At 41.9% G+C, this 60,948-nt stretch overlaps 3 protein-coding genes across 6 annotated transcripts; all 3 read right to left on the bottom strand.

Moving 5' to 3' along the window:
• Positions 1 to 15,166: 15,166 nt before the first annotated feature.
• sncga (synuclein, gamma a) lies at positions 15,167 to 29,339 on the bottom strand. Of its 2 annotated transcripts, XM_049599654.1 has the most exons (6): positions 29,068 to 29,339; positions 21,539 to 21,580; positions 21,068 to 21,195; positions 20,081 to 20,107; positions 17,852 to 17,908; positions 15,167 to 15,946 (listed from the first exon to the last, which is right to left on the bottom strand). In XM_049599654.1, exons 1-5 carry the CDS (start codon positions 29,186 to 29,188, stop codon positions 17,852 to 17,854), a joined length of 375 nt encoding a protein of 124 aa, XP_049455611.1. In that variant the 5' UTR covers positions 29,189 to 29,339; the 3' UTR covers positions 15,167 to 15,946. The 2 variants fall into 2 exon arrangements, with proteins under 2 accessions (XP_049455611.1, XP_049455612.1); XM_049599655.1 differs by lacking the exon at positions 20,081 to 20,107.
• A 13,146-nt stretch (positions 29,340 to 42,485) lies between these two features.
• Positions 42,486 to 49,525, bottom strand: LOC125903035 (G-protein coupled receptor 4-like). Of its 2 annotated transcripts, XR_007451225.1 has the most exons (5): positions 49,464 to 49,525; positions 48,891 to 49,115; positions 46,139 to 46,323; positions 43,235 to 46,036; positions 42,486 to 43,157 (listed from the first exon to the last, which is right to left on the bottom strand). XR_007451225.1 is itself a non-coding variant. In XM_049599626.1 (4 exons), exons 2-4 carry the CDS (start codon positions 49,098 to 49,100, stop codon positions 45,484 to 45,486), a joined length of 948 nt encoding a protein of 315 aa, XP_049455583.1. In that variant the 5' UTR covers positions 49,101 to 49,115; positions 49,464 to 49,525; the 3' UTR covers positions 42,486 to 45,483. The 2 variants fall into 2 exon arrangements, 1 of the variants encoding a protein (XP_049455583.1); XM_049599626.1 differs by having other exon boundaries at positions 42,486 to 46,036.
• Positions 49,526 to 49,994: 469 nt separating this feature from the next.
• Positions 49,995 to 60,262, bottom strand: LOC125903036 (G-protein coupled receptor 4-like). 2 transcript variants are annotated; one of them, XM_049599628.1, is made up of 5 exons: positions 60,159 to 60,262; positions 55,906 to 56,085; positions 51,760 to 51,947; positions 51,615 to 51,678; positions 51,164 to 51,297 (listed from the first exon to the last, which is right to left on the bottom strand). In XM_049599628.1, the coding sequence occupies exons 2-5, from the start codon at positions 56,053 to 56,055 to the stop codon at positions 51,196 to 51,198; spliced, it is 504 nt and encodes a 167-aa protein (XP_049455585.1). In that variant the 5' UTR covers positions 56,056 to 56,085; positions 60,159 to 60,262; the 3' UTR covers positions 51,164 to 51,195. The 2 variants fall into 2 exon arrangements, with proteins under 2 accessions (XP_049455584.1, XP_049455585.1); XM_049599627.1 differs by having other exon boundaries at positions 49,995 to 51,678.
• Positions 60,263 to 60,948: the final 686 nt, after the last annotated feature.

The raw sequence follows: 60,948 nt of genomic DNA on the forward strand, positions 1-60,948 counted from the left end.
GCTGCTTTATCTTCTTTGTTGAGCAGCAGAGGGGCGTGTCCACGTCATAAACTGAGTGACAGCTGGATAATGACTTCATTTATACAAATGTAACGCCCAAATACTGGGCGAGGTTGGACACCAGTCAGGAGTCGTGGTTGTAGCTGTTTATAGAGTTTCAAAGTAAAGTGAAATCAGTGAGAGATGGAGAATCATCTATTTTCTGACGCTCGTCCAAGTCCAAGTCCTGGTGGCAGCACGGGGCCCAAACACCCGTCTCCTGAGGTCAGACAGGATGTATAATCCCTCCAGGGTGTTCTGGGTCTTCTGCCTCCAGAGCTCCTTACCGTCTTTAATGCAGAGTTCAGATTACACAACATCAGCCCCACACACATACGAAGTCAAGAAAATGATGGGCGTCAGACACAATACTTGATCATTTTATCCCATTCAACGTCCCAGGGCCGTCTCCCTTCCAGCTCACTGTAGTTATAATGACGGGAGCAAAAGAGGTGACGAAGTATAAAGAGCAAGATGGATGGGTCAAACACAGAACTTTGATCCAGGAGACTGCAGTTCATGTCTCGTAGCAACTTATTTCATTGACAAAAACTGCAACATTCTCTCCATGACAAAAACGTGACAAGCTAAAAATAGATCTTGACGATAAAAACTAAGACAGAATCTATGTTTCAACGAAAATGTTGGTGGTGGACTGTCAGACACTGAAAGCAGTGCTTGTAATTATCTTCAAATGCAGCATGAGGGACAGGCTGGGAAACTCCAGTAAATAGTCTGCACCGTGATGTTTCAGTAGCCAGCAGAAACAGTCAGAGCGGAGCAGCGTCACCCCCTTAACCTGCCTTACTGTCCTGCTACGTTTCCCCCTGACACCACTGCGTATCTTACCAACATTACAGGACGTGTTTCATGTGCATGCTGACTGCAGGTTTCCACCAGAGATGAACTGAATGTTCATTTCACTACCGTGAGACGTCTCCAGTGTTGTTTCTGTGAATTTGGCAGTACATCCAACCAGCCACACCAGCTCAGGACGTCTACATCCAACGTCTTCACTTTCAAGTTCATCTTAGAGCAGCCACTCAAACAGCTGATGGAACAGCTGGTTTGCACAATTGAAAAATTTCAGCACAAACCGTCAGAACCGTCTCAGGGAAGCTCATCGTCGCAAACTGATGTGTTTTTTCCTTCAACAAACGCACGTGGTTGGGTTTAGTAAAAAAGAGCAGGGTTTGGCTTTACAATCTTACAGGAAGTGAACACTGCTCCCCTGGGTGAAAGCCAGTGGTTGTTGGACCCATCAACCACCCCTAACCCTACTCAGAATTTCACCGCCACAACTTTCCTTCTTGTCCAGCCACATTTCCCTGACACTGACAGGCGCCGTTAAACCAAAAGGGCAACCAGCGGTGTATCATGTTGACATGAAAGGACATCTTTTTTCATTGGTGTCTGACGCCAGAAGTCACTGACCAAGCGTCGGTATCTGAAGATTTCAGAGTGAGACCAGGTTGTCACATCTTACACTGAACATGTACTGAACAACAACAACAATGGACATGAAATACGTTCATATTCTGTAGGTTATATTTTAATGTTTCACCACTTTGGATACACAGAGTTGTGAAATGTCCCTGGTGTCACTGTACAGCACTGAATCTCTGATACTGCGACTGATTAATAGTCATTAACGTTGTTAATTTTGACAAGAACTTTTAATTTCATTTTAGTCTTAGTCACTCACCAAAGACTGCATTTAGTTAAAGACACATTTTAGTCTTTTAGTTTTGTTTTGTTTTAGTTAAAATGTAGTCAGTGGAAATCAGTTTTAGTTTTAGTCTCATTTTAGTCTTTTGACGTAATTTGACAGTTTTGTTATACTGTAATAGATTTTGCAAAAGGGTGTTTGTCATGGTAGTAAAAACTCCATTGTAAGCATACCTTTAACTGTGTGTTTAGTCATTTAAATAAGAATGTACCATATTACTCTTGTATAATAAAAATGAATGTCTAAGGCTTGTTAGAAAAAGTGCAATACATAATCATGTCCTTCACAGGCTCTTGTTTATTTTCTGTATATTTGTACAACAAATGACTCACAACCTGCAAGAATAAAGCTCCAGTCCTCTTCAAAAGAAGATCATAACAGCTTAACTGTTATGCCCATTTTAATTTACTATTTTCTTACAAGGGCATCAAAACACATTTAATCATATGCCAATTTTAATTCAGTGTTTGTTAAAGGACCGCCAGGATTACAGCGCCCCTCCAAGGGCTGCAACGGTCATGTGTATCTTCATTGTTTATGCTGCCCGTGTGTTCAGAAGCACACAAGAAATGCATTTTTGAGTAATTTCCGAAAAGTTATGATAAAATAAAAAAAATTACAGACTGACAACCACTGTCCAATGTCTCATGCTAATTAACACTATTTGTCAGCTTTTAATAATGCCTTTTTTTTGTTGCAGCAGTGTTGTCTCCAGTTGAAAGTTGTGATTTGCTGAATACATTCTACAATAATAAATTAGATTAACGTTTGGTCTATAATATTGTTACGCATTTTAATAAAAAACAACTTAAGAATAAAAGAAATAAACACCGAAATAATTAGTGGAAACTTTTTTTTTATTGATACTCCTCCTCTCTGACATACTAACACACACACACACACACACACACACACACACACACACACTGAACACACAACTGAATGAATGAATGAACATTGGAAGCGGTTCAGCCACAGTCCCGCCGGCTGGCGCGGTCACTGTAGAGATTACATTCGTTTTTTATTATTAACAAAATGTTTTTTTATTGATCGTATGAATGGTTTCGTTTTCAAATAAATATTTGGAAACAAAAATGTATGCTTTGGTGTACTTTTACAGAGTGTTACAGGCATTGTTCCCGGCTTCCCGCTGTGGAGCCAAGGCTTGTGTGGCAAAACTGGACGTGCACCGCCACCGCACGGAGGGCAGGGGGAGGTCATCCAATCAGAAAGATAGACTGAGAGTTTGAGTTAAGATAATTAATTGGTTAAAAAGGAAAACAATCAAGGCATTGAGGTTGGTTGTAATCCAGATTGTCTGGCCGGCCAGCGTCAGCTTTTTCGTCACGTTTTTACTTGTCACTTCATAATGAACAGAGATTTTGTTTTAGTTTTTGTTGTCAGTAATTAGTCACGGAATAAAGGGTCGTCAACGAAAAGTTTTTGTTTAAGTTTTAGTTGACAAAATTAAGTTTTCTAATTAAAAATCTTCCACCATCCACCGACTCTGTATGAGAGACTTTCTCATGGAGGTGGTAACCGTGGCAACCTTCCATCACCTCTCAGGTATTTGCATCTCAGAGCATCAAACACATTTTCTTTTTTCACGTGTCATGCCAGGTCACATCACGTTGGCAACAAGATACACGTGCCATTATTGTTGGGTGTGACTGTCCCATCACATAACACACACACACACACACACACACACACACACACACACACATGGTTGATTGTCCCGGGGCAACACCTGTACTCAGCCACCAGGCACCTGATCCTCCTCGCTGCCATTAGAGATCATAAAACTCTTTTGTGATGAAGCAGGCTGGCCGGTCTGACCACAGAGATGACACGACAGCAGTGTCATCAACACAATCAGAACAACTCCAGTACAAGAAATAAAATACCAACAAAGTCACTGCAATCTGGACGAATTAACGAGTTCACATACAAGTTGGAAACTCATGAGTTTACAGATTAAAACTGATTTAATTCAGTCTAAATGTCTCTTAATCAAACATTTGAAGTTCTGACTCGACTGAAAATAATCAGATTTAAAACCTATTAATTAGATTAGATTTATATTTCCGGTCTGTTTCATAACCAGCTGAAACTAAGAATCATGTTTGTTCCCTCAGAATGAGCTGTTTATATCTCCACAGGGAGCAGGTGCTCGTCTACAGAGATCACCATGTTGCTCCACCATGTTTCTACAGTAGCCCAGAGCGGACAAACCAAACACTGAGTCTAGACCGAGACTTTTATGTTTTCACATCAGCTGCTGCAGTTAGCAGTCCCTCCACAATGAGTCAGAACTACAGAATGATGAGGTCTGCGTCTTTAGATGACATCCCCACTTTAACCTGTCGTCCTGGCTCCCCTTGCCTCGGCATGCTTGTTCAACCAGGTCTCACTCCAAAGTCTTTGAAATCCTGCATTTGGGCAGTGACTCGCAGCGTCAGACACTGATGAAAAAAGCCATCTTTTAACATCAGCATGACACCCAAAAAGTTCCTGTTACAGGTTGACGGTCGGGGGGAACACGGTGGGACAAAAGCGAAACTTCAGGCAGCAAAAGTCTGAGTAGGGCGGATGGGAGGGGAGGTGGATGGGTCCAGCAACCACCGACTTTGACCCGGGAGGTCGGTGTTTACTTCCTGTAAGACTGTAAAGCCAAACTCTGTTCTTTTGTCCTCAACCCAAGCACGTGTGTGTGTGTTGCAGGAATATAAACGTCAGTTTGTGGTGTACTGAGCACTGGAGTTAGTGTTTTTAGCTCTGGAGAGCAGCGTACATTTTGTTTTATCTGCATTTAATACAAGTTTGAGGTTTATAAGTGTATCTTGCAAAGCACTGGAAAAAGTCCAACAATATAAAATTGTGTCATCGGCATCAAAGTGGACATTACAGTTTTGCAAAGACAAAACTATCTGTGTGTTCCAGTCCCAATGATACTGTACTATATAGTATGCCAGTAAAAGATTCAGTCTGTCCCAGTACACAGGATGTCAAATGCAGTACACCAAAAATTCCAGCATGTTCTACTACATCTGGTCAGATATTGTAGTTTGCAATCAATTTCTGCTATTCTGACGTACAACCCACTGCACAGCAGACGATTCATCCTACCTGGTCTCTCTGTGAGGTCGTTGAACTCAGACACTTGGGCAGTGAAAAGCCCTCTATAAACGTCTGCATGATACGCCGCTGGTCGCTGTTATAGATTAACAGCATTCGGCAGCCTCAGGGGGAAACACAGCAGGACAAGGATGAAGGTTAAGGCAGCAAAAGTCTGAGTGGGGTGGATGGGTCCAACAAACAATGGCTTTCACTCAGTGTTCACTTCCTGTAAGATTGTAAAGCTAAACCCTGTTCTTTTATCCTAAACTCAACCATGTGTGTGTTGTTGAAGGAAAATAACATAAATTGGTGGTGTTGTACTGACGTAGTGCTTTTATTTTGAAAGAGACTGTATCAAACTGTACATTTCCTGTGAAAACAGAAGTGTATTTTGAAAACAGACAATGCATGTAACAGGCTGAAGTTGACACGGCGTCCCAGAACGTCAACAACCAACACACCCAGGGTACCTTGGACGTCATATGTGGACGTGGAAAGTCCATGACCAAACGTGGACATGTGACGAGGTCACAGTGAGGATGAGTTGTTTTGTTGGACCTCATCAGTCTGTAGTTCTGACAGTTGCCGTTGGGTTTTGAGGCACCCATACATCCCACATCCTCTCACTGGGGTTACTTGCGTAGTATGTATGCTCTAGTCCATCTACGTCTTGTTCCAGTCACTCATTTCTCATCAGGATGCCCTGGTTCCTCAAAACCTGGTGCTGTGTCAACCTGGCCGATGTCCAAGCTGGTATGACTCCTGTGTTTGTGCTTTCACTCCTCCTGAGACAGGGGTCTGGACTTGATGTGTGTTGCCCGCCCTGAACATTCAGTATCTCTACAGAAAGTGAAGATGTGTTTTTCTAAAGGACTCGCCAATTAATAATCGTTTTTATTCACACTCTTTGTCGAAGGGCGTTCATGTGAAGATAAATAAAAGTGTTGTGATGAGTCAGGCAGCGTTTTTTAAATTCCTTTGAAGGGAGGACGCTGAACAAAGAACCAACACACACACACACACACACACACACACACACACACACACACACACACGCACACACCTGACAGTTAATGGACTGCAGTTGTATGGCACTTTTTTTTAAAAGATATTTTTAGCCTTTAATGTATAGGACAGCCAAGTGTGAAAGGGGGGAGAGAGAGAGGGAGTGACATGCAGCAAAGGGCCACAGGCTGGAGTCGAACCCGGGCTGCTGTGGCAACAGCCTTGTACATGGGACGCCTGCTCCACCACTAAGCCACTGACGCCCCAGTTGTATGGCAATTTTCTAGTTTTCTGACCACTCAAAGCACTTTTTACACTCTGAGTCACATTCACACTCTGGTGGCTAAGGCTGAGGCTATCATACATGGCGCCACAGGACACTTCGACATACGGACTGGGGGAGCTGGGATGGAGCCGCCAATCCTCCAACTGGTGGGTGACCAGCTCTGCCTCCTGAGACACAATGAAATTCCTTGTTGCCTTGAGGAATGTGGGTATCATTATGACCTTGAGGTGTAAATCGATTTAGTTGTGACGCTCACTGTGCTGCTGCAGTGACGTCACCGAGCTGTGAGACAGGTCGACCCTGCAGCGACACCTGATTCCTCAACAGGGCGAGACCAGAGAGGCGTCACCTGCAGGGACACCTGCTGCTATAAGACCAAACCTCCTCCACCCAGAAACACACTCTTAACACACACTCTCAACACACTCAGCACGCACTCGAGACATCGTCAGGTATGGAAGATACAATCAAAGGCTGTTTGAATAGCTGCGGGATGAACGCTGAGAAAATCGGTGGCATAGCAGGTGAGTATGACTGATCAAACCAGTCAGAGATCAGATTGTGTTTGAGATTTAAAGATACAGACGTTTATTTGTGACTTTGTTAAAGCAGAGAGCACTCAGAGGAAGTGTTTATAGCTTTTATCAAACAGGCTGGAGTTTGTTTGAAACACTCGAGTAGAATCTTTCCAAAGACAGAAAACCTCATTCAGCAGACAGTTTAAATTATGTAGATTAAAACTTGTTCATATTTTAAGTTTAATAATCTGATAATCAATCAATTAATAATCTGCAGCTCGATGATCAGTGAGATCTGCTCATCGTCGTCAGGGAGTAACTCTGCCTTATTGTGACAGCCAGGTGTGCGTCCATCTTTATTCCAGTTTGAAAGGCAGAATGTGTGATCGGCACGACGACCAGAATCTGAAATTTATCTTCAAAGTCAAAACAACTTTATTAATCGCTCTATTGGATGAAGAGACAAACAGGAACTTCCAGTCACTGATTTTACAACATGAAATAGTTTGTGTCATCATACTGGTTCCCACAGAGGCCTCTGTGTGGGGCCCCACGGTGCCATTCAAATATCACTGGAGGCTTCTACCTGTATATCACAGTGTGACCTCTCCAGGTGCTGACCAACTCACTGCTCTTTGTTCTGCAGGGTCCCTTGTCGAGGACGGGGTGAAGAAATGTATGGGTGGAAGTGACAACGGTGGCAAGAAGGAAGACAAAGATGACAAAGAAGAAAAAGAAGAAAAAAAGGAAGGAGGAGGAGGAGGAGGAGAAGAAGGAGGTGAGTCCTTCAAACTGACTTCAGGTCTGCTCACAGCAGAATTTATCTGCAGATCCAAATAAATCCAGTTAAATTGACATGATTATTGAATTTGACTTTAACTTCGGAGAAGCTGCAGATTTTCATCATGATGATGTTGCTGACCTTTGAGGGGACGGAGAGCCGCAGGGTCCAAAATGTTGGACGCCATTGGAGCTTATCGTGTGACAGGATTCATGTAACATGCTTAATTAGCACGCCGTCCCTGAACGTCCAAAACTGATACAGGAGGGTCCCGAACACATCGTAGCTGATGTTAACGGCAACTGACGAAGTATTTGATGAGTTGGGATGAGAACGTGTTGCCACCATGTGCTTTGAGCTAAATGCTAACATGCTAACGTGGATAATAATATTACATCACTGTGTAAATCACCAACACCGACAGTGTTGCCTGCAGCTGTGATCTGAGGTGTTATTGAAAATTGTTCATGATAAGAATCGCTTCGACATAAAGAACAGAGAAAAATGAGAAGCAAAACTAAGAGTATAAAATAGAGGTGTGTAAATTTAAAGCAATAAAATAAAATAAAATAAAACAGAAATGAAAATGTACATTAAAATAAAAAATATAAAGTAGAATGTGCATTATGCTGCAGTGTTTAACACTAGTGCTTAAGATATAAAAATATTGAAGAAGAATATCGTCACTGAGCTGAGGCTGTAAGAGTGAAATATAACTACAATATATACATTGATAGAACAAACAAGAACAGAACAATTCGCAGGATAAAGAAATATTGCAGCAGCTGAATAATCGCACCCAATAGATAATTAAGAATTATAAATTCAGAGTGTGAATGAAGTCCAGATGTCAGTCTGAGGGAGGAGCTGTACAGGTTGTTGGCAACAGGCAGGAATGACTTCCTGTGGCGCTGTGTGGTGCATTATGGGGGAATCAGAATGCCTGAGGGGAATCTGTGATTGGTTACAGTATAAAGAGCACAGAATTATGAGAAGGAAGAATAAGAGTATGAAATAGAAGTATGTAAATGTTAGGTAATAAAATAGAAATAAAACTGTCACAAGTTTTTAACACGAGTGTTTCACATATCAACATAACAAATATGTGCTACAGTCAATACGTGGGTGTGATGCTCTGACACATCATAGTGAGGGAATACACTGAATATTGAAAGAATTTATACTTGAAGTATTTCTAACTCCTGAGTGCCTCCTCTAACATCACAGAGTCCGGTCTGACCGACTGAGCTCACTGTGGAGAAGGAAACGTCACTGTGACTAACTAACCCCATCAAAAAAAGTCTCACAGGTTTTTTTAAGCACAGATTTATGCCAAAAGTCAAAGAGTTTGAAACTGTGGTTATAACCGACACGTCCTCACTGTGACCTCGTCACATGTCCACGTTTGGTCATGGACTTTCCACGTCCACATATGACGTCCAAGGTACCCTGGGTGTGTTGGTTGTTGACGTTCTGGGACGCCGTGTCAACTTCAGCCTGTTACATGCATTGTCTGTTTTCAAAATACACTTCTGTTTTCACAGGAAATGTACAGTTTGATACAGTCTCTTTCAAAATAAAAGCCTCAAGCCAAACCTCAAATTGATGTTGTTTTCCTTCAACAAAACACACATGTGGTTGGATTTAGGAAAACAGAACAGGGTTTACAATCTTACGGGAGGCAAACACCGCTCTCTCAGGTGAAAGTCAGTGTCTGTTGGACCCATCCACCGCCCCGCCCCACTTGGACTTTCACCGCCTTAACATTCATCCTTGTCCCGCCGCGTTTCCCCCTGATGTCGCTGGGCGTCGTTAAACTATAACGGCAGCGGGCCGCATATCATGCTGACATTAAAGGATGCCTTTTTCGTTGGTTTCTGACACTGTCAGTCACTGATCAAGCGCCAGATTTCGATGACTTCAGAGTGAGACCAGGCTCTTATAACTGATCTGATCATCAGCAGTTTGTTTTGATGTTTTGTGGTAAAGTTTTAACATTCTCTTTGTTTTCTGTCTTTTGTTTCAGTGATGGGTATGGTCAAAAGCTTCTTTTAACAAACACCCTGCAGAGCACGTCCATGGAGGCTCCGCCTGCAGCGTCCTCAGAGAGGAGCAACTCCACCCAAACTGCTGGAACATTGTTGCTTTCAATATTTACAAATGATTTGTTTTTGAGTTTTACACAGAAAACGTGACGCCACCAGAGACATCCTCAAAGCCTCTAACATTAAATCATTAACAATAACATAACTGTAAGAAACATGCACAATGACATAACTTAAAGTTAAATTGAATGTTAGTGCCTGGCTCCTGCTGGTGACAAACACTTTGACATGTTTCTTTACTGGTTTCACACCATGAGAGTAAACTCAAATTAAAATGTATTATCTGTAAAGTCCAAATCTGTGAAGTTTGGTAGGTAAGATTTGAAAATATTATAAACCGTGTTAATATATGGTTAAAAAACCTGTGATGTCACGTGGACACAGCAGTACTTTGTGTCATTAATTCAGTTCAACAGTCATTGTCATAAATGAAATGTATTAAACACCAGTGCAAATTGTCTCTTGTGATCAAATGCTAATTAAACAGTTTCAGCAGCAGTTTGTTTTGATTTTGTTCTGTTTGATCTTCTGTCACTAAATATTCACAGTGCTCACGGTACTTGTACTTCATCAGCTGAAACCATCAGTCCGTTAATCAATTAGCTGAATGTCAGATTTCTGATGGTTAAAGTCATTTTTCCCGTATCAGTATTTTGCAAATGTTTCCTGTGAATCATGTTAATAATTTGAATGACTCAGTAATAATGTTGAGGTTAAACAACCATAGTGAAGGTGTCTCTTCATTGTGACAAACATTTAGCACTTTTTTCATTATTTTTTACAAAGCAAACGATCAATTGATTAATGGAGAAAATCAGCAGATCAATCAACAATGAGAATAATCATTAGCTAATAGTTTCTAATGAGCTCCATCTCAAAAATCCTGATTTTTCATGAATGCATGAGTCAGAATCTTCTAATAAGACCAGATATACGGCTGAAACTTCGAAACATGATGATTCTCAGACGAGTTCTGCAGCGTCTGTTTTTATGATTATCGATCGTTTATTTTGGACGGACATCAGAGATAATGATGTCCACAGGAAGTGTAAGTCACAGTGAATATTAAAAAAGTGAGTTTTGCCTCTGAGAAGGAGCGTGATATTTCATAGAAACTTCTGTGTTTCAAAAGTACGTTAACCTGTGCAGCAGCTCCACCTGCTGACTGTGTTGGTTCAGTGCAGCCAGACCAACATAACCAACTTCACCTGCGTGCAGGTGCTACAAATGAAGTTGGACAGAGCCAGTCTTTATTACAGCTGGCCGGCGCGACCAAGCCTGAAACCTTAGTGAGAGAAAATGGGGATCGTGTCACAGTTTCTCCTTCGTCCCTCCTCTTCAGTCACATCACCGCATAGACTTAAAGGGATAGTGCACCCAAAAATGAAACTTCAGCCATTATCTACTCACCCATATGCCGAGGGAGGCTCAGGTGAAGTTTTAGAGTCCTCACATCACTTGCAGAGATCCAAGGGGAGAGGAGGTAGCAACACAACTCCACCTAATGGAGGCTGACGGCGCCCCAGATTCAAACGTCCAAAAACACATAATTGAAACCACAAAATATCTCCATACTGCTCGTCCGTAGTGATCCAAGTGTCCTGAAGCCCCGACATAAAAAGTTGTTTGGAAAAACCTCATTTGAACTCTGTTTTTAGCCTCACTGTAGCCTGTAGCTCTGACTGCCTCTCTGGGCACCACGCTCACGTGTGTGCGCTTGCGCGAGACCGTGATGCAAACACGGATGTACAGGTAAGCAAGCGCTCCCTTTAAGGCCACGGTCAGATTAGAAGCAAATGTGACCCAGATCCAGCTGTTTTTCTCTCATTTGACACAAAACTGATTTTGATATTTCAGCAGAAATGGGAAAAATATATTTAATGTGTTTCCCTCAGCTGAAAATAAAAATCATTGTGTTTTTGTTATCTTATGAGACGTTTACAGCCGCCGCCGGGGGGTTACAGTAATATATTATGTCTTAGGAGCAACAAACATGATCCACTGGATTTTGGGTTTGATTATTACATTTACAGTGTCACGAAACATGTTACCACCTGAAATAAACAGTTGTTTACTTTTTCCTTTGCAGACTCCACATAAGTTTGCTCATCAGACTCACTGATGCTTCTGAATTGTTGGCGACAGGCCTCAGGAACCTGCTCATAAGCCTCGAGGACAGCATTTTTATCTGCATCATAACCTTCACTTTCTTGGTGGCTCAGAGCAGAACAGGCTTCCTGAGTCTTTCCTACCAACACACTCTGGAGCAGCGTCTGAGCCTGCTGAGGCCACACAGCTGCAACACGCTCAAAATGAGGGAAATGTTTCTGCATCCTTCTCCTCAAATGATGGAAGCAGGCTGATGTTTTTAACGCCAAACTCAGACGGCTCAGACGTGTTCAAATTCCAGCTCTTTAAGGGAACGCTCATGTTCCAACAGCACTCGTTTCTCTTTTCTCTCCGTTCAGCTCTGTAACCTCAGCTGAGTGGCAGCATCTGACAGTGAAGGTGACACATTTGTTGAATCTTCGGATGGGTCAGACAGAAAAGCTGCAGACTCAGTTGAGACCTGTGGTGCAAGAGCAGTCTTGGAAAGATCATCATCTTTAATACTCAGCAGTAATCTGAATGTTATAATAATGAGCAAGTTTCAGCAGCTGATCTTTGGTAAATTGATCAAGCAGCTCCTCTGAAGGTGCTTTAATAAAGTCATCAAGGGAGGCTGCATTTAAGGTCTCTCAATACTTAAACCTGACAAACCAAAAGCTGATCAACATCAGTCAGGTTCACAGACACCACAAGTAGCTGAGCTGCAACTTACCCACCTAACTGAGCTCATCTGCCAGCATCTCACCACAGTCCCACAGTGAGCCAGTGTCTGAGTGCACAAACCACCACTTGACCACACGGCCGAGGCCCTGACACGCCTACCCACGCCAGAAAACCAGGTCTCCACCCAGGATTACTCCTGAAACAAAAAAGGCAAAATAAGAAACGAGTGACTGAAGGAAGGGCGAATGACTCGATCCAGCCATCACTCCCTAACTAACCAGGGAGATCACTGAAAAACCAAACTGCACCAAAACACTAGACATACCATAGATACTCACCAAAAGGAAGATAACTCAGCAGCCCTCCTCCACCACGTGCCACCGAGCAAACATACACAAACCTACTCAGCCGAGGACGACAAAGAAACTCGAGGCCCCATGATGTTACGCCCCGGCTCAGGGGAGCAACACAGAGGAGTCAACAACATATGCCCAGTCACATAAAGTTTATTGTCAAATGAATCTAACAAGGAAGAGACAGAGAGTGGGCGTGGCCAAGTGGGGCATTAATCAGATGCTAGAGGTCACATGACCATGTGGAGGGAGGTCCTCAGGGAGACCTGCAACAGCTCTACAGAGAAAAAGAATCAGGTCAAACATATGAACACATCACACCGCATAGGGAGGTGTCCATGTCTCTACAGTAGCCCAGAATGGACAAACCAAACCCTGGCTGTAGCCACCGCTGTTAGCAGCCCCTCTGTAACAAGCAGCGTGACAAAAACATGACACCAGAGTGTTTCCTGGTGTGAAGAGACCTCTGAGGATGATTCAGCTCCTGAGCAGTGAAGGGACTCTGACCAGGAGAAGTTTCAGATGGTTATAATCTGTAATCTGTAATCTGTAATCCTCACTGACAGACGTCCCTCAGTCCTCCTGAATCTGACACACTGGAGCTTTGAGACAGCTCAGCCTGAGTTTAAAACCACCTCACGCTGAATGATGGAACTCACAGGAGCAAAACTCCCATGATTTTATTCACACGCTGGAAATTTGTCTCTGACAATAAAATCACTTGAAGAGTCAGTTGGTGTAAGGCGGGCATACCATGAACTGGGAAATATATTTTCTATTTTAATAACACTATTAAGAACAATGATCTGGAACTCCTCTCATATGTTAAAGCATATTTAATTTGTTGTCTCTGTGAGGACCAGCTTGAGTTTTACAGCCTGGTCTCACTGTGGAGAACAGAAATAATAACAGTGTGTGAAATGACAGAGACGAGCAGCAAAATTCAACATTTGTCTGCAGTGTGCACTTTAACATTTGTGACAGGTGACATGATGCATGTGCTGTGTGTAAACTCAGTTAACATGGTGGAGCCCTCTAGCACAAAGCTGCCACAGTACGACTCTGTGACTTCAGAGTATAATTCATTTTTTTACTTGATATTTATGACATAATTATCATCCTTAAAGTTCCTGTGACGGCGAGTTCAGACTCCGTCACAGTGGTCAGTTGGTGCCTCACACCTGCTGCACTCCATCTGTGCATCTAGGATCCATTTTCTACTGTGTGTGTCTGAGAGTGTTTGAGTGAGTGAGTGAGTGAGTGAGTGCTGTGTGTGTGTGTGTGTGTGTGACTAACATAATGACATGAATGAAGCTCAGGCTTCAACACACTGACCTCAGCATTTTAGTCTCCATGTGTTGCTGTATTCTCTAGCAGCTCACACACGACACATCACAGCTAACGTTAGCCGCCGTGCTGACTTCTCTTATTGATCAGCTGTTATAAAACCATAACACACGTAGAGATCATACGTGATCTCAGCTGACGATCAGTAATTAAACGTGACGTTAAGTAGCTTGTTGTGTCGGTGACCTCGATCACACACTGGATGTTTCTGACGTAGATGTTGCAGCACTGAGGATGTGTTACTGTGGCATGCTAACTCTGATTTGCAACACACTCTGAACTGTTTTCATTTTAACCTGCAGTGATTCCACACTCTACACTTCCTGTCCTTTTCCTTGGTGTCTCCTCTTTTTGTCTCTCTTCCTCCATCGTTTTGCAAACCACGCTACATCCATGTTACGGCTGCGCAGCTCGTGCAACAGAAACAACCATCCATGTGACACACAGCGCGCTGTATATTTGTGCTGGGTTTAACGATTACTTTTTAGTAATCAAATTATTCGAATTACTTGAGGAATCATTTCAGCCCTCGCTGTGAGAGATGTGGACACATTTATGGACATACGGGGCTATGAACATGTGTTATGCTTTCCTCAAACAGACCAACTCCTGTTTGGTCATGTGCTGGGGTGAGAATGCCCTATACTGCCCTTTTCTTGCAAAACGTCCAATGTCAAATTAACATGTACCGACCAGGAAGAGCAGAGGTGGTGGGGCCCTTTGCGTATCTGTGCCCGGGGGCCTGTCCCATGTTCATTTCTGTGGCCTTAATATGTGATTATCTTTTTCCTTCTGCATACATTTAGATATTGTGTCTCAGCATCGTGTTGTGAGCTTCAGGGACATGATCTGTGTGACAGAGGGAGCAGCATCACCCAGACGATGAGGAGAAGGTGTAAATAAATCAGACTGACCCAGTTTCTGCAGCCGAGGTCCTGAAAGAAACTCTGCATCAGGACTGAGTCTGCCTCAGCCCCTCTGACAGGTTTACTGTGGTCCAGAACAAAGTGCGCTCATATATCCTGGTTTCACTTGTTTGTTTTTGTGCGCTGACAGGATTTATATGATTCTACTTTAATTACCCAGAGAAGAAGAAACGAAGCGACTCAGGTGGATTTTAAACTCTGTTTTTATTTCACTTCTGTTGTTTTGTAAAAGAAGAAATCAGCTCTGAAGCTCCGTTAATATCACACACACAGACTGCAGGTGTGTGTGTGTGTGTGTGTGTGTATCACAGGGTTAATTATTAGTGTGTGCGTGTATGTGTGTGTGTATCACAGGGTTAATTATTAGTGTGTGTGTGTGTGTATGTGTGTGTGTATCACAGGGTTAATTATTAGTGTGTGTGTATGTGTGTGTGTATCACAGGGTTAATTATTAGTGTGTGTGTGTGTGTGTGTGTGTGTGTGTGTGTGTGTGTGTGTGTCTCAGTAAAGCAACATGCATTTAGAAGGCTTCAGATATCTGTCTGTCGGGGGGCGGAGTCAGTCTGGTGATTGACATGGGGTGGGTGTGGCTTGTAGGACACTTGCGGCATAGCCATGTGAACTCTCGGCCTGGTGGGTGATGTCATCCCACACAGACCAATCAGCTGAGAGCATGAGTGTGTACGACCTGATTCAATTCAGAGTGTTAAAAAGTGACATCAGTGTTTGTGTGAGTGTGTGGAGTTATGATGCTGAGGCAGTGTAACCATGGCAACAGGAGGGTAGATGATGATGTTGAGAAGGAGGGTTTCTCTTGGTTAATGAGGTTAGGTTACACACAGTGGATGAGGAGGGTCAGAGGTCAAAGCGTTGAGCGACAGATAAAATGTAAAGGTTCCTTGTCTCTCGTTGCTCATTGGACAGGAAGAAACAGGAAGTGGCTGCAGGTCTAGAAGGACGAGATTCTGGAGACACAGAAAAACAAAATGAAGGGAAGGTAATTAATAGTGGTTTTGTGGTTTGATATTTAGATACCATTTTCCCAAAGTTAACGCAGCACAGTGTCGGCGTCGACCCACGCCGGATCAACGTTCATCTCGGTGAGCAGGGCTGTAACGGTTTGTGCTGAACGATCGCCGTCTGGTGCGTGAAGGACACACAATGTGTCGCCTGATACATGTGATGTGGAACCAAAGTTCATGAGTGTTAGTTCTTCTCAGAAACTGTTAACCACACACAGTGTTAGCAACATGTGCTGAGGTCAGCACAACAAGCCGATTGGCTGTGAGCCAGTCATGCCTTTGCAAGCGCAAATGAAACAGCAGCCTGCAGGCTCCCTCTCAGCTACGACAACAATGAGGAGAGAGTTGTGCATGAAAGGAAAAACACCCAACATGCTAACGCACATCTGATAGCATCACCCAGATGTGCCGATTATCAGGATGATGAATGTTCAGGTGAATATTTAAATAAAGCCAAGGTGGAACAAACTGAAAGACTCCTCCTAAAGTCCAAAACACAGCGCGCTTCAAAACAACCGCCTATTATTTTTTCTGTACAACCCCACAGTGGCGCCGCCCTGCGACACGTCACACTACTGTCCTGTTTCCAGCCTCACCACTCGCCCTTTCACGTCCTGTTTGTACATCCAAGCTCCCTGTTAGGACCAGCTGTATCGTTCAGTGTGTATCTTTTATTGTGCGGCAGCGGTGATGTTTCAGGAGAGTCCGAGCTCTCGTTTCTTGCGAGGATCTTCGTGTCTCTCCAGGTGCAGATGCCTAGCACCAATTGGGTGACTCTCCGTGACATCACTGCTGCGGACTGGCGGCGCTGGGGGCTTGGCCTACTTAACATCCAAGTCGGCCATGATGACGCCGAGGGTCGGTGCTGCCAGCAGGTCACTTTCCTCCTCGGCCCTCCAATTGTGAAAACGCTGTGTTCTTTGTGTGTGTTTGTGCTCGGCACAGTGAGACGTTTCATTACTGTTTACAGTGTTGTTAGCACCTGGCTGTAGTATTTGTTGTTAAGCCTTTAGTGTGTGTGTTAGCTTCACGCAAGCTAACCGTGCTTGTATATATATATATTGTAAATGTCACTGCTCTTAGATGTAGATGTAGGAGTGAGCTGCCATCTTTGTTGTAGTCTTTGTTCTCCTGTTTTTGTTTCGGGCCCAGTATTGTATATTTGTTTGGTTCTTGTGTTTGTTGGGCTGAGGCAGCACTCTGGGGGAGATAGGTGGGTTTTGTTTGTTATTTTGGCCGTGGTTCACCCTGAAGTCATCGCTTCATACTGTGCACGAACTTCTTTTATCACCTGTGTTTAACAGAAAACCATTTTTTGTTTATAATCAACTCTCAGATCCAGTGTATCAGCAATAAATTGCTCACTGTCCTTCATACATACAGTACATGCTCTCCATTTCAGTTTTATGTTTCACTCTAACACGACTTCTCTCCTCACCTTTCGCTGTCACTGTGTTGAGGAACAGATGAGAAGAGACGAAATGTCCTGACCCACAATCCCGTTAGTATCCCAGATGGCACCAGACGACAATATGATGTCGGGAAGAAGCTGTACTTTTACATCGCACAGATGTTAAATTTTGGTCTGAATGAAAACTGTGTTGAAGATAATTTAACTGTATTTTGGTCCCCCAACATCACAACCCTAAATTCCACCAAATATCAACATCTACCTCTGCTGGTGGCAGCTGGGAAAGACAGCTGCCACCAGCAGAGGTAAAGCTAAAGTAAACCTAAACTAAAGCATCAAATGTGGATAAATCTGCCACTGACAGCAGTCCCCAGGCAAAGCTCCTTTCCCTCCTGTTTGGGTTGAAAATGTGATTTTATTGTTGGTAGTTTTCTCACCTACTGTGCAGCCTGTTCGGTCTGTTCTCCCTCGGCTTCTGTTTTTGGGAGGCTGGCCTGCAGGAGAGACGGAGCAGAGGTCACATGACCGCCACCAAACTTCGTACAAATCCATTCACATACAAAACTACACTTCTCCCAGAACAAGTTACGCAGGTGGAACTAATGACATGACGTGTTTGTCTCTTCAAGGTTTAAATGGTTACTAATAAACTGAAGATTTAACACATCACAACATCCTGTTTACAAAACTGACTTTTTAAATTGGTCCCGTCTGATTGAACCATTTAACAATCGTTTGCTATGGGAGGAGTGTAACTTCGTATCTGTAGAACGGTTCAACAGCAGGAGAGCAGGGAAATCTTTCTGTTGAGATGAAGCCAAAGATGAGCTGAAGCTGAAAGAGACAGCCATGTTAGTCAGTGCTGATGTCACGACTGAATATTTATAAACCCTTTAAAACTCATTTCCAACCTGATCTGTAGTTTTCTTATTGCTTTTTTCTTTGTTCTTTGTTTCCCAGATTTCAGGTAAACACAACCATCAGGATGCTATGTTAATCATCACCATGGTGAAACCCATCCGAACTAAACTCAGTAAACAAACATAATTATAAACAGTTAAGAAAATAGATTCTGAAAGTAGAACGACGACGTAAACTTTCTTTCTCTGAAGGGTGTAGTTGTTGTTAGTGAAGTAAAGCAAGGCGTCATCGGCATAACAGCGAACATTAAGAGGATTTCAGCAGAGCAAACAGTCTTTCCTTTTCCATGCATCCTTTCTTCTTCATGCTTTGTTAGTTTTATAAATCTGTCAGAGGAAACTGACACGTTCTGGCTCAAAGGCTGCATCAAAAAGGAGGAAGCACACGGTTTAAAAGTTACAAAAAGATACTAAATTTATTTAAATAAATAATGTTTGTCATCACACATTGATATCAGCGCCCTTCTAGCATTTCTTTTTTTAAAGATTATATTTTTGGCCTTTAATTTATAGGACAGTGGTGAGTGTGAAGGAGTGGGAGCGATTGGATGACATGCAGCAAAGGGCTGCAGGGTCGGATCCAACCGCGGGCCCCTGCAGCAAGGACACTGCCTTTGTACATGGGACGCCTGCTCTACCCACTGAGCTACTGGGTGCCTCAGCCATGTATTATTTCTGTTTAAATATCTGTTATAAAAGTTAGGTCGTATATAAGAGGCTTCTAGGCTCGAGAGTAGTGATGGCCAAATGAAGCCTCATGAAGCTTTTTCTTTATTTTCTGAGCCCACTAGATGGCGCTTTTTGTTCATCAAAAGGTTGAAGGCACACTGAATTGCTATTCTTGGAGCCTCTCTCTTTAAACCAAGAGAACCATCTAGTAAAGATTTTCAGTCTCGATGGGACTTCCTGGTTAAATAAAGATTAAAAAAAGTAGATAATGTTTACTGCTCTTTCAGCTAATCTGTTCTTACTATTACAACTACCACAACCATGACTAATAACCAACACAGGACTGCTACATCTAGCTGCTGTATAAGAGGCACCGCGCAGTAGCATTTTTTGACCCTCAAAAGCAAGACTCTGCAAAGGGAAGGTGGGTGGGGTCAAACAAAGCCCACTGTTCATTTCTTGTGTGTGTTAGTGTGTGTAGCATTCTACAGTGGTGACATATGTAATATGATGGCATATTATATTAGTAACAAAAGTCCTTATTTTAAGCCAAACCAAGATTTAAGGAAGGAAACCTAAAAATAAAGTGTTTTTAAACTTATGCTGTACATTTATTTTGAAAAGAGGCTGTATACATCTAATGAGTGGAAACTGTGCGTTTCCTGTGAAAACACTTGTTTATTCTGAAAAGATACTAAGCAAGTGTAAACTGACACGTTATCCCTGAGCGATAAAAAGTGACGCTGAAGGAGCATCTGGAGCGCCATATTTTGGTGTGTAGGGCCACTGACTGAGCATCGGTATTCAAAAGTTGGACACAAGAATGTTTTGACCGGTTAACTCTCCCAGTACTACCACTGATGCTAATGACACGCACTCAGTCTCAGTGTGCAGATGTTTAAATAAAAGTAAACGATTCAAATGTAATAACGTCTCTGGAGATAATCCAGTCTGAGTTTGATATAAAAAGCTGTGAGTCCTGAAAAAACATTTTAAAGTCATAAGGTTTTATCGGGCAACGAGCGTCATGCCATGCAGCCAATCAGTCATGTAATCCCCCCTCAACCAATCAGGCACCTCCTCAGACACTGGTTCCGCCTCCTCCTGTTCCCAGCCAATCAGCAGAGATTCATGAAGAGAAAAAAATAAAAGTTATGGACACAACAAAGATTATAATATTAATTGTTGTGGGATTATACATGTTGTTATAACTGAGGCAGAGGAAAATCAATTTTTGTCTTTTATGCCACTAACATTTGTTTTTCTTCATATTCACTGTTTTTTTATTGTTTATTTATCTGTGAAACATTTTATTTTGTCAGTGGAAATGAAAATAAAAACCTTATGTTTTAGACTTTACTGTTTACATCACTAATACCTGCAACAACCGCCTCTAAAATAATAGAATAATATTTTGAACGTGTTGCTATACCTTGATCACTTCCCCTCTATACCAAAAACTGCATTAAAAAATAATTAAAATACAATATTAACTAAAAATAAATAAATAAATATAATCTTGACAACTGATGAAATTAAAGAAAGGCATTTAAATATTTAATAATACCTAAATATTTAATATCAATTGATAGATCATTTTACACAGGCATAACTAATAAAAATCATAAAATTCAATTAAAAGTTAAAATTAAAATTTTTGAAATTAAAGTAAGCTTTTTTTTTTTAAATAAAAAAGCATAAAATGTAAACTTTAATAATTAATATTCAAATATATAATAGCATAAACAGATAACATGAATAATAAAATTAGATCAAAGTTAAAATGAACATTCATGAATTGAAATTAAAACTGATTAAAACTAATAAGAAAATGTTGACTTTAATTAGTCTAAATATATAATTACACATTTAGAGATAATTTCAGACAGCTGCAACTAATTACACGGGTAATTAAATAAAATGCTAATATTAACATTTTTAAATTGAAATAATTATTTCCACTTACAATTAAAAGAATAATGAAAGGAAAGTATATTAAAAAAAAACAACATTAATAGATCATTTTGATTTACAAAAATAAAATGTCTGTGTGACATCACACACCTTGGTGACGAATCCGGTGGCCAGAGCTGCGTTCTCCACCCCCTCCACCGTTGCCTGGGCGACCTCGTTGGCCCCGGTGACCGCAGTGTCCGCTACAACATTGGCCTGTTCGGTCGACTTCTGGGCGACTGGATGACAGGAAATAGGAAGTAAACATAACACAGATACGTGACAGATGCTGTTTTCTCATGTTAAACACAACTGATGAAAAGTTTGTAAATATTACAACAATATTAATGTTTTATTTGTTGTTTATTCATTTTTTTGGCCCCTGCATTCGAGTCAGTGGTTTGATTACAGAGGCTTTTACGCCCTGAGTTCAGTCTCCCAGTGTGTCTCTACAAACAGCTTCAGCTTATAAATAGGATCCGGGGTGTGGACAGGAATGTCGGAGGCGCTCAAGAAAAGTTTAAAACGTCTTTTGTCTGGGTGCTAATTAGTGTGTAACAGTGTGTGTAGCAGTGTGTGTACCTGTGTTAACACCGGTCACAACTCCCTCCATCGTCTTGTTTCCTGGAAAAGAGGAAAAAAAAAAACATGACTGAACTGTGAATACATTTATATTATTTTCCTGTCTAATAGTAGAGAAAGGCCTTTTATTTCTCATTTCATTCACAGGAATAATTTAAAAGTAATGAGTCTGTTTTCTGATCTGCTCCTCTTTTAACCCTCTGTTGACACAAACCAATACTTCCTCCATGTTTGCTTTATAAACTCAGTATAATGAATATAATGTAATAAATATATAATTTATTATATTATATAATTTTATAATCATTATCATATAACATAATAAATAGAATTTCCACAGCATTCATTCGACCAGTAAAACCACAGCGTCCCGTCACACACTCAGCGCTCAGTCTGATTACGTCTCATTTCTTTTACTGTCTCAGGTTTCAGTCCTGCAGGTGTTTCAAATTAAAAGCCTTTCACCAGCTTGAAGTGCACCTTTCTTCTTGCTTCTTGTCAGGCTTTTATTTTGAAATGTGCAGGAAATGTTAAGTTTCACTGACAGTAATTACACAGCAGGAGAACAGAAACGTGGCAACGTAGAATTTAATTTAACATTTAGATTTAAAATTTACATTTAAATGTAATACCTGTATTTAACATTTAAAAATTTGAATCAATATTTAGATTTAATATTTATATTTAACATTCAGGTTTAACATGTAACATTTCGATTTTTGATCCAACATTTAACATCGATACTCAACACTTAGACTTAATGTTCAGATTTAACATTAAGACCTAGTATTAGGATTTAACATTAAAGTTTAGATACAACATGAAACTTTTACATTTAATGTTTAGATTCAACATTTAACATTTATATTTAAAACTTAGATTTAACATTTAATTTTTTTCAAAAATTTCAACATTCAGATTTGATATACACAGTAAACACATAGATTAAACATCTAACTTTTAGATTTCAAATCTGAAATTTAGATTTGAATTTTAGATTTAACATTTAACATTTAGATTTAACACTAAGATTTGACAAATCAACAGTTAGATTTAATATATCACAAGTTCAGATTCAATGTGATTTTTTTAAATGTCAGAACCAAACAGATCATGCTTCCTTCTGCACAGTGACACGGTTGGCTGGTGAAGTTCTGTAAAAAGAAAATAGTGGCGACTTTTTTAAGATCTGATGACAGGTGAAGAAAATAAAAATAATTTTAATCGCCTTCTGCCTGCAGCTTCAACAAACATCTGTTCAGTTGGAGTGTGAGAGTGACTCTGGACGTGACCTGGTTTCCTCTCAGCTGCTCTCTGCATTATTTATCCATGTCACCCAGTTTACACGCAGACGACCAGCGCAGCATCGACCCCACTCTGCTCTCATTATTTTATCATTACTTTATTGTCTCTCTCAGACTGTGTCCTATTTTTCCAGACTCTGATTGGACCAAACTCAACAACAACAGCCTTCATGTCTCTAGGTTTTTTTTGTTTTGTTTTTTTTCTTCAGATTTTTGGATCAGTATCAAGTGGACTTCAGCTCTCAGCCGGCGTCTTGTTGTCCGGTCCAGATTCAGATTGAGAGTGATGTTTCTCCCAGTGGGCGTCCTGCTGGTCGGACATGTGACGGATTAAAGTGAACAGACTCTTTGTTGTGTGAGCAGCAGACAGTGAATCACGGACTGTGTTTGCTCAGACAAACAAGTTACAGTTACAGCAGCTCAGTGTGGAAACACAGCAGCTGTTTCCACACTGAGTTGCTGAACCACTGAGGCTGATAACTGAACTGAGGCTGACAACACATCCTCACCCCGACCTCGTCACATACTGACGTTTGGTTTTCATGTCCATGTACAGCGTCCAAGGTGCCCTGGATGTGTTGTTTCAAAATACACTTCCGTTTTCACAGGAAATTTAACATTTACATGCAGTCTCTTTGAAAATAAAAGCACTACATTGGTACAACGCTGTGAACTGACTTTTTTCCCTTCAACAACAGAACGTGGTTGGGTTTAGGAAAAAAGAACAGGGTTTGGCTTTGTAATCTTACACAAAGTGAACATCACTCTCTTGGGTGAAAGCCATAGTTTGTTGGACCAGTGCACCACCCCTCCTGCCTGTCCCACTCGGACTTTCGCCATCTTAGCTTTTGTCCTTGTCCCGCTGTGTTTCCCCCGACGCCACCGGGAACCGTTAAACTAACAGCAACCAATCGTGATGGCGGCTTTCTTTTGTTGGTTTCTGATACTGCAAGTCACTGCCCAAGCACTGGAATTTGACAACTTTGGAGTGAGACCAGGCTGATGACTGACCTGAGACTGATGATTGATCCATCAGCTTCAGTTCAGTCAGTCCCTTACAGGAAGGCAGCTGACTGTATAACCAGATATGATGCATATTTGATGAGCCTGCAGGTTTTATCTCCTCTAATGGAGGCTTTATCTTTCCTGACTGTGGATCAGTGCAACTACAATTAAAGAATCATTGTGTTCTAATCTCTGGCCATAAGGGATGATCTGAGTCTGAAATCAACTCCTTAGATTTAGGGAACAATTTGACTTTTCAAATCTCAGACAAACTTCAGAGTTTTTCCTTCCTAACGGTGAAGGTCTAAGAACAGAGAAACGGCGAAAGTGGAAGTTAAGAAAACGTCAAATCCCTGTGACGTTTGTAACAATTCTAATGACTACCTAGAATTACTGCCTCTGGGTTGAATGCCCTGTAAACCAGCCAAGTTGCACCAACTGTTTTCATCCATGTCTGTGAGAACATGGACGCTTCACACACAAAATATCATAAAATATTCATTTTAGGTGTTCAACAATCGTGTAAGTTATTGTCATAATTAGCATATGAATTCTTGAGTTATAGCCAAAAACATATTTTGTGAGGTCACACTGACTTTTGCACTTTAATCAGCTCATCCTTGAATCCAAGTGAACATTTGTGCCAACACTCAAGGTGTTCATTGTATTTTTAAGATATAGTTTTCACAAGAATGAGACAGACAGACCACCAAAAACTATTTAGTTCATCCTTGAGTCTAAGTGGACATTTGTGCCAAATTTCAGGAAATTCCCTAAGAGCCTTCCTGAGATTCACGTTTATGAGAATGAGAAGGAAATAAGATCACAGTAACCTTGACCTTTGATCACAAAATTCTAATCAGGTCATCATTGAGTCCACGTGGATGATTGTGCAAAATTTAAAAAACAAAAATTCAGACATTGAGATATCACATTCATGAGAATAACATGGACACAAGCTTGCAGTGACCTTTGACCATCAAATTTTTATCAGTTTAATCATCAGTCTAAGTGGACATTTGTGCCAAATTTCAGGAAGGCGTTCCTGAGGTATCATGTTCATAAGAATGAGATGGATCAAGTTCACAGCGACCTTTAACCATTGATTCCAAGCAGATGTCATGGTGATCTTGAGACGTTTTATATTTTTATATATATATGTGTGTGTGTGACAGTGGGATAGATGGACAGATGGACTGATGGACAGACAGGTGGACATCCCGAAAACATAATGCCTCTGACCACATCTGTCGCTGATGTGGAGCCATAAAAATCTAGTCTTGGAATAGAGACTCTCTCAACATGGAGTCATGTGACTCGCTTCAAAAGCATATTTATGATAAGTAGGAAGTGGTTAGTTCATGTGTCTGTGGTAACAGTGGGACAGTTGAGTGTCACACGTGCTTCTTCAGTCCAGTCTACAGTTTGGGTTCACATCATAAAAATCCTACTTGGTAATTCAACAGAAATGCTGTTTCATCAGTCGACATCAGACGTCTCTGTGGAAAGCCAACATTTCCTCACACTGTCCTCAGTGTTGACGCAACTGTGATCTTCACCCTGAACTAAGTTCTGTCAGTGAAGTTGCTCTGGTCTGAATCAGAGGTTAATCCAGGTCAGAGCTCCAGCTTGCTCCCGATTTCACCGCAGCTCAATATCCTCCTCACACGACACATTAAGGAGAGCTTTTAAAGGGTTTAATGTTCTCAGTAATGTCTGTTTCCCTGCAGGTCAATATGTCAAAACCACCCGCACAGTCCACAGCCCGCTGACACAAGGTTCAAATTACAAATCAGGACACTTTTGTGATTTCGACATTGATGTCTTCATGGTGGCTGAACAGATTGTTCCAGAATAAACTGCATTTCAAACATCCTTGAATTTCCCTTTGTTCTTTCGCAGTCTGATCTGCAGAGACAGCCCTCACATGTCTCTCAGTATCCATTCATATCAGGACAGACTCAAAACAGAAGAAGAGCAACAGAGCATCTTTCACAGGGTGGAGCTCTGGAGTGGTGCCACGTTATTTCATGAGGTTTAATTTGCTGCAATCGTCCGAGTCTCTTCTTTCAAACCATCATTTGAAACTCTATGATAAAGTCAGGATTTTCACTAGATTCATACATTTATGAATGTTTGAAGAATAACCCAAAGTTAGAGTACGGCATGTTTTAACACCCAGTAATGGTTTATCAGTAAAGAACAAATACATGGTCTTGTTTATTTTGTAGAACTTGATATCAGCCCTCTCATTTCTTACATGTCATATGAAGCTGGGGAACAGAGGACCCTGTGACCGTAAGGACGTCCCAGGGCTCTTCTCATTTCTCTGTTTTGTGCCTCCCCGTCTCCTCTGCCCTTCTGCCTGTGACCTGGAAATCGATCTCAGCGCTCCATCTTGAAGGATCGCGGAAGTCCTTCTTGCACCCATTCATTGATCCATCCTTCAATCCATTTCCATCCACTTATCCGAGACTGAGTCTCAGAGGCAGCAGGCTGAGTGAAGTACTCCAGACGTCCCTCTCCTCAGCAACACTCTCCAGCTCCTCACAGGAGATATATAATCCCTCCAGTGTGCTCTGGGTCTGCCCCGGGGCCTCCTACCAGTGGCATGTGCCTGTAACACCTCTAATGGGAGGTGTTCAGGAGGATCCTGATCAGATGTTGAACCACCTCAACTGACCGCATTCTGATGCGAAGGAGCAGCGGCTCTACTCCGAGCTCCTCCCCCTATCTCTAAGGCTGAGCCCAGACACCCTACAGAAGAAACTCATTTCAGACGCTTGTGTCTGTGACCTCATTCTTTCAGTCACTACCCAGAGCTCATGACCATAGGTGAGGGTTGGGACGCAGATGGACCAGGAAATCGTAAGCTTTGTCTTCCGGCTCAGCTCCCTCTTCACCAGGCACAGTGAATGTGCCCTCGGGAACAAGACCCAGAGATACTTGAACTCCCTCGCTTGAGGCAGTAACTCAATCAATCAATCAATCAATCAATCAATCAATCAGTCACAACTCTCTCCCAACCCAGAGTCATGCTCGAGGTCACGGTGTGATGAAGCCAACAGAACCACATCATCTGCAACAAGCAGAGACGCAATCCTGAGGTCCCCAAACTGGACCCCTTCCTCCCCCGGCTGCACCTCGAGATCCTGTCCATGAAGATCACAAACAGGATCACTGAAAAGAGACAACCCTGCTGAAGGCCAACGACCACTGACGACATGTTTGACTTTACACCAAATATCTGGTACCCATGACGAGGAGGTAAGGAAAGGAATCAAGGATGTATGAACCGACAAATGAGATGAGGGGCCTGATTTCATACATCCACATCCCACAAAGCACAGTTCATGTGTCTGCAGATTTCACCTCTTAGTTCAGATCAGACTATGATCTGATGATTGACAGCTCTCTCCTCCACTCACACATCAACACCAGCCCTCCCTACACCTGACTCACTGAGCTCCATCCTTCCCTCAGTCTCTCCATCCGTCAGCAGCCCACAATACAGGTGAGAGCAAAACACAACAACATGGACCACAGGGGGAGTGTGACATCACTTCCTGTGGGCCTCTGTGTGTTTTGTCATGTCAACAAAGACTAAACACACACACGGTTTGTTTCGTCTCTCCTTATTCTCAGAGCTGTGAAGCTGCACTTTGTTTCTCTGATCAATAAACTGTGGAAATAAGGCTGTGACGAGGAGATCAGTGTCATGTTTGTTTTAAGCAACATTCTGGCATCTAGCTGTCAAAATGTTTATGATCTAAAAAGTTTACAGTCACTTTGAGAGAGTGTTTCATGCTCTGTCTGCTGGATGAGAGCAGCAGCAGCAGGCGACGTCCCGTCTGTCCTCGTGATGGAGCTGTTGACGACTCATCCCGCCACAAACACGACAAGTCTTTTTCCTGGAAAAGCCGACAGACGCTCTGAAAGCCTAAAAGTCTTCAGTAACCTCCTCCAGTTCTCTATCCCTCCCCCTCATCTCTCCATCCACCCCTCCCCCCCTTCCTGCTCCATATCGACTTCAGCATCTTAAGATTTAATGCACGATGTCACAATGAATTACATTTTGAATATTTTACGATCCAGCTTCCGGTCCTCCATCTATCACTGCCAGCTTGTTGTTGAATTTCTCTCGTCCTCCGTCCATCCCTCCTTCGGTTTCCACCAAAAACCCCACAGATCAAAATGTTGATGTGAAATCTGAAAGAAAATTTACTTTCATTTCGCCATTTTTAATCCCTCCCAGAATCCCTCCATCCATCCTGTCTTCCCTCCTTCCTGCAGGTTTTAAAATTTTATGCACCATGTCGCGATGAATTTCACTTTCTTGTTCTTATATTTGATTTAATATTTTAAGATTCAGCTTCCTGTTCTCCCTCTAATCCCTTTGTTCATCTCCAGTTTTACTCAGCCTCCACCCATCCCTTCTTCGCTTTCCACCAAAAACTCAAGTTTCGATGATTTGATGTAAAATTTCACGTCAAGTTTTGTTCCTTTGCTTCTTCCAGTTATGCCTCACCTTTATTTCTCCATCCGCCCTTTCCCCATCATTCCTGCTCCAAACAGAGCTTCACATCTTCAAATTTAATTCACCATCTCACAATGAATTTCACTTTTCTTTTTCTTTTCTGATTTTAATATTTTAAGATTCTTGTCCTCCACCTGTCACTCCCTCCAACCCTCCCTTCATCATCCCAGTTTGTACTGGAATTCCACCCATCCTGCCAAAAAACCCACAGATGAAAAGTTTTAATTCCTCCATCCCTTCTTCTGTCCTTTTATGCTTCTCTCCATCCATCTGCTCCTCCCTCCTTTCTGTCCTGTCGCTACCTTTATGTCGAATGCAATGAACAATGTCACGATGCACTCCACCCATCACGCCCTTCATCTCCTCCCTCCTTCGCTTTCCATCTGACGACTTTGAGATTTGTTGATTTCTATGTCAAATTCAAGTTTTTTTTAGTAATTTCTCTTTTTATTCCTCCCCCACTCTCCCTCCTTTCATCTCCCCATCATCCCTTCTTCCCTTTTCCTCCAACCATATTTTTTTATCTCATTTACTTTTATTAACAATCCGTTTCACTTTCCACCACAAAAAAGTACACTTTGTACTTTTAATCCATCCATCCATCCATCCATCCATCCATCCATCCATCCATCCATCCATCCATCCATCCATCCATCCATCCATCCATCCATCCACCCTCTCACCAACATAGAAGACCCCCTCCTTGGTCTTGGCAGCGGCCTCTCCAACACCGGCCTTCGTCTTCTCTGCGGCAGCCACCACTCCGTCCTTCACGTTGGAGAGTCCCTTCCTGAAAGCTTCCATGATGCTTTGTGTCTTCTTCTTTTATCTTATTCTGTCTTCACAGTTGTTGTCTCCTCTGCCTGTCCTTCTTCTGCTTCGTCTGCCTCGACCGTCTCGTCTCCTCTCTTCTGTCAGCGATCTGTTCCTCCTGCTAATGGACCAGAGGGAGGGAGGGAAGGGGTGGAGAGAGGGCACGTGAGAGAGGGAGTGATATATGGAGTCAACATGGGACTGTTGTTGTGCAGTGGAGTGAGAGAGGAGAGTGGTGGGGAGAGGCAGAGAAAGAAAAAGAGATGAAAAGTCGAGGAAGAAGAGAACAAGTGGAGGGGGAAGCAAGCAGGGGAAAATGTTGGGATTAAAACTGGTCTTTCTTCACACAGTGTCTGTCAGGGTTCAGATGTCTTATAGGATTCCAGTAAAACGTTTGAAAAATGTCAAGAAAATCTACAAAATAATTTCAGTAGAATAAGTAAGAAATATCAGGAAATGTTCCCTGGTAAACCCCGGTAACATTTCTGAAAAATGTCAAGAAAAGATTTTGAAAATATCAGTGAACTTTCAGGTTAAAAAAAAAACAAAAAAAAAAAAACACAAAAATGAAATAATATCAGTAAGATATCTAAAAATCCAGAAAAAAAAAAATAAAAGAAGTTTACAAACAACTGAGAACATACACTTGAAAATATTAATAAAATATCTGAAAAACTTAGAGGCAAAATCCAAAATAGCATCAGGTCTGTGGGGGTTCAGCTGTCTTATAGAATTATGTGCTCCACTTTATTTTATGCAGTAAAATATTTAAAAAATATATGAACAGTTTTGAAAATACGCAAAATAATATCAGTAGAATATTCAAGAAATATCAAGGAAAGTTCCCTTGAAAGAATTGGTAAAATATCTCAAGCCTATCCCAGCTGATACTGGGTGAGAACATGTCAGAGCACCTGGAGGAAACCCACGCTGACACTGGGAGAACATGTCAGAGCACCTGGAGGAAACCCACGCTGACACAGGGAGAACATGTCAGAGCACCTGGAAGAAACCCACGCTGACACAGGGAGAACATGTCAGAGCACCTGGAGGAAACCCACACTGACACAGGGAGAACATGTCAGAGCACCTGGAGGAAACCCACGCTGACACAGGGAGAACATGTCAGAGCACCTGGAGGAAACCCACACTGACACGGGGAGAACATGTCAGAGCACCTGGAGGAAACCCACGCTGACACGGGGAGAACATGTCAGAGCACCTGGAGGAAACCCACACTGACACGGGGAGAACATGCAAACTCCACACAGAAGGGTTCAAACCAGTAACCCACTGTGCACCGCATCTGGAAAATGTCTGGGAAAAAAAAAAAAAAAATCAGCAAAATTCCAAAAAACAAACAAACAAAAAAAAACCTAAATAAAAAAAATTCAAAGCTGCAGTAAGTCATCTGAAAAATGTCTGAAAAATGTCTATAATCATATTGTCTTGTGGGATTATGTGCTGCACTTCATTTTAGGTGGGTAAAATGAAAGGGAAAGTAACCTGTAAAATATTAATAAAATAACTTAAAAATATCTGGAAAGTTTCTATAAAAAAATCCAAAACAGTTTCAGCAAGCTATCTGAAATCTGAATATTTTAAATATAACAGGTAAATATCCAAAATAAGATCATTAGAACAGATGAAAAATATCAGGAAATATCAGGGTGGGAAAATATCAGTAAAGTACAGAGTATCTGTGATTTGTGTGGCTGATCCTGATCAAATAATGATCACACACACACACACGCACACACACGCACACACGAAGCTTTGAAGTAAAAATAGAGCAGGAGAAGTTGCTCTGTCTTTTCTCCCAGCATGCTCTCCTCCTCCATTAAAGACACAAAAGGAAGAAGAAAAACAGAGGATCACTTCCTGTCACAGGAAGAAGAGTATTTGTACAGAGTGGCATCAGTACTTTTACTGCAGTGAAGTACTTCCTCCACCTCTGCCCATTGGTTTATATTTCATAATACTAACTCCGCCTCCTGCTGACTGCATAAGTGCTGAGAGTCAGCTGAGCTAACGCTATGGCTAACCTGAATGTGACTCAGCACGACACACACACACACACACACACACACGCTCCCAGACACACACACACACACACACACACACACACACACACGCTCCCAGACACACCCTTGGCTGCCTCACCCCTCAGTCTCTGATTGGCTAACAACCGGCGCCGCATCTATTTTTAGATCCCATTTCATTTCATTTTTTCCAGGACGGGTGGGCCGACACATCAGCTGCAACTTTATGGGATGCTGTGGGTTACCGTGGCAATGAGAGCTGACAGTATTGATCAATACTAGCCATCAGCCTGCACTCACACACACACACTGTAATCTTAACTTTACTTTTGTTTTTTCAATTTTTTCCCGACTCAGCATCAGACACCTTTCACAGCGGTATGAGACGCCGCTGGTTGGCATCAGCTTGAAACACTTCCTGTAACGACGTAACTTAAGGAGCTGGGAAGTCTCTGTAGGGCAGGTGGGACAGACGGGGGAAGGGTCCAGCAACACTACACTTCCATTCTGGAGCCTGGTGTTCACTTCCTGTGTGAATGTAGAGCCCAACCATGATGTTTTTTTAAACCTAAGTACATGCTGTTGTTGACGTCCCAGCGTTGGTAGCAGCGTCCTGGGAAAAAAAAAACAAAAAACTGTACGCATCAATCGGTCAGAAAGTGTACATTTCTTGTGGAAACAGATTTTGAGGAGACACAGTGCATGAAACTGGCCTAGATCGACAGGATGGTCCCGGAACATCAGTAACGAACGAAGGAGGATACCAAGCACGTCATATATAGACGTAAGCGGCGCTGACAAAGTTGGTGATATGTTACGAGTTGGGATGAGAATAGGTTGGAACATCAGTGTGACAACGGCTCCAACGTTTGATGTTTGTGTGGTTGGAAAATCCATCCATCCATCCATCTATCTTTATTTTTTTTCTTAAAGCCCCTACAAGGAACTTTCATTTTGAGTTGATTTTGGCGACCCTGTGGACAAAAGCGGTAGTGTTTTGCCGGAATGAAGCCTACATTTCCCATGAGCTCTAGTGCGTATTGTCGTAAAGACGCTTACCTGGCTCGCGCATGTGTTTGTTTTGGGGATGAATGAAACAACAAGACGGGAAAACTTTGCCCCCGCTCCTATCAGGGATCCCAGCTCACCTCTGCCGCACCCCAGCTCCACCTCTCCGGCGTAAGCGCCACCGCCGCCAGGGTAAACGCAGCGGTCGGCTGGTAAGGCTGAAGGCCTGTTTGGCGAGCACTTCCACGGCCTCTTGGACTGAGTATGGAGTGGTGCCTCGCCTCTTTATTTCTCTGCACTTGCTGGACCCTGTCGACGCCTGGCTGGTACCTGTCATCGGCCCGGATGAGGTGTTCCAGCCCCGCGGCCCTTGCTCTCCTCGTCCCCGCTGGCGCGGGGTGAATCTGCGCAACCTGCGGTCTCTGTGTGTGGCTCCCCGGACAGCTAACGCCGTGGACCCACCGGCTCCTGCCAGGATTGGGCTGGTAAATGCTAGATCGCTAGCGAACAAAACGTTTATCCTGAAGGATTTCCTGACTTCCCGAGGATTGGATTTTCTCTGTGTGACTGAGACGTGGCTGACTGTTGGTGAGTCCAGTGCTTTCACAGAACTTTTACCCGATGATTGCTGCTATTTTAACTCCCCGCGGACATTGGGTTGAGGAGGAGGAATAGCGACTATTTATAAGAGTCACTATAAATGTAAGCAGCTAGGTGAGATGACGTGTGCCGTCTGAGTGTCGTAAATCGTTTTGTCCTGGAAGCGACCTGGGCGGACCCAGAGACAGTTTCCTAAAGGTATGGATATACACTATATAGAAATAGCTTATCTTCACACCGATGGTCTCATTTGCTGTTGTAGGTCACGCACAGACATCAGCAGAAACCAGAGACTTTTGCATGTCCAGTTAAAAGTTCCTTGTAGCGGCTTTAAGCCTTCATCAGTGTCTGCTTAGGAAAAGTCTGGCTCTGACACACCTTGTTGATGACCCTTGCTGCACCTGTTTAAGGGACATCGTTTCACTTTAAATGTCAAGTGTATTTCTAAATATCCATTTATTTATTGTAAAAAAAAAAATAAAAAAAAAAAATCAATGAGTGAAACTGACAATTGTGAGTTGGTCAAGTGGAGCCTGGTGTCTGGTGGGTGGGGCAGGTTGCCTCACAATATAATGGTAGTGAAGACACTGGAAACATCTGTTAGATATTTAGATGGTTTTGTCATTTTGCTCAGAAGCACGAGTATGTTTGATTATAAACCCTCATGCTGAAACAGAACAATCTGCCTGCTCAGCTGTCATTGATGTATTAAAACAGTTTTAATAATCTGTACCTACCACGAGCAGAGCGTCTCTGCACTGAGGACACTACTGTATACCTGTTAAAGCTGGGCGGAGCTGAGCTGTTGCTGCGTCTGCAGAAACATTCATGTCACTGCTGTTAGGAAAACTAAATGATTACAGAGACAGGCACGTAGCAGAACTAACACACACACACACACACACACACACACACACACATACACACACTCGTTAAAACACTGCACCTATCAATTAGCAGGCTGGTGTTGGATTCCTCACTCTGGTGATTTGGAGCGAGCTGTACAGCCCTGAGATCCTCCGAGAACCAAGCGCTCCTCATAGATAACAACAGCTAACACCTCCACACAACCTTTAAATCTCATTTCACACAGTTTACAGGGCTGGACTCAGATTCTGTGGGATTTTAGATCCTCCAGATCACAGCTGCCACACCCTGTGAGGTCCAGTATTGTGATCATAATGTTGATAAAGACTAAGGCACAGTTTGAAACACAGGTTTGTGTCTGTGTGTTGTATTGAGTCTTTAATTGGTTGTTTTGCATCTCTTTGTGGTTATTTATTTTTTTGCTGAAGCTCTAACTTGATTTTCTTCAAGCACTAACTGACAAACTCTGCGTAACACTGTCAGACACCTTAACAACTACTTGAGCCTGTCACTGGCAAAAACAAGCACTTGTAATGGACGTAGATCGGCGATGCACAACTGACCTATGGCTAAGCCCCGCCCTCAAACGCGATGAGCCAATCACAGTGCGTATAGCCATCCCCATACACTGGGACATTCTCTGCCTGGACGTCCATTGAAATGCATTACAGAAAGTCAGTTTGTTGGGTTTTATGAGCTTTTTCTGAGATTTGAAGTTTAAAAACGGTCAAACGGTGTGCATGGGGTACATGCAACTCTGACACAAGGTATCCTGAGAGGCTGGGCGACCAGGTGTATTTTTACACTTTAAACCACATCTCAAGCGAGAAAAGTGTCTCCTTTGGATAAAGTTGTGTGGTAACGTTAGACCACAACATCAACTCAACGTGAATAAGATTAACAATGATGTCTACATCTGTTCTAAGGTAAGTCAACATTGTGTTTGAGGCAACATATTGTCACTTTGCTGCAAAGAAATATAAAGTTATCTTTAACATCTCTAGCTAACGTTAGCTAAAGTTAGCCTAACGTTAGCTCCTAGCTGCGTTGTTCATCATGTCACCTTGTTTGCTGGGAGTTCATTAGCCTATTTTGTTCTAGTTTTGTACTTTGGTGATGGTACATCATTGTTAGCTGTTGTCCAAAGGGCTCTAGTTAAGCTAACGTTAACTTCTGGAGCTTAGCTTCATTAACTTATCTGTAATGGCAGAGATAACAAAGGTTGGCAAACGTTATGCTGAATGATTCAGTGTAAATACTGTAGCACCAAACTAACGGAGAGACACTCTTGGTAAAGATGGTAAAAAGGCCGTTATCCTTTTCTCATATTCTGAGCCAAAAACCTTAACTTCAGTGGCACTTTAACTTGTTGTCTTTGATGGTGACGGCAACCAGATGCGGTTCACAAGCGTACACTGTGACCTGTAAATTTTGGCTTGTAATTTAAGCTTTTCATCGACCTTCTCAACAATAAAATGATGAATATATCCCTCCAATGCGTAGTTTAGGCCCTTTTGGTTACTTCTCAATGACATCTGATCGTTATGTCCCCAAAAATCACTCATTGCCTCCTGTGAAATGCCGTGTACTGTGACACCTGCCATAGCGCCAGGCACTGAATGTTGATAGTTTAGGCTGACCAGTGGCTTAGCGGCGGTGACGTCAAGAGTCATGCAACCATGGAGTAGTCATGTAGTCCGTTAAAGCCTAACGTTAGCTTTTTACTTCTGGCGATCGCATTTAAGCTTCAAATGCGGTATGAAAGGTGTTCAAATGTGAAGATTATCTCACTGAACAAAACCTGTAAGTATCATAAACTTGTGTTAGCCACAGAGCTTATTTTCAGACATAATCCAAAACGCAATGCAAAAATCATATTCACTTTCTCTTCCGGGAACCAGTGCGATGCTAAACTTCCGGGTTTTGACATCAGCCCTGGCACACTCCATATCGGACCAATTTAAAAAATTGCTGTCTCCATTTGTCACTGTGACATGGAAAAACAGGGTTTCTCTTTAAATGTTCACTGAATTACTTATTTTTGGTTCTTGGTTCTACATAGGTGGAAGTTTTATTTGTATAATTTGATATCTGTTTAAAAAGTTGAATACGTTTTATGAAGCATCCCTGTAATGCTGATGGAAGCAGAACAGCAGGAATAGGAACTGATCACAGACATGTTTTAAGGAGTAAAACCAGTTACGTAAGAGTGTTGGTGTGTGTGTGTGTGTGTGTGTGTGTGTGTGTGTGTGTGTGTGTGTGTGTGTGGACAAAGTTCTCAAGAAAAGCCAGTGACACACACTGAGGCAGGGCGGCAACAGTTATTAATGAGATGTAAGAATGTATAAATGTTTGGTTGGTCAAAGTCAAAGTCATGTTTATTATGGGGCGTCTCCTAGGCATCCCTGCGCTGATCTCATTGCTGATGTTCCACTCAGTTATCTGTTGGCTTTCTTTGGCTTTAAGAAAGTGACCTTTATTAATTATATCAGACAGGAACTCCCCTCTCGTCACCTTGAGTCATTTGGTGACATTTATGCACATTAAATAAACTTGTCACAAAGATGAGACATACAGATAACGTGCAGGTGTGGGACGCCACATCCTAAATATTTTAGTCTGATGTTTTTGTTGTTGCCTAATGTTCCACAGACTGTTTTTCCTTTTCTTGATGCAAATGTAACATGCACACATTTTGACTTGGTTTCTGGCAGGTGTAGCATTTGCAGTCAAACTCTAACTAATGTGAACATCACTGCTGTACTGCTGAAACAGTAAAAAACACAACTTTAAAAGAATGAGTTAAATTAGCCTCGTGGACATTTACACATCTTTTCAGTCATCTTAATTTTCACTCTGCATCTTTAGATAAAGACTAATGTTAGCAAACAATTCAGGATTGAAAACCTCTGTCAATGTTCCTGTTTTACACCCTTAATAACAAAGATAATCGTACACACCACTGTCTGAATAAAACATACAAACCGTATCCTCAGAGAAAGGTCACATCTGGCACGTCTTGCATAATCTACACACGTTGCTTGATGCCTGGTGGACGTGGCAGGAAACGTGTGGTTGATAACCGCAGTGATTAACAGTCTTTATCTTTATGGTTGTTCCAAGAAATGTTTAATGTGGGTATTTTTTTTCTTGAACAGAAAATACAAACATAACTTTCCTTCATGTTTTGCACTTGTAAATCTAACAGTCTTTATTTACAACAGTTGATGCTTAAAGTTTGGACAGTTTCTCCATGTGATCTGTCTGGAGTATAGCATGACGTCACACACCCTCTCTCTGTGTTGATCTCCAGCCCCTTGTTTACAAGCTGGTCTGGCTGCGCGTTCATGTACATTCATTAATTATGTTGATCTGTTCTGTACAACATCTATTGCACGTCTGTCCGTCCTGGAAGAGGGATCCCTCCTCAGTTGCTCTTCCTGAGGTTTCTACCGTTTTTTCCCCGTCAAAGGGTTTTTTGGGGAGTTTTTCCTGATCAGCTGTGAGGGTCATAAGGACAGAGGGATGTCGTATGCTGTAAAGCCCTGTGAGGCAAATTGTGATTTGTGATATTGGGCTTTATAAATAAAATTGATTGATTGAATTGATGTGAATTGCTGCCTCCTCCCTCCTCTCAGAGCCCTTGGCCCTCCCTCCCTATAAAAGGCTACAGCCAGGATCTGACATTACCTCTTAAGAAACAACGGTTGTTGGCAAAGAAGTTGTCGGATAAAGAAAGAGACAGAACTCGGATTAACATTGGCCTTGCGTTTCCAAGGTGGAGAGCACTGTGAGAGCTACAGGGGCTACAATCTGACTCGGAGCTAGCTCTTCTTCTCCTGGACAGGTAACGTTAAGTAACAATATGAAGTCAGATCTCTGTTTTAATTAGTGTTACAGTAACGTTAGGCACATGTCGCTATGTCGATTCAATTAAATTTAATGTTATAATCGTAGCATGGGTTAACGTCCGGAGCTTGAGTTATTAGCGGCTTGGTCCCAGCAATGGGTCAGCCGTTATGGTTGTGTTAGGTGAGTAGCCCGGCAGCCCAGCTAACATTTGCAATTAGCATTGTAAAATGTAGCCAGGCTAAAACATCGCTCTCACTCACGGAGAAGAGTAGGAAAGTTAGCTCCCGGTGTTAGCACTAGCTGGGATCCGGCGATGGCACTAGGCGAGTCAACTGAGCTGCAGGCTCGAGGGTGTAGTCAGACGTGTCTGTGGCCAGTGTACCCTCAAACAACAATTTTTATGATATTTTAGAAACACATGTTTTGAATATCTAAAGAATTAGCACTTTACAAATGATGCTGAGTCCTTGAAAAACTATCGGCTTGTTTCAAAGTCACGTTTTAAGTAAAGTTATTGAAAAACTTGTCTACCAGCAACTTAGCAACTTTTTGAAGCTAAACACTTGCTCTGATAACTCTGAGTCAGGTTTTTGGCCAGAAAAAAAGGTCTATCTGTTATTTAATAGGCTTTTCTGTGTGGTTATGTTGTTGTGGCCTTATGTCATATTTCAAAATAACAGCAGTAATACTTTTAGTAAAAAAAAAAAATAGAAAAAGATAAACGTTTTGATTTTTGTTCTTCCCTCATTTGTGGCGCCCCCTACAGATGACGACGCCCTTAGCATTTACCTATACTGTCTATGCCACAGGCCAACACTACTGATGTATCAGTTTACAGCGCAGCCAAACAAACTCAGTTTTAGGGTTACCCCCTGACAGTTGACCAGAAAGGTCATTAGTCTGCAAGATTTCATTGGTCGCTAAGTCACAGAAAACAAACAAACAAACCTGAAACTCTGTGTGAATTTAATTTGAAAGGACAGACACAGGAAGTGTCCACGCTCAACAGTCAGACAGGAGTCAGGTACCGTCAGATATTTTTCCCTTCTTCTGTAGATATTCAGTCTGATAAACATGGAGACATTGATCATGTTAGTGCAGGGCTACCCAGAGCTGTTCCACAGACGACAGGCCTACACACTTATAAACAGCTCCTGGAAGAAGATCAGCTCTGCTCTCAGGATTTCAGGTTCACAGGCTATATGGTGCTTGTTAAGGTTGCTTAGCAACCTCAGACGCAACCTGCTGCTGTTCTCTTGAAAGATGGCACAGAATAGGCACAGTAGTAGCACCCAGCATCTGACTTTGTGTTTAAAGACGTGTCATGTCTACGGGCCCTAATTTCCAGGGCTGGTACCTGCGGTTATTCCACAGGCTAGTTAAAAACATGTCGGGCAGGAAATCCAAAGTGTGGGATTCCTATTCAAGTTGTTTAAATAAAGTTGGTTAGTTAAAAAAAAAATTTAAAGATTTTTTTGGGCATTTTGCCTTTAATGGACAGGACAGGTAAGTTTTGAGAGGGGGAGAGAGAGAGGGAGGGATGACATGCAGCAAAGGGCCACAGGCTGGAGTTGAGCCCGGGCTGCTGCGGCAACAGCCTTGTACATGGGGCGCCGGCTCTACCCTCTAAGCTACCGATGCCCCAGCCTTTACCCATCTTTCCCTGACCAACTGCCATCTTATATCATTCTGCGCACAGTGCAGTTTAATTAAAAGAAAAAAGAGTAGGTGACTTGACTGAAGAGTCGGAGGTGTGCAGCCTGCAGCTCTTAATCCAGCAGCTCACTGCAGCTGCTCTTTTTCCTTCTGTTACTCCCTGCAATGATTAAAAGTAATCCACTGTCAGATATACTGAACACAAACATGACACATTTTCAATGATCACAATGCTAACTTTGGTCTGACCAAACTCTAGGACTACAATTTTAAATAAATCAATATAATGAAGGTGCAGAGTGTCATAAGGTGAGACACTCATTTTGTTCAACATTATTGAAGGCTTTGAGTTTAGGTTTGTATTACTGCAGGAAGGTTATGATGCCTTTTTACACTGAGGTGAAAGGGAATAAGTTAAGGGAAGGAAACTGATCAGTCCCTTCACTTCCTCTTTTACATCTTGCTCTGCCCACACTGACATGAAACTGCAATGAAATACATATATAAAAAAAATGCTGTTTTAATTCTCCTGGGTTTCCATTAGCAGCAGGAAATCCTCTTCCACATTGGGTTTGAATACAAATGGACTTGGGCACCTTAACTCTTGTCCACATCTTGTCCAAGAGTTCTGGGTCTCTCGGAGGGCTCGCTACTCCTGTGTGCAGCACTCAGGTGTGCTGACCCTTGGAGAAGATGGGCAAGTGTTTGTCTTCTATGATGCAATTTTTTTAACTTGTAAATGCATTGCAAATATCCTGTGTGTGTGTGTGTGTGTGTGTGTGTGTGTGTGTGTTTGTTTAGGTGTTGTCTGTGAGATGCAGTGTGCAAATGAGCACACATCAAGTCAAGTCCTCTCCGTATACAGGGTCCTGATAAGGCCAGTCAGGTGTTAAATTATTATCATTCCCCACAGAAATTTGTTTCGCTTATTGCGTCCTTCAAATCCGAGACCTCACAGACTCTACTCGTCATTCCACAGCCAAGGGTACCAACCCTGACTTTCTGCAACCACCAGAAGTGGGAGTAACTGTCATTGTTTGCCAAGTTTGGTGCCCCTAGCCCCTCCATTTGGTAAAGCAGTCATTGGCCCAATCCCAAACCGCTCCCTACTCACTACCACTTCACTACCGAGTGCCACTCCAAATGGAGTTCCACTCGCAGCCGTGGAGGGCACTCCTGATTAAGGTGGAGGGTATAAAAGAGAAGCCAAACAAGTGGGATGCCCTCGCCACCTTACTGGGAACAGGAAGGAGCCATTACCATGGAGATGGACAGACGCGTTGCCTGTGCTGCAGATGTCGTGCTGTTTCACAGGCTAAGAGGAGCAAGAATGGCATCTCATAAACGACAAAGGCATCTGCAACGTGTCACTGCATTGTTGTATGAGCAAGAGGTAACTACTGAACTGCAATCACTGCAATATATTTCAAGCCTGTTAGATAAGGTTACATGACTCCTGCCATTCCATAAATATTTTCCCATGTCTGTCGCTACTGCAGCAGATCTGAATTTCCACGGCTCAGGTATCATTGACGTATTTTGCTGTGAGGCTACATGAAGTGATAATAGACCAATAAAACACAGGTGCATCTAAAAAATAGAACATCATGACACCGTTAATTATAATAACTTAATGTCATTCAAAAAGTGAAGTCAATAATGAAGTCCAGGGTAGCCTATATACAATTTTCTTTCCTGGAATAACTGACAGAAAATATTGAACTCTTTCACCATTTTCTAATTTCTTGACATGGACCTGTATAAATATAACCTGGCCATTGTTGACAGTGCTATTAACACTGTACATCTTTGATGTAGGCTTCATTATCAATACAGCAAGCAATATGTGCTTGAATAAATCAAACATTAACTATGGGAAGCAATTATTTATTTATTTTGCAAGTGATGTCTTAATTCAAACTGCCACTCTGGTACATGTTATCTGTTTTGATTTGGGACTTGATGAGATCAAGTTATGAAAATATATGTCCTGTATTTTCCTAGGGACATGGAATGCTGTACATGCAGCTGAACCCCAATATTCCAATCTGCGGGTGTACAATGATCCAGAGACCTGCCTCAAAAGAGATCTCCGGCTCACCCGGCAGTCTGTGAACCTTTTATTGAGGATTATCCACAGTCTGAGGGACCATAGCTGGGGCCAGGAGTTGGAGGTCCTCATGTTTTTATACAGCCTGGCACACGGCCTTTCCCTGTCAGTGGTGTGCCGTGCCTTTGGGGTCCCCAGGTCCACCGTGCACCGGGTAATTCATAGGATAGCTGCAGAGATCAAAGCCAAACTGGGGACACTCATCTCACTGCCATCTCAGGACATGCTGCCAGACATCGGTATGGGTTTCTGCCAGCTTGCCTGAAGTCCAGTTTTCACCTGTGCTGCTGGTGCAATCGATGGCTGTCATCAGAATCAAACCACCAGGTAACCAACATCGTGCCGATTACATAAACTACAAGTTATTTCCATCAATACAACTGCAAGCCATCTGTGATGCAACTGGCAGATTTCTGGACATTTTTGTGGGGTACCTGGGGTCTGTGCATGATGCCAAGTTCCTGAGAAATAGCCCCATCTTCAGCCAGGCACTCGACCCACCAGCAGGGTTTTCCTTCCTGGCAGATGGTGGCTATCCATGTCTGGAAAAACTGATTTCACTCGGGTCGAGTACAGGAGCGTTACAACACCCATCATTCAAGGGCATGTTCAACCACTTGAATGATGAAAGCATGATGGAGGGCCACGCTTTTCAAGGCACTGGAGGTCAGTCCAGCCTTTGCTCCCGATATTGTTGCCTGTTGTGCCTTCTTGCACAATCTGTGCCTTAAGACAGATGACATCTTGGAGATGGAGGACATCAAACCTGAAGACCATCCAGTTCCCCTCCATGTCGCACCTGGCAGAGCTGAAACATCTGGACATCACATCAGGGAAAGGATAGCTGCCCATCTGTCTGCACCTGCAGGAGCATGATTATTTATGAACATTTCAAGGTCATTGTGACCTCCACATTTTGTGGAGGGCTTTGTTTAATTCTGTGAAACAGTTTGTGTTGCATTTTTATTGTACGAAAAGTGCTATATAAAGCAAGTTTGATTTGATGTAACCTATTATGTACTGATCCATGCACATCTAGAATGTGTCTCTTTCCTTTTTGCATTGTCCCTGACAAATAAACCAGTCCATGAAACAAGGTCCCAGCACAAATACTTTTATTTTTGCTATGAATAACTTAAATTCACTGGACAAAATTATAAATTCCAAGAAAAAACAAAAGCAAGATATTTTTTGGGCATTTTAGCCTTTAATGGATAGGACAGCATGAAGGGGGAAGAGAGAGAGGGAAGGACATGCAGCAAAGGGCCACAGGCTGGAGTCGAACCCAGGCCACTGCGGCAACAGCCTTGTACATGGGGCACCTGCTCTACCACTAAGCCACCGACGCCCCGTTTACTCTAAGACAAAATAAATTCCAGCATATTTCATTGATAAAAATAAAAAAGAAATCACATTTTATCCACCATTTTCTCAAGTGCCGAAACTAAACGTTCAGTCTGTTTATTGAAGTCCTCCTGTCTCTGGTCCTCTTTTGCCGACTCCTTTTCCAGGAATTGTAGGACACCCTCACGTGCATGTCTCCTCCTTTTGGTGGCTGGGGAGAGTCAGGTGAGGGGCTCAGGCCGGGTATACGAGCTGGGCTTGAGGGGCAGATGAGGGAGAGGGAATTAGAGGGGTCAGGAGGGCTCTCTGCAGGGGAGGGAGGGGGAATGGTGGGGTCTGGCAAGCATGATGACACAAGCACTGGAGGGGATATTGAAGGCCTTGCCCCCAGTGCCTCATGCATTTCAAGATAATAAGGCCAGGTGCTTGGAGTGTCCTCTCCCCGGTCAGTTCCTGACCCTGTTGGGGGCTTTCTCAGTTCCTGTGGGTAATAATATACAGTATGTTAGCTCTCAGCAGCAATAACACTAATGATTAACCAGAGATAACATGATTCACCTTATTTAAGATTTTCCCACTTTTTGGAGGCCTGCTTGTGGGACATGGCGTCCTGCAGCCCCATCTCCTTAATCACAAAGCTATTGTACAACGCAACATAAAAAAGGAGAGGAAGATGCTTGTCTTTGGTGTAAGAACCTAGCTCATTTAAGCAAGGTAAAGCTGGGCTGCTTTAATTGTACAGCACACTTTAAACTCAAGACAATTCAAAGTGCTTTACATAAATAAAGAACAGACATGAGGACAGAATGTAGAAGCAAAACAGTGCAATGTGAAGGACAAAACATTTCAATAGGAATTGAAATGGGTTAAATCAGGAACAAAATATGACATAAAATTAAACATAAGAGTTACAATGTTATATAATTAAAAGAATAACCTTGTTCATATTTTCTACAAACAGGATTTACAAAGTGCCATGTGAAATTCCATCCATTCATCTTCTCACTGCTTCATCCTCTTGAGGGTCGCGGGGGGGCTGGAGCCTATCCCAGCTGACATTGGGCAAGAGGCAGGGTTTACCCTGGACAGGTCACCAGACTGTCACAGGGCTGACACAGAGACAGACAACCATTAATCAAATACTTACGCCCATGCCTGTTTTGCAGCATTTCTCTTCTTTGTGAAGAGGCTGTCATTTTTCATTCTGAGCTCTATCAGCTGTTTTGTTTGCTCCACTGTCCCTGTAAACACATAATATCTCAAAACATGAGATATGAGGTAGATGATGTTTATTTATACATACAGGTATTTGTGGGTTTGCTACAAGTCAAGCAACCTTAGAGACAATGTGATTATCTCCTTTTAATTTATGTTTTTTGTTGGTGATCTTTTAACTCTACATATTCTATGATTTAGTTTGAGATGTCAGTGTGAGGGAAATAACTGTGTGTGTTTGATCTAAAATACTTGAAAAAGTAGACAGAACTTATACTTGAATGATGTTTCCTCCATTGTCCGGATGTAGTTTCTGCTGAAACCATTGGGGAGTCTGCAGTGGTTTGACAAGCCACTTCCACTCAGTGGTAATTGGGACGGTCCTTAATATGGTGGACCTCAGCGTGAACGCACAATCGGAGGGGTAGTGGATAGGGTTGGGGGGAGGGACTGGTTTGGGATTGGGCCATTGTCTCCAACTCATCCTCACTGTGACCTCGTCACATGTCCACGTTTGGTCATGGACTTTCCACGTCCACATATGACGTCCAAGGTACCCTGGGTGTGTTGGTTGTTGACGTTCTGGGACGCCGTGTCAACTTCAGCCTGTTACATGCATTGTCTGTTTTCAAAATACACTTCTGTTTTCACAGGAAATGTACAGTTTGCATACAGTCTCTTTGCCACCTTAACTTTTGTTGTCCTCCTGCCGTGTTTTCCCCTCACGCTGACAAGCGCCATTAAACTATAACAGCAACCAGCTGCATATCATGGTGACATTTAAAGACGGCTTTTTTTGTCAGTGTCCCTCACCACGAGTCACTGCCCAAGCTCCGGATTTTGATGACTTGGTACTAAGACTGGGTTCTAGCCTCCAGTTCAAAAAAAGTGTTTAAAGTTCTCATGTGAGCTGAAAAGTCCTTCCTCCAGATCATGTCTGGGAGCTCATTTTCAATGTGAGTGCAATAAAAAAAAGTCTGTTGTGAAGGATTTTTTTGGTCCAGCTCTTCGTATCTGAAGGTCTGATCAGCTGGGGACCAACACCTTCACTTGCATGGGGCATTTTAAAGATTGATGAGGTGGCTGTTAATGCCTCGTTTCAACACAGATTTGTTTTATAACTTTTTTGCCACATAGTATACAGATTATGCCCCTAGTGTCAACACAAGCAAATTCATCTTTAAAAGGATGGATAAAAATGCCACTGCAGAAATGGCAGAAAAGGTCATTTTGACTGATTTTCGCAGTCCAGTCTCAGGAAACATGCACATGGATTAGAACAGAGACAAAACAGGAGCACTCATGCATGGCAACAAATGACTTAGGAAGTTGGCCTGTCAGGTGTGAAGCAAAGGTTAAATTTTTTAAACATACTTGGAACAGAAAAAAGAAGGTGGAGTTTTGCTAATGTGGGAGATGATGGATGTTCTTATAACAGTTATTGGACTTTGGTTGACTTGCAGATGCACACAGAGCAATGTCAAAAGGAGGCGCAAGAGCATGTTGTCCAACATTTTCCAAGTTTTTAGGACAGTGAGGTAATGGGGCAGAAGGTTGGTCACTTCACTCAGCCTTTCACTCCCCTGCTCTGTCTACACCGAGCACGTTTCTTCTGTGTCTTTTTTATCCGTGGAGGTGACCTGACCCTGCTCTTCCTCTCCTCTCATCCTCCTACAGCACAGGTGGGCCAACAGCTTGTCTACAACTCCTTTCCTCATGAAGACATACAGGACCAGGTCTGCAAGAGGACTGAACCGAAGGAATGGCAGGTGTAAACCTGAATCATGGACATCATGATGTGAAGGTCTGTATAACAGTCCCAGGAGCCGAATGACCCAGGGGCAGAACAGCACGGTGTAGTTTAGGAGCACCAGAACTAAAGTCCCCACAATTCGCCGTTTTTCTTTCAGAGGAACAGAAATGGCCGCAGACAGAGCTTTGAGGGTTCCAGCCAGGAAGAAGATGAGCAGAGGAAACGGGAGGAGGAGGAAGACAGTGCGGAAAACGAGTGCATGCAAGTCAGATGTTAGCCATGTGATAAGGAACTCGATTAAAGATAAGGCCCAGACGAACATGGAGACAAACAAAGAGTACTTGATGCTTCGTCTGAAGCGGTACCACAGCGGGCAGGCAATGACCAGATACCTGGAATACAGGAGAGATGGAGTGCTGGTCAGTCAGAATATTTGTCACATTTCTGGCTTTCACAGTGTTTCTTTTACCAGTGCTCATGCACACACCACCTACCTTTCCAGGGCAATACACACCATGAAGCCAACACTGGCCATCACACCAATGTAGTAGATAAATGTGGAGACATAGACTGCAGATGTCCTGGACTTTGCCACCCAGATCACTAAGCAGCACATCTGGATGAGGTCAGAGATCAGGAGGTTGATAACATAGACTGGAGCCACATGGTCCTCTCGCACCTGCAGTTGGAGTGAGAAATGAAAAAGGTTGCAGGGACTATATAAAACATCCTGACACAAACTAACAGCAGATCGCCACATAAAAAAAACAAACAAAACAACTGATGAAGGCTACGATTACATTAAAAGCAAATGTGTTCCAAATCTAATTTTTTGCTCTCATTTGACACAGATCTTATGTTATCAAAATAGTGTGAACAGAGAAATCGGATTTTTTTCAATCAATCTGATCTGGGACACTTTAATATGTGGTCCTGATACATCTGATACATATCCGATCACCTGCCACACGACTGCAATGCGAATGTTCATATTGGAATTCATGTGTGTTTTTCGCAGGCAGTTCTCATGAACTATAAATACATTTTCAAATGAAAAGTAATTCACCAAAATTCTTACACATCCCATGTAATGATGAACCATGTATTTGTTAAGGCTGCGATCACATGACCAATGTGCTGACGGGAGTGAAGACAGAAGCAGAACCTTCAGGAGGCAGGTAGAGTTGGTGGATGTGTCACAAAACACAGGGCGGAAGCGTGCGAACATGAGTAATTTTAAGGTACATCGTAACCATGCTTTTACACAGTAGTCTTTACTTGCCTAACCTTAACTTAACTTCACAGGGCATTAATTTGAAGAATATCATATGCACCATCGTATGAGTACACATTGTTTTTTCCCATACACCCATGGTTTTTCTATGTCAGAGAACAGAATGAAACAGAAACAGAATGCTGCCGTAGCCCCTCTGCTGCTGCGGTACGCTGTCCCAGTCACCAACCAAAACTGCCCAGTTGTTAGACACTTTCTGGTGGGGACAGCTCGTCTACGTGCTGTGACAGAGTTGTCATAGAGCACTGACGGTGATATTGGAGATTAGCCCTGGACATCCTCAGGTCTAGAGGATCTTTAATGAAATTCACAACTCCTCCCACATCCACACCTCTCTCCCCACAGAACTACAACAATAGCTGCTTATAAAGCTACCGCTATGGCTTCTCGTGTTTCTTTGTACCTCTTACCCTCAACCTATAACGAATTATCATCTGATCTCTGCAGCAAATCATTTGGGAAATGAGGCTTGTGCCGCTGTGACATCAATTTTTTGCACAGATGCCTGCCTTGTAAATGTGCAGTTTTTTTGTTGTTGTTCTAGTGTGCATGTGTGTGATGTTATTGGTCGCATGTGAGGTGTCTGAGAGCAGAGATTCATTCACACCATAGACTGTATATAAAAATGGTTGACTTGACAGCTTGCCAAAAATGAAGCCAAAACATCTGGATCGTCCCCTGGTGGCTGGGTGCAGTATCGGTTAGGATGGGAAAGGGGCCAAACTAGAAGATCAAACTATACGTCTAAATAACTTTAAATTAGGGTTAGGGTTAGGGTTGGGGGGGTGTTTACTGATGTATTACCTAACGTTGCGGAGCACTTTTTTTTAATTCCGACACCACACAGTCACATCTACAGTACACACACAATAATAGAGATGCATTAATTTTGTGGCTGTTAATAAAGAGATTCATGGGGTTGTTTGTTTCGTTCTCCTGACCTGCATGTCTTTTGACGCACTGGTCAAGAATAGCGCTCCTATTTCGTTGTTTTCATTTAGTTTTTAATGACATAAAGGCTGTTTCATATTCTATTCTCCTCCTCTGTATTTATTTATTTTTCTACCTTTATATAATCACGCAGTGATTGAGGTTAAGGCAAGCTCAGCGCCAGGATGAAGTTACTGAGGGAGCGGTTAAAAATTACGAGGGGGCAAATCTTTATTATGCAACATAGGTTCACACAGTGAGTTATAAAGAGAAGCAGATAATGACAGCTCGCTGGTGAAACACAATAAACTGCACGTCTTCTTTCATGTTTGTCTCATGACAGATGGAGCTGACAGACAGACAGATGGAGCAAGCGGTAAATTGGTATGATAGCTGGTTCAGGGCATATTCGTCCATTTATGAATAAACATGGAGTGGAAACGCTCATGCATGTGCACCAAGCTCCTGTGTTGACATCCCGTCGCTAGGCTACATCTTCTTCTTCTTTTTTTTCTTCTTCTTCTACTGTTTAATGGGGACCCGCGGGACCCAGCGGGACCCAATCCCAATGCAGCCCTCTATGTCAGAGTACAAAAGTTACCCGAGCCATGGCCCCCCTGGCCCCCCCGGTTCCGCGGTCTGTGCTGTGGCTCACACTGATGTCCGATATGGGTCACTTCAAACATGAATGTGAACAGTGTGAAAAAAACTGGAATTTAGCACTAAATGTTCTTGTTTATTTTTATCTTATATGTTTCATATATGTATTGCTTATGAAATGGTATGTTCTTGGCACGTATGATTTTATCTGCTTTGCCTTTTTAAGCACACTGAGTTTATGCTTGTTGTATGTATGTATGTTGATGTCACCAAAATGCTGTTGCTATGGACACAACATCCTGGCTGCACTCTGTTTTGGACCGCAACACTTACTAGATCGCTGCGATGATACAGATTTCTAAATTTCCACAGGAAAGCTTGATAGTTCTTAACATACCAGTTCTTGATAATTCTTTACTTACCAGTGAATACAGAGCGTAGATGGCCAATAAGGTCAATGGAAAACCGATCCAGATCACGATCCATGCGATCACATATGAGACTGTTGTTGAAACAGTTTTTATCTTTTTAAACTCTTCAAATGTGGTGTAATTTGCATGGTCATCATAATAGTAGTCATACAGAAAGGTGTTATTGAAGTCGTAGCTGTAGTGGCTGCCGAAGAAGTCCATTCTTCGCAGTGTGACCTGTTTAACAAAGCAAAGGGCAGCAGGTGTGTCAGCACCTGCTCATCATCTCATCCACTCATGCTGCCAATGCAGGACAATACATATGATATTAAAACTGAACCACTGAGAGATGCTTGGCAAAAAATACTGTGATTACTGTTTAAAACATCATATATGCCTCTCAATGACATGCGGAAGACAGTTTGATAATTATAAGACATGTTAATAGAGCATGTACACCCACGGGTTAAATGACAAGCATTTTTTGTGTAGGAATAAAACCCAAAGGAATAATAAAGACAAATAAACATGTTCAAGGTAGTTCCTGATTTATGAATGCTAAACAATTAAATACTTTGAACTTACTGGTTAAGTGCTGCTGTGCCACGGCTATAAAGTGTAACATAGACCACTGACTGGAAGTTATCTGCAGTAGTGACAGGGAGAGATAAATTGCACAACTCTGCTTCCTCCTTTTTTTTTTTTTGCTCACTTTTATCTGAAGCAGGCAGCACCTCCTTCACTTTACTACTTAACAGCAAAGCCTCCGCCCTCCATGGTTCAAAGTATAAAAAAAATTGATTGTAATAGTTCCTTAAAATACACTAAATGATCAATTTGGAAGTCTGATTAATAAATAAAATTAACTGCAAACAAAATGTCCATATCAGTAGTAGCGATAGCAGGATTTTGAAGTTTAAGACACAATGCAATATGAAATAGACAGCAAGTATGATTCAAAAACATTTATTCAAACATAGCAAAATGCGGAAGTAAAAATAAACAAATTTAATTTAAAAATATAAATGAAATCTAAATTATATATATAGAAATTTGAAATTCAAACTTTCATACGGTGTCAGTTTTTTACTAACATTTATATTCATTCTCATTCCTTCTCATATTCATTCTAACCTCTTTAAATTTGCATGTGGCACCTTCTAACATCGATGACACAGCAATTCATTATAATTAATTTATAAACCCGTGGACTTTAAATGCTCAGACATGTTCCAGAAAGATCTCTGCTCATGTTCAAAACTTCATGTACATCTAAAACAAGGTTAATTGGCTGAAAGAACAGATAACAAAGAAGTTGGCCAAATCAAAGATGGCCACTCAAAGCTGGGAGGTTCTACCTGACCACATGTGGACAGTCAGGACAAAGGAACAAAGGAAACATGTGGAGCAGGAACTTTGAGGTCCCACTCTGAGTGTAGTTATGTTGAAAGCCATTGAGTTTGTGTGTGTGATGTGTTTTGCACAAAAGGTGCTGTGTTAGTAAAAAGAGACGTTTACTTGCATACAAGACTCTGTGTGATGCATTAGCTCACTAATAACAACTTAGCTTTGTCAAAGTCAGCTTTCAAATAACCTGACTACAAAGAGATCACAACAACATCAAATCAGCACATGTACATTGACAGACATTAATAAATGGTCCTGCTTAGCCTGTACAACTGTCCCAATGTTGTGTCTATTTGTTACGTTACCAGTCCATGAATGGAGGGATAGGTTGCTTTGTTGTGCTGCTTGTTAGCCAGGCTTAGAAGTATTGACGTTACAGTTCAGTCTTTGCGATGCTCGATTCCAGTGGTGCAAGTCAGAGGAAACATGTCACTCTTCTACATGATGTTGACTGTGGACACAACCCAATCACCAGCATAAACGTTGGCATTGTAAGTCTCTGAAAACCATGGATACGTTACGTTTGAACATTATTATGTAGCCCATATTGAAACTTTACATTTCAACAATGCTGTGGTTGTTTAGGCAAACAATCAATTGGTCATGGTTAGGAAAACATCATGTTTCACTTGAAATGCTCACAATGGGTTGTTAAAAACACCACGTCTGGAAACACAGAGACAGTTGGTAAAAACCAGCTGGTGTTGATCTCAAACAGTGGTTTGCTGCTTGGCAGGTGTCTCTCCTAGGTGCCACGCCATCCTCTCCAGCTACTGATGACAAAGTCAGCTAATATACTGTGTCACTTTGGAAATGTTGATTTGATACGTATGAAACGTATCTGTGATTTGCAGAAATGTACAATGCCAACACTCTGGTGGACATCATTTATACTGCTGAACTGCTGGTTTCATTGTTGTCCATTCTGCAACAACACACAGAGGCCAAGAGCTTGTCTATGGCACCTTTCTTCATGAAAATATACAGAACCAAGTCTGCAAGAGGGCTCAACCTAAGAAAGACAGGAAACAGGCTGTTGAGAGTATCGTAAATTGAGAGTCCCTTTGCCAAATACAAAATGACAGTGGGCAGGAACAGCAGCGTGTAAATCAGCAGCACCAGGACCAACATTCCTACTATTCGTCGTTTTTCATCAGATGGGACCGAGATGGAGGCAGACAGAGCTCTGAGGGTCCCACCCAGGAAGAATATGAGCAGGGGGAGGGGAAGGAGTAAAAAGAAGATGGAGACGATTTCTGCAAGCTTATAATGCCAGAACAAGAAAATGAGGAGACAAATAACAGGGTAGACCCAGACCACGACACAGACCAGCACAGAGATCTTGATGGTTCGTTTGAAGTGGTACCACAGTGGGCAGGCGATGACCAAATACCTGAAATACAAGACAGACACAGCTTCAGAATACAATTGTGAGACATAGAAGTTGCTCTACACATACTGGACAGACAGTTACCTTTCCAGGGCGATGCACACCATGAAGCCAATGCTGGCAAACAGACAATAGATGTATGTGTGAAAAAAGACAATGTATATCGTAAAGTTCTTGGGTCGTTCAACCTCAACGATTATGCAGCAGAGCTGAACAAGGTCAGAAAAGAGAAGGTTGATGATGTAGATCGGAGCAACGTGATCCTTTCGCACCTGCAGCAAAACAAAAGTTAACCAACAGTTGTAATTTGTTTCTGAACTTCACCTCCTACCACTCCTCCATAAAGCCCAGCCCTGTGGAGTGTACATCTTAAAGTTGTCTTGTGCAAAGATTAGGGTTGGGACTCTTTAGGATTTTAACGATTCCGATTCCTTACCAATTCCTTCTTAATGGCCCGATTCCTACATTATATTCATTATACTTGATATATTTAAACAAGTATATACTAAACACAAATGCAATCATACAAAAACTTTATTCTGACTGTTGCACAGTACAATTAGATGAAAATACACATTTGTGTAGGCTGACCAAACGTCCTCTTTTGCCCGAAATTGCTCGTACATTATCACTGAAATCGTTTTAGTGAACTCTAGTGTTTAAGATAAGATAGATAAGATATGAAACTGTTTTTGTATTGCATTTTAAATATAAATGAGTGACGTTTACCACGTCATCCAAAAAACTATGTTAAAATGAAGTAAACAGTTTAATGGAGATGCGAAAGAGCAGGTGGAGGATTTATGGACTGGAAATTACGCATTACATTTTTTGTTATACACTGTTGAGGAGGTGAAGATACTGTAGATTAATTGTTGTCAGAAGTTAGGGTACTAATCTGAGCAAGTTTGTCCAGAAAGATAGATGCAAATTCATTATATATGTTGAGGAGGTAAATTCTGAGGGAAGTAATCTCTTTGGATTCATCAGTTCATCCTTAGTGTGAAACAGAAGGGAAGGCCTACTTTAATGTCTCAAACTTTTTCTTTCATTGTTATAAGACTAGATTGCATTTTTGTAAATTTCATGATTAGCCTGATGAGAGCTTTTGCACTCAGACTTTGTTTTGCATCCTCACATTGTCAGAGTTCCTCCAGGGCTACATATCCATTTAGTTTCTACTGGTGAAACTTGGTCCAAAATTTGAGAAATCATGACAGAGAAAGCATTTAGCACGTCATCACAGGAAGACGGGGAAGTTAATGTACACTGGGAATACCCCTGAATAAACATGTCGGCAATGTTTTCATTCATGTGACGCTTCTTCACCTGAGTGGAACAGAGACATGTTGATAAAGACCAAAATAATCAGCCAATGCTAAATTTAGTTGCAGTTGCTGTTATTGTCAGTATGTGTATTAAAATCAGCTGCGATAACTGTGCTGTCAACTGTGTCTGTAGATATCAGTTCACCCAGTTCCTCTGATAAACCCTGTCTAGGTTTAGGAGGGTGATAGAAACAGTAACAGGAGAATTTACTGTCATATTCAAAAGATGGATAGTTACAAAAGGAAATGGGTTTACACTTTAAAAAGTCACTATATAAGAGAGAAACCCCTTCCACATCTTCCAGTGGACGTGGGACAATGCAGGGAACTGTAGTTAGAGGGCGACGCCTTGGTAAGTTCCTCACACCACGTTTGATCGAGCCAAGTTTCTGTTAATAAGAATGCAGGGTAGCACTTTATAATACAGCCCGTGTTTTACGACGTAACTCCCCGTGTCTTACGGCGTAACTTCCCGTGTCTTACGGCGTAACTCCTCTAAGACCTGCCGGGGTCTTACAGTGGAACTGCTACTGTCTTATGCTGTCACTCCCAGTGTCTTATAATGGAACTTCATGCGTCTTACCTTGCACTTACTGGGACTTCCCGGGTGACTCTCTGACATCTACCATGACATTTTGGGGGAGCCTATATGGTTTAGTTTCACTTATGACTTACAGTGTAACTCGCTATGTCTTACAGTAAAACGTCTTACAGTCCAACTCCTTTTGTCTTACCATGTAGGCCTACTTATTAAAACTTATAACTATAAAATCAGATATGATTTACAGTTTTAAAATACACGAAAATCATACTGCAATATGTAACCTGTTTAATCACACAATGACAACTTCAGAGTTATAAAATATCTTTATTCTTTACCACGCAGACACCTGGTACTTACATGCTAAGTGCCCAAGACTTCCTGTAAGTACCAGGGACCGGGTTGTATTGTAAAGTGCACACTGTTCACCCTTCCTTACCATGCAGGTACCTAGTACTTACACTCTAAGCACCGAGACTTCTGCTGTACCTACCAGGGACTTTCCCTGTAATTACCAGAGACCTACACTGTACTTATCAGGGAGCGGGCTGTATTATAAATTGCACACTGTTCACCCTTCCTTACCATGCAGGTACCTAGTACTTACACTCTAAGCACCCGAGACTTCTGCTGTACCTACCAGGGACTTTCCCTGTAATTACCAGAGACCTACACTGTACTTATCAGGGAGCGGGCTGTATTATAAATTGCACACTGTTCACCCTTCCTTACCATGCAGGTACCTGGTACCAGGCAAAGTGCATACTGGTAAACAGTCTCGGGTGCTTAGAGTGTAAGTACCAGGTACCTGCATGGTAAGGAAGGGTGAACAGTGTGCACTTTACAATACAGCCCGGTCCCTGGTACTTACAGGGGAAGTCTTGGGCACTTAGCATGTAAGTACCAGGTGTCTGCGTGGTAAAGAATAAAGATATTTTATAACTCTGAAGTTGTCATTGTGTGATTAAACAGGTTACATATTGCAGTATGATTTTCGTGTATTTTAAAACTGTAAATCATATCTGATTTTATAGTTATAAGTTTTAATAAGTAGGCCTACATGGTAAGACATCAGGAGTTGGACTGTAAGACGTTTTACTGTAAGACATAGCGAGTTACACTGTAAGTCATAAGTGAAACTAAACCATATAGGCTCCCCCAAAATGTCATGGTAGATGTCAGAGAGTCACCCGGGAAGTCCCAGTAAGTGCAAGGTAAGACGCATGAAGTTCCATTATAAGACACTGGGAGTGACAGCATAAGACAGTAGCAGTTCCACTGTAAGACCCCGGCAGGTCTACTGTAAGACAAGTGAAACTACACAACAGGTTCCTCTAAAATGCCATGTAGATGTCAGAGAGTTACCATGAAAGTCCCAATAAGTATATGGTAAGACACGGGAAGTTATGCCATAAGACACGGGGAGTTACGCCGTAAGACACGGGGAGTTACGTCGTAAGACACGGGGAGTTATGCCGTAAGACACGGGCTGTATTATAAAGTGCTACCGAATGCAGTCCAGTTTATGAGAGAATCATGTCATTTTTAACAAAATGATGTAATGTTTCGTAAAGCCGTCTGTGACAGGGACACAAATTCATGTCTGAGCCATGTGTTTGCTTTCTATTTGCATGTTTTTATTAGTGCGCTGTGCTTTTATTTTACCTTGTGTGTTTTATGATTTTACCAGGGTTGCTGTGATTGTTTTATTTTTAGTCCCGTCTGAGGTGAGTTTTTAAAACAGTGGACTTAAACTGTCTTGACCCTGAAAGACAAACCCACACCCTGAGGCACATGACCTAATTACCTGATGAGTGACAGGTGTCGGGGGAACCTGCTGGACGGACTTTTATTGAGGTAGGGCGAAATAGGAAGAGAGCATGCAGGTTGCAGCTGACGCTAATTATTTTTAAAAAAAATTTCTAAATGTCTAAATTCATCGTAAAGCGTGCGGCACTTCAGTTGCTCGGCCTCGCCATACATCTTTGGAATAGAAGGAGAAGTCAGATCGGTGGGCAGAATCTGGAGGGTTTTACGTCTATCAAGACATCTGGCAGACCTTTTAGGTTTAACTAAGTGTGGTGTTTTAAGTAGTGCTTCTGTTCTCTACTACACCAACGGGAAGTGTTAATGAGTCTGTCAGGAGGTGACGCCTGCACAAGATTGAAGAGTCAGTTCAGGTGTGACCCCACACTGACTTTAAGACACAGGAAGTAAGGGTGCAAAAATGCTTACTCATTTCTGGGTTGTTTTCAGACTCATTGCACCATTTGACCATGACAGTACGCTACATCCCAGCGCTCTGACACTTGACCCCCAGCCCATCTAGAGATCCTCTACAGAGAGACACATGACACATACCAGAGAATAAAGAGCACGGATGGCCACCAGCGTCAAGGGAAGGCCGATACCAATGATTATGTATGTCACCACTTTAATGCTTAATCCAGGTTCTCCATTATAACCGTAGACGGTGGTGATGTTGCTGTTGTCCTGTGAAGGGTTGTTCATGTTTAAATCTTCCAGTCTTCAGAATGAAACCTGTAGATGAAGAGATCAGGTTACAGAAAGGCAGCATGTTGTTACCCAACATTGTTCAGTGACATCACCAACGCCATAAGGCCTCGCTACTCGTCAAACGAACCTCTGCTCTCTGATTCTGGATGAGGAGGGTTACATGACCGTGAACCATCTGCGTTATCGTCATGTGCAGGTTGTTCTCTCTGACTTGTTGACCTTTACCAATATATCATGAAAATGTTTCAGGGACCTCTGTTGCTGTCTGTCTCTGCTGTCTCCTCTCAACAACTGACTGTAGCGGGATTTACATGTGTGTGTCAGCTCTATGCAGAGCCTACACTGCTGTGAGCATTTACACCTGTGTGGTGGTGTGTCTGTGTCACTCTGCAGTTACACCTCCAACACACTGGGTGGCCGTGGGGTTTCTGTGAAGTGCTGTAAAGTTTACTTGATTCAAAACACACACTCAGCACACACTCAGCACACACTCAGCACACATTAAACACACATTAAACACACACTCAACACACACTAAACACACACTCAGCACACATTAAATGCACACTAAACGCACACATTAAACACACACTAAACACACATGCTGCTTTCATGACTGCCCAGAAGTACCTGGACAGCCGAGCCGTGGCGGCACGCAGGTACGTGACGTGTCAGGAGAAACGAGCCGTTCACATTTCTCTCTTTGTGGCAGGTAACGTTTCACAAACCTCAGCGCACTTTAGGGACTGTTCTTTACTTATGAAGGGACTGTTCTTTACTTGTGAAGGGACTGTTCTTTACTTATGAAGGGACTGTTCTTTACTTATGAAGGGACTGTTCTTTACTTATGAAGGGACTGTTCTTTACTTATGAAGGGACTGTTCTTTACTTATGAAGGGACTGTTCTTTACTTGTGAAGGGACTGTTCTTTACTTATGAGGGGACTGTTCTTTACTTGTGAAGGGACTGTTCTTTACTTATGAAGGGACTGTTCTTTACTTATGAAGGGACTGTTCTTTACTTGTGAAGGGACTGTTCTTTACTTATGAAGGGACTGTTCTTTACTTGTGAAGGGACTGTTCTTTACTTATGAGGGGACTGTTCTTTACTTGTGAAGGGACTGTTCTTTACTTATGAAGGGACTGTTCTTTACTTGTGAAGGGACTGTTCTTTACTTATGAGGGGACTGTTCTTTACTTGTGAAGGGACTGTTCTTTACTTATGAAGGGACTGTTCTTTACTTGTGAAGGGACTGTTCTTTACTTGTGAGGGGACTGTTCTTTACTTATGAAGGGACTGTTCTTTACTTATGAAGGGACTGTTCTTTACTTATGAGGGGACTGTTCTTTACTTGTGAAGGGACTGTTCTTTACTTATGAAGGGACTGTTCTTTACTTATGAAGGGACTGTTCTTTACTTATGAGGGGACTGTTCTTTACTTGTGAAGGGACTGTTCTTTACTTATGAAGGGACTGTTCTTTACTTGTGAAGGGACTGTTCTTTACTTATGAAGGGACTGTTCTTTACTTATGAAGGGACTGTTCTTTACTTGTCAGGGGAGGAGGGTGGCTGTTTGATTCTTATTTCATTTATTTATTTTATTTTGATCCCCCTCTATGTTAATCACTTATTGATGCTGTTTTTGAAGTATGAATAAGTCAATAAGTAATTTATTCCATTGAAATATCATTGATGTATTATAGAAAAGTGATTTATCTTTTCATAAATGACAAAAGGCACATCTGCCTCATTTTCGCTGTGGTATCATGATACTACTCAGAACCATGATACTTTCACTGGTATCGTACTGTGGGTCCCAATTTTGGTACCGTGACAAGTCTCTGGTGACTAAACTTCGCACTGGGGTGGGTGGGGGGGCCTCCAAGGTCCCTAACCCAGAGTGTCTTGAAACAGCCCTGCCCACAAGTACATTGTATAAATTAGCCTAGCAGCTAGCAGAGATTTGCTCTGCTCATATTTCAGCCAGGATAAATCACACACAGTGTGTGGAGGCTTTATTGTCTCCACAATTTATTGTTTCTTATCTGTGAAATTAAAGTAAATCAAAGCTTTGTTTCCACTGAGGGAAATGGTTTCAGCTCACAGAGACAGACAGGAGGTCTGCGTCACTGTGACACTGTGGAGTTACATTTCTGGGGAGGTGCACGTCAGGCTACAGTGTCGATTCAACGCAGAGATATAAATCCCGCATAACATGTTATCAAACATAGTGTCACAACACACAGATCTTAAGCATATCTCAGCTGCCATCATTTCCTGAACAGCTACAAACATCAGTGAAAAGACCTCTCAGCGGATTCATACTGACTCAGAACAAGTCATATTAAACATATTAAAAACCTTTATAAGCATGTTGTAGTCATATATAGAATCTGTACCTGAAATTTCTAAACTACATTGTTGTGTATTTATTTCCTACCAATATTGCATGTGCTCTCCCCATTTTTTATTTGTTCATTCTTCCTTCACCAAATTGAATTCAAAATACTGTTTCTTTTTTGCCTGTTTTAACCCTTTTTGCTTTTTTTCAGTCTTTGTTACAGTCACATACTTCAAATTCTGAGGCTTTAAGGGAAGAGTGAAGAAATGAAAACAACATCAGTTTGTGATGGAAATTATTATCGAAAGGTTATCAACAATATAATGGAAATTATGAAATTCTGTAAAATCTATGCAGCATTTAACACTTATCTAATGGAAAGCTTTAGGCCACTGTATTATGTGGAGAGAATGTGAAGCAATCCGTCGGGATATCACAAGCACAAGTGCCTCACATGACGTTTAGTCTTTGTCAAGAAATGTCAAGAAGGTGCATGACAGCTGCTTCACTGCCATGTTGTTTGTTTGTTGTAAATTTTCTTACAGGGAAATCGAAGCACGAGAACGGTGCTGTTTTGTCGACTGCATTTGACGAGCCTCTTGGTTCACTGTCTATCATAAGTGTGCTGGAGTCATGATCGATAGGTGCAAAGACTTTTAACAGTGCAATGCATTCATGATGAGGGTTGTTTAAAAATAACCGATTAAAAAGTCGCAGTGATTGCAGACATAAATATATATATATGTATGTATATATATATATATATATATATATATATATATATATATATATATATATATATATATATATATATATATATATATATATATATATATATATATATATATATATATATATATATATATATATATATATATATATATACATATATAGATGTATATATATATATATGTATATGTATATATACACACACACACACGTATATATATACATATACATATATATATATATATATATACATATATATATACACACACACACACATATATATATATATATATATATATATACACATTAAATACATTACCTGATGTTAAAATGTTAGGGAGTGTTGTTAACTTTAATTGCACTTTATTTAATAGGGGAAATATATTGAAGAAAAGGCACTGGTGTAAAATATATTTGAATGTTTACAAATGTGTTGACTATTCAGATTTATTTACGGTACCATATATAAAATAGAATGTTTTTCTTTGCTGTTTTTGTTATGTTAAGGTTTTCCACCTGCCTACTGGTGACCAAACACGAGTGAAGTAATGAAACTAACTGAATTGTCAAACTTAACTGCTAAACCTGGAAAAATAAGGAGGAGGAAAAGAAAAGCTGTTCGATCTTTGAGTGGAATCCAATAAAATCTCTGGGTAGATGCACATAATTTGAAAAGGTAACGATAAAGGTAACCAAACTTCTGTCACCCTTCTGATGATGCTGGTTATAGATCCCTGACCTCAGCAGCTGTCATTGAGTATCAGTATCTGACATCTTCTCTCTTCAGGCCTCGCTCTTTGCACTCATTCTTGACTGTTTGTTGAGAGTCCTTCTGCAGACGCTGAATTAAACTTAAAGACAAGTTTCTGACTGGATGTGTTTTGTCTTGTTGAAACTGCCACCACAGGTTTAAACACAGTACTCTGTACACTTGTTACAGTCTAACTCATTTCCATAACTCTTTGCAGGTCTTTTATCCTCATTTAGAATCTATCTATACAAGGAAAGAGCAACATCAAAGTTTTACCTTCGAAAGCTGTAAGATCCAGCCTGAGTGAATTCCCTCCACCAGCGTCTGATGCTTTGTCCTCTGTAACCAAACAGTCTACAATAAATATACTACATGATGAAATGCAGTAGGTTGATTATAATCTACACCTCCTCTTCTGAGGAAGAGACCAAAAAGTGGTGAGGCATTAAGCACTTGGTGTGTTTCGACACCTGCGTCAGCTTCATATCTCGGATTCAGTCGAGTTGTGGTTTTTTGCTTAGAAACATTCAGAAGAAATGACTCAAGAAGTGTCTCAGTGGCAACCATCATCTTTATTTACAGAGCAATTTCAAAATGCATATTACTAAGTATTTCACAATGAAAAAATAAAACGGATGTCATATCATCATCGAGTTTTAAAAGAAAAAAGATTAAACCTAGAATTACTGTCTTGGGGTTGTATGCCTCCACAAACCAGTCCGGTTGTAGTTACAGTTTGCATTCATGTCTGTCCACAGTCATACGTAACCATGACAGACGGACATGCTTCATTTATGGATGTTGCTGCAAAGACGCTGCAAATTCTAAAACATGGATGCTTCACACACAGAAGATCTATACAATGAGCACAGTTTGAGATTAGAGTCACCAATTCAGCATCTGACCAAATGTCTCCCCTTCTGTTCCTGAGATATGACGTTAAAACATGATGATGTCACAGTCAAGCTGACCTGAGTCGTAGTGGACCGCACGAAATGTCATTTTAGAAGGACTTGGCCTGTAGTTCTGTTTCCTTTTTTGGATTCTCAATAAATCTTGTTGAACT

The sequence above is a fragment of the Epinephelus fuscoguttatus genome, linkage group LG16 (genome assembly GCF_011397635.1).
Source record: "Epinephelus fuscoguttatus linkage group LG16, E.fuscoguttatus.final_Chr_v1".
NCBI lineage: Eukaryota > Metazoa > Chordata > Actinopteri > Perciformes > Serranidae > Epinephelus > Epinephelus fuscoguttatus.

Bases quoted from the DNA above. Each gene is read 5' to 3' on its own strand.
- sncga (XM_049599654.1), bottom strand. From the start codon at position 29,188: ATGGAAGCTTTCAGGAAGGGACTCTCCAACGTGAAGGACGGAGTGGTG. The intron at 21,196-21,538 runs GTACACACACTG...CCTGTCATCCAG, and splicing joins TGTGACCGGTGTTAACACAG to TCGCCCAGAAGTCGACCGAA. The intron at 20,108-21,067 runs GTGTGTGATGTC...GGCTGGGAACAG, and splicing joins CCACCGGATTCGTCACCAAG to GAGGAGGCGGAACCAGTGTC.
- LOC125903035 (XM_049599626.1), bottom strand. From the start codon at position 49,100: ATGGACTTCTTCGGCAGCCACTACAGCTACGACTTCAATAACACCTTT. The intron at 46,324-48,890 runs GTAAGTAAAGAA...CTCCAACTGCAG, and splicing joins TCTACGCTCTGTATTCACTG to GTGCGAGAGGACCATGTGGC. The intron at 46,037-46,138 runs GTAGGTGGTGTG...CCTGTATTCCAG, and splicing joins GTGTGTATTGCCCTGGAAAG to GTATCTGGTCATTGCCTGCC.
- LOC125903036 (XM_049599627.1), bottom strand. From the start codon at position 56,055: ATGAACAACCCTTCACAGGACAACAGCAACATCACCACCGTCTACGGT. The intron at 51,948-55,905 runs GTATGTGTCATG...GTTTTGCTGCAG, and splicing joins TCCGTGCTCTTTATTCTCTG to GTGCGAAAGGATCACGTTGC. The intron at 51,679-51,759 runs GTAACTGTCTGT...CTTGTATTTCAG, and splicing joins GTGTGCATCGCCCTGGAAAG to GTATTTGGTCATCGCCTGCC.